We start from the raw sequence: 60948 nt of genomic DNA on the forward strand, positions 1-60948 counted from the left end.
GAGCAGGAATAACAGTTCTTTACTAGGGAAGAAAATAAAAAGATAAAATAAACAATGCAGTAAACTAAAACAACCCTGACAGAGTCAGAACACAACTTGACACCATGTTGGTCAGGGTGTTGGTAGCACTCCAATTGGAATTGTGGCTGCAGTCCTCCTGGAGTTCTGTTGGAGCAGGGATCATGTAGAAAGGTGTAGTCTTCCTCTGAAGATCCAGCTGTTCCTCTGGGAAAATCCAGTGGAGAAAGCCCTGCTGGTGTTCCAGAATCTCAAGATTATATCTGGGTAGAATGCTTGGCTCTTCCCTCTGGCCAAGGAGCATCTCACAATGGGATGCTATAGTTCTTATCTTATAGTTCTTATCATGCAGTGACTTTCAATAGCCTATTATCAGCAGATGTCTCCCTGGAGGGAGGAGTGGTTGTGGAAGAGATAAGGAAAACTGCCCACTTAACAGAAGACAACTGCCATACAGATGGCAAATAGAATACAATTTACTTTACAATCCAGGACACTGCTCCTCCCTTCATCCTGTAGGAGTGACAGTGTAGGCACAGAATTTCAGCCCTACTGTATCTATTTGGTGGTGGAAAGCCAAGTTTCAAACCTAATAAGCAACTTCAAACACCTCTCGCCAAGGAATCTGCTGTGCGGAAGGGATGGAAATTTCAATGAGAGCTTGTCTGAAGTACAGATATTTTATTTTATTTTCAGGTAACATGGAACAACACACAAAGCTAAACTCCAAACATGCTTCTTTGTTCTTTCAATTTGAGCAAGGCTATAAAATCTGTATTAAAAGTTTAGGGTGTAAGAACAGAACACTAAAATAATCTATTACCAGTTATTTCTTTTAATAAAGATTGTATTTCTAATTGTTTCCTATAATTTTAAAGTGTTATGAGTAGAAAAGTTGTCCATTTTTTTTTTTTTTGCTGCTAAGTTAGAGTTTTAACTATTTGTTGTTAATAATTTCATGTTGTAATCACCTGTTGTAAATAGTTTTTCTTTAATTATCTGTTGTTGATGGTTAGAAATCCCTCTTCGTTGGGTATCCCCTGCTCCCTGCTGCACTCGGGACTGAGGAGGAGGTGAAATCGGAGCCGGTATGCAAATGTGGGGAGCTGGTATGCAAATATGAAAATACCTCACCAAATCTAGCAAGAAAAACCCCTAAAACAACCAGCCACCATGGAATTAAGAGGTATAATGATGTCTAGAGGTGAGGAACTGAATCCAGTGTCTGTTAAGATCCTTATTACCCGTCACCTAAATCTCCAGGATGTCGGCTAGAAAGAGGACCTCGAATCTCAAGCTGAAGAAATGGAATCTGTTGACGCTTTCATAAGGTGTGCTGCTCTGGCTCTGATTGTATACCACTGGACACAGCTGCAATTATTCTCCTCCTCCATGCTTGTCCTGGGAGCAGTCGCAGCGAGTGCGTGACCCATCAGTTCGCCCCACCCAAGCTAATTTCTTATTAATAAAGGCATTAAATAAGGAGAAAGATCTCCTGCCCTATTTTTTTCATAAAGCAATTGGCCTTTCACTGAACTTCAACAAATGAGAGCTTTGAAAACACAGCTATTAAGAGAGATTAATAACAGCTTCTCATCTCTTACCCCAGGAGCCCAAGATATTCTCCCATTATTGCTATTCCTCTCAACATGCAGAATTAAAGAAAAGGGCATGAGGACATGGAAGCCATTAGCAGTTCCCAATTGTAAAGATATGGCAAGACAAGCAATAACGTTTTGTTTCAAAGCATAGTCCATTTAGTCCAGTGAAATTATTTTAGCCTCTAAAATCGTAAATCCACTTAAAACTAGAAGTCACTGAGCATCTAAGCTGCCAGGCAGCACTAGTACAGTCAGATGCCTTCTGACACTTGCAAACCTCAGTGTTAACAGATCTGCTCTCTAGTGCTTATGTCTTGTTTCAATGCTCTCTTTCATGAGTATTTATTACTAACAAATATAATCCCTCTATACTGCTTGTGTAGCTACAGTATTTTGGGTATTCAAAGAGTTAGATCCAAGTAAGATTCCTTCAGAGCCAGGTCACAATAGTGCTAACACAACATAATTGCCCTGAATATATACAACTTCTTGCTGAATCTATACAGCTTCCTTTTATTGAGAAAGATAAACAGTGAGCAGTTATCAAACACCTGTATCAGATATTCCCATGTGAGATAAATACTAAGACTTAAATAGACACAGCTATCTGTTTTGGAGGCTACTTGATGTTTACACAGAGAAATCCTGATAATTTTTCTATGAGAAGTACAGCAGCTAATGTGATACAGTACATCTATAAGGGAGAATGTTCAAAGCAAATTATCTCTCTTTGGTAACATAACTGTTTGTTTTAAATCAAGACAAGGTTGTCACCTCTTTTGGATCAAGGTTAATCTACTCATAGCCATTAAATTCACACACATGCATTATCAAGGATCTATTTTACAGCTTCTCACTCTAATAATTTGAAGCATTACCAGCTGAACATGACATTTTTTATCACAGATGCATAAAGGATTTCTACTGTTCTGTCTAGCTTCCAGGCTATACATTGAGCTGTTCAGGAACAAGATCAGTAAGAAATTTTAACAATACAGCAAGGCAACGCTATAAAAACATGGGAAACCAAGGCAGATTGTCCCACTATTGGGTTTTTTCCCCCAGCAGATGATGGAGAATATTTCTGCATAGCAACAGTGTTAACCTAGCAACTCCAAAAGCCCAGGTAAAAGGTGACCAAGCTAAGCCTCACCACTCCCAAAGGCTAGAAATTATTGCATGATGAAGCCCAGCCCATATTCTGCTTGCTAAAAAGCTGAAGTTTTATTCCATTATGTCAGAAAAGCTACTACAAATAGGAAGCCAGGTATGTGGGTTACATATTTCCATATTTCCATATAGTTTCAGTTCTTTCACATAGGCTGTAATTTGCTGGAGGGTGGCTGAAAGTACAGTTCCAAATCATGTCCATTTAATGTCTTCTGTCAGAAGGAAAGAAGTAGGGGCAGAACCGCCTTAGGAAGAGAAGCCTTTCTGGAGCTCCCAGCTGTGCTGAGGCCATGTGTTCTTCCACATGCTTTCCCAGGATCAGCACTTGATCTCCCTCATCTCTCCTGGGAGTTTGTGTCCACAAGATCCCTGTGAGGAAATTCTGGGTCCTTTGGCTGTGTGAAATGAGACATTATGTGGAATGTTTGAACATGCTATTATTTTTTACTGTGAATATAAGACACTTAACCTTCATCCCTGTCTGGTGCCTATGCTGGTCTTCATAAAACCATCATTTAATACAAAAACACAGAGGTGACCAAGGCCTTCATGAAGCTTTCTGAGCTGGCATTTATGCATACCCTAACCTCTTTTAGTAACTAAGAGAATTTTAACCTTTCTTTCTGAAATAGGCAAAGGGAGGTCAGATCTTTGGCATAGTAAATGCTCCTCTTATTACCATATCTCTATACCAACTATTTCAATCAGCCAGGCCCTCCTACATGTTCAGAGTCAAAGCGTATTAATGTCAGAATCTGCAGTTCTGAAGGTAATATAGGTTGGAGAGAAGTAAAGTATTTTAAAATACCAAAATAATGATGAGGGGTTAAATACCATTATCTATCAGTATTATCTTAATTTTAAAGAGTGCACACATAGGCACTGTAAGAATCCCTTTGCCCTTGGAAAGGATTCTAACTTGCTTTAACATGACAAGAATTTTCTTAGTCTTTCCTCAAAGTGTTGGAACAATCCTATAAACTTCCTGACTTATCTTGCAAATTAGTTCTGCAAATACAACTCTAGAGGCTGGTTCTCCCTATGCCTCCACTCTCTTAATTTTGCTCAAGGAACAGCGGCAGCAGCTGAGGACAGAACGCTGCTGTTCTCTGCCAGGGAAGTCTTCACCATTCCTGCCAGCAGCAGTAAGTGCACTGAGTGTGCCAAGACAAATGGGATCCAGCTGTTTTAACACACACCCACAAACCAGCTGGATAGGGCACTGCAAGTGGAGTGGCAGGTCCAGATACTTTTGTTCTCTAGATATTTCTAAATCTTGGAATAACTCATGGAGAAGAGGCAAATGTTGTTATGTACCGCAGTTTGTCTGACAATTTGGAGCTTGGCAGAAACCCACATGACTAAAAGCTACAATCAGCAGCTTGGCATTGGACCATCTAGTCATTACATCTAGTCCCATCAGACACCATCCCTGTGAGAGAGCTATGGGCACTGTAGAAGCAAAGCATCTTTTATGATGCAAATTTCAAAGTCACCAGAAGTTTTAATTGAAGAAAACTTCTGTTGCAGGTCATCTGCCTCAATGGGGTTCCAGGTCTTCAGCCTGATTTGTAGTCTGTCCCATTTCCATCATACACAAAATTTTCAATTGTCCACACTGATCTCCTGTGCAATACACCTGCTGACAAATCACCCTTTAATATTAGTGATGGTTAAACAACTTTCTCTCTACCTGCTCCCAACAAAAGCAGATGACTGAATTTCTTCCATGTAATCAGATTTTTTGGCTGCCTGGCTCCAATGAAGCCTTTTACAGTCACCTATAATTTTGCTTGTTTGGCAGTCCAGAAGGCACAAACTAATGAGAGGAAAGATGTGTACTAATGTCTTTACAAATACATTGATGGGTGAAAGTATGGCTGTTACATCTTTGATATGGGTCTTAATGTCTCTGCTGACTTTGGGCAGCAGGTTTGTTAGAGAGCCCAGACATCTTGGCTCCTGAAACAGACAAGGGGGTCTGCACAAGGCTAAACTTAAGGATAAAACAGTAGGTTCAGGGGGCATACGTGGTAGGTGATTCAGGAGTTTAGGATAAAAGGAGGCTGTGCCCTCCCAAACCCGGAGAGAGAAAAGCCTGCGGGCATGTGCCCTGGTGGACTCTCTCCCTTTACTGGAATAAAGGACTCCTCTGTTTCCTTTTAGACATATACCTCTGGTGTTTGTGGATTTTCCTGACAATTACAATAGCTGCCATTCTGCTTTTGGGTTTTTAAATTGACTGAATGGCTGCTGAAAATGTTTTTAGTTTAAGTTCCTTGCCTGCTGAAAAGTATAAGATGAAACACTGAAATGCACAGCTTGCTTTTTTTTCTCCCCCCAGAATAGAAATAGTTTGTCAATACTCTTTCCCCAAAGGAAAAGAAAGCCCAACAAAGAATTAAGGTCTTGTGATAAATGAGTAATGAAATAGTTGACTCTCACAATTAAAGGGCAAATATTAGGTATATGCTAAGAGAAGTTTTATAGATTTATAGTTATGTTTCCCCCTTTTGCATTGTTTTCATGGGATGGCTGGGGAAGCTAGGGCATTTGGGAGGGTCGGCTCATTACTATGGCAACACCTGATCTCAAATCAAGATGTCAGGAAGTGATCTCCACCACTGGACAGCGAAGAAGAAGCAAAGAACTTTAGGAGGGGCCAAAGGGTTAAAAGGTGGAACATTGTGTGGATGAGCACGTGGTGGGAAAAATCCTTTGTTCCCAGTGCCATAATATTGTCCCTATGCAGTCTTCTGCTGTATTTTTGATAAGGTTTTAATAAACCTTATACATTTTTTGAAAGGGAGTATCATTTCTCATAGTCTGAAATATGAAAGCACAGCAACACATTTTGGAAAGGCATTTTTCTTATAGTGAGTAAATTAATATGAAGTGTTGTCTTGGAGTGAATGTATTCCATGATTCCATGTATTTTTGGATAGTGTATTCTACAACCATCTGCCTTGTGCCCAAAAAAATGGTTTTTGTATCTTTAAGGCCAGGGACCAGTGTGTATGGGGCCAGAGCGTGCATTTTGAAGCATCACTGCCCCAGGTATTTCATGTCTCTGGGCAACGTGTTTTTTGCTTGGCTGAAAAGCTGTTTTTTGGCCCAAGCTTTCCTTTGCCTTGGTGCAGAGAGGCTGCAGTGGCAAGCCTTAGACTGCCCTAAGGTGAACTGAGCAGCTACTGTGTCAGAGACTTGGGACTCTGCGCAGGCAGGAGAGAAGCAGCGCTTCTGTGGTCCAAAGCCCTGTCAGCTGGGCCAAGAAAACACACTGAGCCTTCAGCCCAGCTGTTTGTGTGGAGCCCTGCTGTGGGGAGGAGATCAATCTGGACAAGCCACTGGGCTTACATCTGCTTTGTCATAGCCCCAGTTGGTTTTTTCCTTTCCTTGAGAGAAAGGCCTCATCTTGTGCCGCATGTTGTGAGTGGGTATTTCTCTGGCCTTTTGGGTCTTTTGTCCCAGTGTTTTCACATGGGGTAAGGTCTGACAGCCTTAGACCACCCCACCAGCACCAGGAGATGTTCTTTTAAAACCAGCAGGTCAACATGATTTTAGGGTGGCTTTGTTCTGAACAGACCTAAGGAATAAGAAGTGGCTCTGGTATTAGGACCTGTTATCGGTAGAGCTGAGGGTTCTCAATATTTTCTTGTCATCTCCTGCTGCCTTGCCAGTCGTACCTGCTGCCTTTCCTATGGCTGATACAAATACAGCTGAGGAGGTGCTTTCATTCCAGAGAGCAGACTTGGCACACTTCCATCTGCCTGATGTTAAATTTCCTGACTTAAATCTCTTTAGTCAAGTGTAAAGGGGCTGGAGGATGCTGTGTCCTACAGTAAAAAAATGCACACCCTGAAGACAACAGACACTTGAAGTCTTCTGGGTAGCATTGGTTGTTTCACTTTCAGAGCATGTTTTGGAATTGCCCTTTCTTAGCAGGGGACACAAGCAGGTTCTGTGTAGCCCAAGGGTAGCCTCTCACACCATCATGTTGGTATTTTTCTCAATAAGTGGGCTGAAATAAATTTACACATGTGCTAGTTTTCTGTGGGCTTTAGCAAATGACCTCTTAATCAGCCAAACTGAGCAAAAATGCAAGCAAAAAACGTTCCTTTGCCTAAGAAACCAACGCAGAAAGCTCAGAAAAATCCATTTGCCCTGGCAGAACAGAGTATTGCATAACGTCCCTGAGTACTAGGGAGCGGGTGACTTTTCATCATCTTTATCTTTCTTTAAAGGCTGTCTCAGGTTCAACGGGGGGCTACAGATCTGGGAGATGCAGCTGGCGCCACAAGCAACAAAAGAAAATAGTAAAATGGTAAAAATCTCCAGTGGTAAAGTAATGGATCAGCTATTGGATAGAAAAGAATCTGACATGATTTCAGATTTCATTTGCATGAGAAGTGAGAAAAAAACCTTCTGAATAGTACTCAAATATCCTCATATATCAAATATACTCATTTATCCAGTATATGAGTCAGTCATCCTTTTCTCTTCCAAGTGAACTCCCTACAGCAAAATTACCTAAATTAGGGTACAGGAAATTAGGGTACTGGGAAACCGTAAATTTTTTTTATCCAGTGTCTTTACAAGTGCATTTCCTGATGACTAATGACAAACACATCAGTTAATAAAGGATTTCATTTTAAAAGGCCAGCTGGGCTCAGATTAAATATTTCTTCTGAGAGAATTTCAGTCTTAAAATTCCAAGCTCATATTAAACTGTTCTTATGTCAACCCACTAGGGTTTTTTTTTAATTTTCTTTCTGATTCTTCACCCCATCCCTCTAAGAGGGGGCAGGCAGTAAGTGAGTGTCTGTGTGGGGCTTTATTGCCAGCTGAGTTAAACCATGACATCCCCAATGCTGAGAGATGTGACTTTGGGCTGAACAGCTCATTCCTCCTGAGCTAATTTTGTGGACTGTGCCATAGCCCCTGGGGTTTTTTAAGATCACAGTTAATGGGGTCTGATTTCAAAAGGGCAATTCCCTGCCAATTTTGGTCTCTACCAAATAGAAACAATTTATAAGTAGGTCCCTTTGAAAAGGCTAGGACTTAGCATTTTATTCAGTTTATTCCTCAGGAACTTTCAATTCAGGAATTGAGGGATACCCATTCCCACACAGCTCTAGCCATGCCACATTCTCCTATTGCCTCTAATTTGTCCACAGCATTTCTAAATATTCTGGGGAAAGCACCACCACTGTTTTGAACAAGGAGGTGCTAATTCATTCCAATAAGCAAGGCACTCAAACTTTGTACATTATCACCAAAAATACTTTTCATTACAGCTCATACGACAAAAAGGAGAGCATGGATAATCTTACCTGACTCAGGTGGGACTCCTGAGCTCTACCTTATTCAATGGGTCTCCAAGCACATCCTCCTGATGGACATCCATAGGAAGGTTTCCCCACTTTAGTGTTTTGAGCTTTAACAGGATTTTCTCAAATCCTACTCATCAATCCTACTACCGAACAAAAAGGATTTTCACACAAAAACGTGTGGCTGCACTTTTAAAGACAAGAAACATGGGGGTATAATTGCCTGACAACTGTGACCACCAGCAGAGAGAAGGGAGGGTTTTCCTCCTCACCACTACCAAATGGTAAAGAGGTTCCTTCCGCAGTGTGGGGGCTTTGTCATTCCTGCCCCAAAGTATTACATCAGTCTATGTATCACACCAAAAGGGAGGTGCTGAGCCCTTGGCTCTAACATCCATGCACCTGAGCTGTCCCTCTCAGACAAACCAGTATCTCTCTCCTTTTGACGATAAATAATCCATATTCCACAGTCCTGAACAAGAGCCTGTTTCACCATTCTGCCAGCCACGATCAGCCAGCCATGATCAGCAGTCAGCCCTGGAGTGCCTGGGGGGACACAGACTCCACTGCAAAACATGGATGGACATCTTCTGGCATGGATTTGCTTAATCTCCACCTAGTCTGGTGAGCATGGGCATGCCTTTCATTTCCTGGCCCTTCTACAATGCTACTCTCAGACTTCAAAATTATGAGGAGAAGGAAGCTGATAAAGCCCTACACTTTTGACATCATATCAGAAGTACCATAAGGCCTTTTTTATGTTAGAAATTAGGTGACACCATCTTTTCATGACTCATCCTGACACCAAGACTATGTTTTCATGCTCTGGGTAGCTTCAAATGAAACCATTAAGCATTATTCTGTTGAATTAGAATTCAAGAAAATCTTGGAACCATTCTGTCTGCCACGGAGAAATACCAAATAGTCAATGACAAATAGCAATGGCGAACCCACCACAATATTCCAAAGGGGAGACGTGAAGGAGCTGGATTCTATCCGCAGCAAATGAACAGAAAGTAATGATCACTGAATACAAAGAACAGAATAAAGATGCTGCAGTGATGATAATCACTTTGTTAACAGAGAACAGCAATGGCAAAGGAAAGTGCTGACAAATGAGCTTAAATTTGAGACTGTAGCTGGAATGGATAACACCTAATTTTTTAAATTAATGCAGCATCCAATTTTTCCTACTTAGACCACAAAAGAAATTGGCAGGTTTTGGAAGGATCTATCTCCTACTGAGACAATTCAATTAAAAAGCTGGTTCATTTCCAAAAACATTCCACACCTCATAGCACCCACTAAAAGAGAAGAGGAACCAAGTGTGTCTTTGAGTAAAATCCAAAGTCAACAAAGACAGAAAATCCAAAGGAGTGACAAGCCCGAGTGAGATATAGGACACATTAATCTCCTTTTGGATGTTTCTAAATTCAAAGACTTTTGAATATGGGGTCTTTATAAACCTGTATAAACCTTGAGGAAGAGGCCAAATGCAGACTTCAGATCTGGATCATATATAGTAAAATAAGGAATTTAAAATAGGACTACTAAAGTTCTATCTGATGCAGCTAAGAAACATTTAATAGTTTCATACAGAAGATATAAGCTCTACATTAAAAAAATCTATTTGCCATTAGGCCAGGACAGCATTTTTCACAAAATTATTTGTTGTCTTGGTTTGAAAGATAGGTGTCTGCTAAGGAAGATAGGAGCCTCCCTTGGAATGGAAGATACGGCCCCCTTCCCTTCAAATTATTATGATTCTGAAATTAAGTGGCTTTCAGGCAAAGGTACGAGAAAAGGAAAACCAGTTCTTTACCAGTATGTATAACAAGGCATACAAACAATGACAGTGGCTGTGACAGCAGAACCACAAACCTTGTCCTGGCCTTCTCTTGGCTACAGGCACTTTCCCATTCGGTGCAGTTCCGGTCACAGCCGGCAGGGGCGCTGGTGGCTTCCGGACAGGCAGGGTGGGTGCGATGATGCACCCGTGCCTGCAGGGGGCGGTGTGACACAAATTTCGGTCCTGTGTCTGCACGCAGTGATGATGGTTGCAGCCGGCAGGAGCGGAAGGAGGAAAGGCTTCTTTTACAAACTCACAGGGGAAGCCGATCCTGGTGCCCCTTCAAGATAGCAAAAGGAGCTGTAGCAGGAACCCTGGAGTAGCAAGCTGAGAAGGCAGGGATAAGCAAAGTCCAGAGTGGTAGGTGAGATGTATCAGAAAGGTCTGGGCAGGGCAGGAGGTGAGTGGTTACAGTGCAGCAAAGAAACCTTGGAGCAGCGGCAGAGAAACGGTGGGGGCTGGGCAGTGGCTGCCTGGCTCCTGAACAGGGCCAGCAGAGGCTCCCTTGGAGGGTGAAGGAGCTCAGAGATCCAGGGATGTCCCCTGAGGCAGCCGGGAAGATGGTGACGGGTCCTTTGTTTAGTGAGGTCAGGTGTTAATAAGGACCCAGTGCATCAGCCGCTCTTATGAGCAGAGCTCCACTCATGGTATAAGGCAGCAGAAGACAGAACCCCGCAGTGGTGGTGAATTCTTCCTACAGCAACTGCAGCCTCCTTCCCCTCTGAATGCTGAGAGACCAAGAAGGAATGCCCCCTAGCAGCTTCCCCAGTCCCCTTTTCCCCAGCCAAATTCTTTGGTATCTCTGCCCCTCCAAGAGAAACCCTCAGACAAGATGAGTGCAGCCAGTGCCATCTTCCTCTGAGCTTGGCAACTGGTTTTATCTCTCTTAAGTACCTGGTCATTATTGTCTCCTAGCAATACATATGGGGGAAATTTCCCCGAGAGAAAGAAGCAAGAGGAAGAATCCCAAACCCCAACATTTGTGCATATGTAACACAGCCCAGGAACAGCAGTACAGGTTAGACAATAATCCTGAGATTTCTTAACATTTGCCTTGCAGAGGCCTTCTGCTCAGGAAAAGGGTTTGTGCTAACAGACATTTGTTCTAAGGCAGGCAGATTTAAAAAAAAAAAACAAACACACAAAACCTAAAAAATACTTCCAAAACCCTCAAAGGAATAGTTAATAATTAAACAAAAAGTTGAATGTTTACAGACTGTAATGTTTTTCTTGTGGTCACTCATGTCACATACTGTCGCATCAAGACTCATGCACAGTTCCTGGGCTGGTCCTTGTTTCCTACCCTGCCCCAAATACTATTTGCTTGTCTAGTGATGGTGACAAGCAACAGTCAGAACATCAGCTTCTTAGAGCTATTTCTACATATTTCATATACTGTTGTTGAGGGCAGGAGGTGTTTCTCATAAAATTCCATGCTAAGCTCAAGTGAGCAAAATAAACACCATTTTCCTACGCAATCACAAAAGGATGAACAAAGATCAAGGAAGCTGGAAACAGACACTGCCAGAGAATTATAAAGTAGGGGAAAAATCCAAGAGAAATGAAAACAAAGGAGTTTCTACTTGGAAAAGAGCTGCTGATTACCCCTGGGTTACCTTGCACATGAAGTGAGCCCTGAGCAGACTAGCTAAATCTTGTGTCATTTGGCTTCAAGAGCCACCTCAATGAATGGCCTTGTCCACAGAAACCTCTCTGCTCTGAAAGGAGAAGACCTTTTGGATGAAAGTGCCACATCTGCTGCTCCTGCAGTGCTAACAACCATCCATCCTGGTAGAGTGTCATTGTGGTTGTTGACAGCCTGCTTTATAGTTCCTTCACATGCTTTATGCCTCTTCCCAAGCCACAAAGTGATATACACTCAGTAAGGAAGCAGAAGAAGTGATAAAAGGAAACTAACATGGAGACATAGTCCAGTAATAAAGTCAAATTCTTATCTACTCACTCCTTTCCAGAACATTTCCACATCCTAAGTTACCATTAGAACAGCTGAGTAGGGTAGGATTCCTTCGGTGTGCCAAGTATTTTTGCCAAACCCTATCCAAAAGCCACTTTCCTCTTGTGCCACAGGGCACATTTCCATATATTAAAAGAATATATATACCTAACTTTCTTCAGGCAAATGTAGGGTTCATTAACATCCATCACAGACTCTCAGACTGAGTAATGCCCCTGGACCAGATAGTGGGAATACTGAGCAAAAATGCACATAGTTGTAATCCATGTGTGCCTGCTTCATCTGTTTGCTTGTTTTCCCAGAAAATCAGAAGTCTGATGCTTTGTCCCACTTCACTGATTAAATCACTGCCTGATTTAAATTAGCAACCTTTGGAAAACCCAGCTATACCTTATGCAAAGCTTAGGTAAGATTAATTACTTCACTCAGAGTCCAATTTATTTAGCAATTAGGAAAAATTAGACAGTAGCTGAGTTTGTCGTTTTGAAATGAAGGGTCTGAGTCCTCGGGTCTGCTCCCAGGCTAAATGCTGGGTTTAGAACTTCATGATTACAAAGTCTCCAAACACGTACTTTTCACTGCAATTGTTTTTGCATCATCCAGCCTCCAAATAACCTCCCTATTCAACCTGTGAACATACTAATGATCAAAACAAATAAACAGGAATGTGAATCTTTGTAGTGATTTGATGCTGGCCAAATTCCAGACACCCATGAAAATCGCTCACTCGGCCTCCCCTGCCTCAGCTGGGCAGAGGAAAGAGAAAAGTTTAATGAAGGCTTCATGAATTGAGATAAGGACTGGGAGAAAATACTCCAAGGGCAGAACTGGATCATCCTAGAGGTACAAAGTGAATTTATTACTAACAAAATCAGAGGAAGACAATGAGAAGTAAAATAAGCCCTTAAAACCACCTTTTCTTTCCCCAACCCCTCACTCCTTCCCACTGACAATGCAGGGAGAAAGGGCAGCTTGTCAGTTTGATCAGTTTGTCACCCAAGATTTTCTTCCGCAGCTCCAGGGGAGAAGACCTTCCCCTGTGAGACTGTGGGATCCACAGGAGAAACATCTCCACAAACCTCTGATATGGGCCCAATCTTACAAGCAGCAGTCCTCCCAAAACTGCTGCAACATGGGTCTCTTCCCACGGGGTGCAGTACTCCAAGGACAGGCTGCTCCAGCCTGGAAGCAGAGCTCTCTCCCTCCACTGGGTCTCCCACTGGATCACAGCCTCCTCCAGGCACCCACCTGCTCTGGGATGAGCACCTCCCCCATGAGCTGTGGGTGGATTTTTGCATCCCTCAGGGATCATTGTGGGCTGTGGGCAGATCTCTGCATCCCCGTGGATCCCCAAAGGCTGTGGGTGGATCTCTGCATCCCCCGTGGATCCCCAAAGGCTGTGGGTGGATCTCTGCATCCCCCGTGGATCCCTGTGGGCTGCAGGGGCACAGCTGCCTCACCATGGCCTTTACCATGTTTCACCATGGTCTCACCACAGCCTGCAGAGGAATCTCAGCTCTGGCACCTGGAGCACCTCCTCCCCCTCCTTCTCCACTGACCTTGGTGCCTCCATGTTGTTTCCTTCACATATTCTCAGAGGAAGCTCCTCCTTTTCTCTGGCTAGAAAAAAAAAATCCTGTGTCCCCCATTGCTTTAATTTTCTTCTTAAATCTGTTATCACAGAGTCATTACCATCATCTCTATTTGGCTCAGCCTTGGCCAGCAGCATGCCCATCTTCAGAGCCATCAGGGATTGGCTTTGCTGGACATGGTGGAAGCTTCCAGCAGCTTCTCACAGAAGCCACCTCTGTGGCATCCCCGCTACCAAAAACCAGGCCATACAAAACCAACACAGTATTTTCCATGATAGTTTTCAGTATCAACTTTTCTTTCTCAGCCTGAATGTGTCACACTGGTAACACTGGTCCCAGGAAATGGCTTGTGATGCTGTGTTGAATGTTGTGACACCATTGGTGAATCTTCAATTAATGTTATTAAGGACAAACCTTGTCCTCTGCAGAAATTGTACATCTGAATCATATGCGTACACTTGCTGCATATACCCCATGGCTTTAGCGCCCTTAGACTACCACACTAGCCCTTGTTGCAGTGGGGCAGGGTGCTGGGACAGTCACTGAGGCTCTAGATCCACCCCTGAACTTCCACTCTGCCCAAGGACAGTTCCCAGCACCACTGGTTTTGTTCTCTATTCAGTGACTCCCAGTCAACAGCTACAAAGCATGGCCTTCCACAGCACACGTAAATCACATTCTTTCACAATGCTACTGGTGTTCTCTGAGAAACAGCTTTACACATACAGCACAATTCCTTGGCGCACAGGAGATGAACTACTGCTGTACAGAAGCTCTCACTGAGCATGCAGTGCACATCTGGAGTTATCAAGGTTCTGATGCCAACTTGCTTTGAGTCAATGGGGAGAGAAAGTTCTGCAGCAGATGAGGTTTTGGCCTAAAGAAATATAAATATCTGGATATCATATTGCTTGATTAGCTCACTAGATAACTTCATGTGAGACAGCTGAACAAAGTCTTAAAGAGATCACAAACATTCTGAATGCAAAGCTCTGTTTAGCGTATCAGCTTTTCTTCTGGGCCATTTAAGGTATATGTGGCCCACTTTAGGGATCATTTTAACATGGCTCTGATGTACAGAGTTTCCTTTGCCTCTCTCTCCATACTTAGTATATTTACATTTTTTGTGACAGAATTTAACAGGTGGACTGGATCTCATTTCCTCATTGTTCATCTGGCGGCACCCTTTCAGGACATTAAAAATCCCTTAGTGTATTTTCAAGTATTAAGCTGGCTGTTCAAAACAAAGCCAAGCAAAGTATTTGTTGTGAAACTCTTAATGCTCTCTGCTATCTGCAGACATTGGGGAATTTCCAACCCTCTTCAAGTTTTCTGAAAGGAATGCCACAGTAGTGGCTCTTTAATCCCAGATATATTTTATATTCACAGATTTCTTTCCCTACCTTCTTTTTCTAGGGCTAAGTGCCCACTAGCTCAAAAGAGCCCAGCCTTGTGAATGTGCATCAGGGACACAGTCTAAGTTTTCTACAAACCTATGCCCTTCATGACCTTTGACAGCCTCTGATGGTCTCATCTGCTGGGGATTGTGTAATGTGTCCCCAAGGTGTCTATGCACCTTGGAAAATGTCAGCTATGTGAATAAGTCTGGAGGTGAAGAAGACAGATGATGTGCCACACATTTCCTTTCCTTCTGGAGAACTGGAAAGCAAAAGAACTGCTCCCTCAGGTATGAGTGCTTTAGAGCAGTGAGGAGACAGCATTAGCAAAGGACACCAAGGCTTTAAGGATTCACTGCCACTTTTCTGCTCTGAGTAATTCCCTGAGAGGGCAAGAAAAGCTGTGAAGGGTCCTCTGATTTACGGCTATTCATTGTGTGTCTCTCCTGCTGGAGCTACTGCAGCTGCACTCCGAAAGACAATAGCTGGAGAGAGACACACCAGAGAAAGGTTCCCAGGAAAGCACATCACCCTCCTTCCTCCTGCTCCTTTCCAGTGGGAGGTTTGTATTTTGCTTCTGTCTGACATCAGGTGCAGGCTGCTGCTGTCCAGCACAGGCAAAACGCAAAGAGCAAGGGCAGACTGGGGTTTATATGTCCCATGCTCAGGCTTGCTAACAAAGACACTCTGCCAATTCCATGCATTCAGGGGGTTTAAGGCAGAGGAACCCCAAAAGGGCTGTGGCCTATTGTCTCCAGATCGTGCTGCCTCTTTAAAATCAGAAATGCACGGACAGCTTCAAGGTGCCTCCCACTGAGTAAAGGCTTTAGATGCAGGCACAGAGGCAGAGGAGCCATCCTCCCCTAAGCACAGGGCTAACATAATGGGAGAGAAAGCACTGCACAGCGGAGTCCTTGGGCTACTTCCAGTGATCCTTTCTCTCCTCCAGTAACAGCAGCACATGCAAAGGAGAAGAAACCTGGCGGCTCCCACCCACAGGGGCCTGAGACCTCCAAGAAGATGAGCACAACTGCAGGTACCCTTTGCTGATAGTGTTATGTCGGTTTATAGATGGTTGTGTTGTCTGTATTTATTTTACAGCTGTTTTGGTATTTAGCAGTGGAATCTGACACAAATACTGCCCCTTGCTTTGGCCAACAGATTTTGCATCCAAGAGTTTATTTAGCACTTCTCTTAAATTAATGTTTACCTTTCCAGGCAGCTGTGGAGGTGTCTCCTGAAGCAGTCCCTTGTCAGAACTGTTTAATTTCAGGCTTTGGCTTTCTGTTAATCTGTTCTGCAATGCTCAGTTTAAAAAAAAAACCATGGTGACCAAAGTTGTAAAACAGTTTCTTGACAGATACTTAAGTGTCGGTACATCAGGGTCTCAGGGTGGTTCCAGGGAAAGAAGGGAGCAACAGCTCCACTATGAAGATTATCCTTTGTAGCCATGACTGCTATTGATCAGTAGCATTTGACACCCTGAGGACTTACTGCTAAAGGGCAGAAAAAGCAGTAATGCTCCCTGATCCTCTGCTTGGATGAGATGAGACTGTCCTGACAGCTAGGAGTCTGGTGTGAAGGTTCCTAGATGGACCATGGGAAGATACAAGAAGATGCCCTCTCAGCATTTTGATACAGAGAGGCAAAAATAAGGAGGAGATTAAATGGTTTTTTTTCCCCTCTGTGTGGGGGAAAAAAAAAAAAAGATATTTGGTATAAGAGGGGAGCCTGCTCCTCCCCAGCATCAAAAATGCAAGGCACTCTGTCTTGCTTACAGAAGATTTTCACCTTTCACTCTCTGTGGATACACTTTCCCTGTGAATGGCAGATTTGCCTTCACAGCTAAGCTCTACAAGTTGGTTCATGGGACAAAATTCTTGTCTCTGCAAATTGGCAGAGGTGTTTGACAGAAGTGATAATGGATTATGCTGGCAGAAAAATTTTTTCTTGTACTCAATTAATGGCTGCCAAAAGGAAAGTGCTGGATTTAGTATTTTCTTGGGTCTTTGCAACTCTGACTTCATTAAGAAATGTATTTAGAAGCAAGAACATCAGTTCTCTTTTCATTCTCCTCTACCACATCAGTCTGGAACAACCAGAATAAAGCATAAACTTTGTCCAAAAGGCACATCAAATGCTTTACAGCACACTGAGTTGTCATTTTAGTGTCTTTTACCTTGCACAACGATGACGGCACCATGGGCTTGTGGGTTGGTAGAGTTTTAAACTAAATTTTACATTCCTCCTAGACTGTCATTTCACTGCCTGGTGAAAATTTCATTGCTAGTAAATAAAACTGTTGCTGTAACAAATAGTGCATGAAGCAACTAGAAGCATTTATTTTGTGAGAACAGAAGCTTCCCTTCACAGGTTATTTCTTCCTTCTGTGCACATGCAGCAACAGATCTGTGAGGCAATGAGGTGGCTATTGCTTTCCTTCAAGATCCGTACTTTTGTTGTCATTTCCTTTCAGGAAACATTTTCCTCTTTTTGTTCCCACAGAAGGAGATAAGTGAGGCTGTTGTCCAATAATCTTCTGGGGACAAAGACAAGGTTACTCACTGCTCAAAAAGAAGCTTTGGGTGAGGTCTCTTGCCTGCCACTCTTGTGCCCTGCCACACTGGGCTAACACAACACCGAGGGCCAGTCAAGCTGCACGTGCCAAAAGAAGACAGACATGGCCAAGGAGCAAACTGAACATGACCTACATGCTACCTCCCACTTCAACTTTGCTTCAATCTACAACATCCATGATGGGCATTTCTCTTTGAGAAACTTCTCTTTCCCTTTCAATTTCACTTACAGTGATTATGACCTGCCACTGGACAGTGAAGACGACATGACCAAAACTCGCACCTTCTTCACAGCCAAGATTGTGATTGGGGTTGCTCTGGTTGGCATCATGCTGGTTTGTGGCATTGGCAACTTCATCTTCATTGTTGCTCTCGCCCGCTACAAGAAACTGCGAAACCTCACCAACCTGCTGATTGCCAACTTGGCCATCTCAGATTTCATCGTGGCTATTGTGTGCTGCCCCTTTGAGATGGACTACTACGTGGTGCAGCAGCTGTCCTGGGAGCACGGCCATGTCCTCTGTGCCTCAGTCAACTACCTACGAACTGTCTCCCTCTACGTTTCGACCAATGCTCTCCTGGCTATAGCTGTTGACAGGTAAGTGGGATGCTATGAGTGCACAAAGATGTAGCCACAGCTTCCAAAGGTCTAAACCATGTCCTCAAGTGCCACATCCACATTTTTTGTGAACTATTCCATAGGTAGAATGTTTTGATGCCTGACCACTCTTTCAGTGAAGATTTTTTTTCCAATTATGCTGCAGTCCTGACAGACTGCCTGCCTTTTACTCCAGGAATTTTAACAATTTAATTTAATTGTATCCTTTCTCAAGACTTCTCTCAGCCTCGTACACCATGGGCTCTGACAGACCAAGGCACTGAGCGTCAGTCTGGTGCTGACATAAGTCTGACATGACTGACTCACAGAAAGCCAGAGACTGGCTCAGTAAGCTCTTTACAGAAAGGACATCATTACAAGATTTCTTTCATGTACAAACACAATACACATCTCTGTAGACCCTTTGCACATACATGTGTGATTCCCATTCTTCCTTCCTCTTCTTTCCCCTATGTGCCATTTCAAACTTTAGTGTAGCATTGCAGTTTTCAGTCCCTGTTGCAAAAGCCAGCTCAGGATTAGTTAGCTCTGCTGAGGGCTGTACAGATACAGCTTGTGTATGGCCGATTCAGCTGTTCCTGATGTGAATGGGAGTCTGTGAAGAGACTCTGGAGTAGGTCAGAGATGTTTTCCTTGGTGTGGGCAAGGGGACGATCAGCTCCTACAAAACAAATCCTTAACAAGCATTTAACAGACTAGGCTTTCAACAGCAGCTGAGGACTCAGGGTAAAGCTTCTAAACACTACCATGTATCCATTACCATTTTCTATTAGTTTTTCAGCTTCTAGAAGGTTTTCTTGGAAAGCTCTGCCAGTGCATCCCAGGCTGATGAAGTAACGGGTCATGGTGCCCTTACGTCTCCTAAGATATCAGATTTATAGCATATCTTCCCACACATCTTTAAAACCAAGCCTGATTAACAAGATTAATCACGTAAGCTTGTTGTAAAAACACACTGTTTTGGTTTAATAGCTTTTTTCTTTTTCTTTTGCAAGCTATTGGTTTGGTAAACAGAGAGAAACCCCATTGTTTAACAATCATCTATTCCATGTTAGTTATGTCATGTGGATTGTTGACTACTATCTCTAAAAGGAACAGGCTCCTAACAAAAGTCTTTCCATGTTAGATCGTTTAAAAGGCATCAGCTGTGTAAAGTGAGTAAGTCTGTCCCACTGAGGACTTTCTTTAGGGAGGGCTCTCTTTCTTCTTCATCCATGTTTATTCATATGAAAAAATAGGAATTTCACATTTTTAAGGCCACACCTACACTAGAAAAAATACAACATCTGAAGAGGAAGAGAGCGTGTTAAGGGTCTAATATCTGCACTGCAAATATTTAGCTGGGGCCCCTGTACCAAACACCCATGGGCATTTGATGTGTTTTATGTATACTTTAGGAGCACATCTTCCAGGATAGTTTCATCTGAATTCAGTTTGTGAACTGCAGAACGAATCCATGGTAACAGCCCAAGTGTGGTAAGCAATGACAATCAGGAAATCCACCACAAAACCTTCCTCCAGACTCTGTTGGACAGATTGATCCCATCCAGCCAAATGTTCTGCTGAGCAGATATGCACATTTATGACTACATACACATACATTATGCCACAACTTACTTCCCCAGTACCTGATCTAAAAATGTTAACCTTCTGGTCCACAATGAGGCTGACTCATTTTGCTGTCCCCTGACATTTACCCTGCACTATTAAGAGCCATGAACAATTTATCTGCTTCCAAGAACTGGCTGATGAAAAGTGCTGCTGACTTTCCATTTTACTTTAGAATAAATATATCTGATGGATGCTATTCTATATGTTGAATATATACAGATGGAACAGACTCCAAAGGAATGAGAAATTCCACTTTTTGAAACATATTTGGGTTAAATACAGTTGTACTGGTACCTCTGATAAAAATCTCCTCCTAGCAGGAATACTACAATCTTGCAGCTTTACAGTCCTGAGCAGTGCAAATATCCAACTCAAGTTTTTCACTTTGCCATATTACTTAATATTGTATATTTAAGATGAATAAGCAATAGTCACCTCCAGAATACACACAAAAAGGTTTTGCATGGGCAGAAAATAGATACACATTCTGTTGGTGGCTTAAAATCATGTTCACCTGTAACCATACATTAGCATCACCTTCAGGTCTTTGCACCCCACGGAATAACCACAGAAATAAGAAAAACACTGTGATGTATGTTTCACCTCTTTGTAAAAAGAGCTATTTAAGTAGCTCTCTGGCTAGGGAAAACATTTTTCTGATTCTACATGTTTGTGTTTTCTTCCCTGGACCTGACTAGATGTGTAATACTGCATTTTTCAGTCTTGCTCCTGTTTAAAAGGAAAAGTTGTGATACAAAATTGTATCTCAGCTCCAGGCTGCTACTTCACAACATGTTCTTACAGATGATTATGTCCTTACAGACGAGTATGTTCAGGCTCTCCCCTCAGGAATGACAGCAATTTCCTCCTGCCCAGTTCTGTTTGCTTGTATTTTGAAGTGTGTTCTGACCAGTGTTTTCAGAGTTCTTTTTGAATATATTTTTCTGTTCTAGGTATTTGGCCATTGTTCACCCACTGAAACCACGCATGAATTATCAAACAGCAACCTTCCTCATTGCCTTGGTCTGGGTCATCTCCATACTTGTAGCTATTCCATCTGCATACTTTGCTACTGAAACCGTGTTGTTTATAGTGAAAAACCAGAAGAAATTTTTCTGTGGCCAAATTTGGCCAGTTGACCAGCAGATGTATTATAAATCATACTTTCTCTTCGTCTTTGGCATTGAATTTGTAGCACCTGTGATTACAATGACCTTGTGTTACGCCAGGATCTCTCAGGAGCTTTGGTTTAAAACTGTCCCAGGATTTCAGACGAAACAAATTAGAAAGAGGCTTCAGTGCAGAAGGAAAACCGTTATGGTACTAATGTGCATTCTGACTGCCTATGTTCTCTGCTGGGCACCTTTCTATGGTTTCACAATTGTCCGGGACTTCTTCCCCACCCTCTTGGTGAAAGAGAAGCATTATCTTACTGCCTTTTACATAGTCAGGTGCATCGCCATGAGTAACAGCATGATAAACACCATGTGTTTTGTAACTGTGAAAAACAACACCATGAAGTACTTCAAGAAGATCATGCTGCTCAGATGGAGGTCAACGTATAAGGGAAGCAAATCTAGCACAGATTTGGACCTGAGAACAAGTGCAATCACAGAGGAAGTAGACTGCATAAAACTACAATAAATTTTCTGAGGTTCTAATCTCACCTTTTTTGGAGAGGGGGCAAAGAGGAAATAATACCTTGTCAGAAGCTTCTTCCGTGTCTGTGGGAATACCCATCACTGGTGAGAGCCCTCAAAAAAGCAGCCTACTTTGCATTCCCACCAGAACTCTTCTCACTGGACTGCTGGAAAATCCTTAAGCTTGAACAGATGCTGTGCTTCAGTTCATACATCAGTCAATTTGGGATGTAGACACTAATTTTATAGTTGTTTAATAAGAACAAAGAAGTCTATGAATGCATTAGAGCGTACTACAATGATGGAAAAGTTGAGAGCTGACCCTAGCACTGATGCTTCTTTGTTTCTTAAGAGAAACCTCTTAACACCTTTGAGCTTATGACTTGTACCTTTAAGCTATTTGGTGTCCTTTTCTTTCTGCTCAGAAAGGATGCCAAAAAAGCCCATTTTGCTTCCTGTCACTCTTTAACCTCTCAGTTTACCTTTCCTGATGAAGCTTCTTGAAGTCTACAGACCACCAGCTTTCTATTGTCATTGGACAATATGCACAGCATGCTCTGAAAGGCACATGCTCTGAAAGCTAAAATCTGCTTCATGGTCAAGTGCAAACCTCAAGTTTCTTCCTCTTACACCTTGTTTTAGGAATGCTTTATCAATATTCCACTCTTTAGTTTTATGGAGAGTGTTAACTCTGTTATGTATTTGGAAATACCACAGATACGTATGAAAAGGATCTACTCTCCCTCACCTCCAGCCACCCCGTGGCCAGCTCCTGCTGCCTTGAGATGCTGAGCTCCTCATAAAATCAATCACAAAATTGTAGAACTTGAGAATAACATTTCCACATTGTCTAGCCCGTCCCTCTGCACAAATTAGCCAGGATTGTGTCCATCTAGACTTTGACTTACTCCAGGGAATGCTGACAGTCTCCCTGGATCACCAGTGTCAGTGTTCAACAGCTCTCACACAATGAAAAAGTGTTTTCTTACATTCAGATGGAATTTCATGTGTTTTACCTTACTTGTCAGTGGGATCCATATAAACCTACAGCATGGTGGTGGGAAAAATCTAACCAGACATCTTACCAAATCTCTGTGTGCACCCTCATGATAAAGGATAAGCAACGCCAAAATATCAAGGAGATCCCGAGATGATCCATCCATCTTTCTGGGAGCAAGACAGGCTTAGGCTTCAGCCAGCCAGCCTCTGGTTGAGTTGAGAAGCTTATTGTCTGCTCAGATATGATGCAACAACTCCAGATGAATTCTGCTTTTCCCTCCGCAGTGCTTCTTTTACTGTTCTGATTTAGTGCAACTCCAGTTTGGATGTTTCTTAACTGATAATTGTGACAAAGCAGGTGACAGTAACAGTAATACCTACTCATCTCAACTACACATAAGATATAATGGACTTCTGTGTATGGAAATAGAATCTTTTCTGTTGTGATGACAAATGCGTATGTGGTTGTGCCTACTTCTGGAGTAAATGGTTTTGGTAAATAACTTGTCTATTTGTGAATTTGAAATGAGTAGCAAATCCTGCAAATAAAACATGGCCTCAGTATAAGCATTCAGAATTATTTTTTGTCTTTTTTCTCCTAGCCATCACTTTCTTACCCAGCTGAGTAATGTGAATGCTCCCATTGCTGCTGAAGAAAAATTGCCCAATTAAATTTAAGGGCAAAAGGATATTCAAATCCATTAAAATGCTCAAAGCCTCTCATCATTAGATGCTCTTAAATATATGTTGAAGAGTATTTAATCATTTGCTGTTAGGCAAAACAATGACTGAAATCATCCTTCAAAATGTCAGTTTTGAACAGGGGTAAGTACTAAATCCATTTGTTTTCCAGCCTGATACAGAAATTTAAAGGACCAGAGAGTTGCAGTATTTCACTATGAAAAAGGCTTAATCTTGTAATCTCACCTGAAATCTCATGGTTTCTTCTGAAACCTGCCCTAGTTGTAAGGGATTAGCTAGCATTACTGCGTGTTATTGGAGTGTGTGATACTCCTTCTACCTGTTTTCCCTACATGGTTTTGGTACAACAAAGTCAATTGACAATTTCCACACTAAGAAAATCCATCTAAGGCTGAGTTAATAAAAAAAAAAAATTACACCAAGAAATACAGTACTGAACAAAATCTGGGGCAAAGAATTGCTTTAAAACTCTGGAAATCACTCTGAGAGCTCCAAGAGAGCTCTTGTGGTCTGGCCTAAACACTGTGCTCATTCCTGTGCCTGCCAAGGGTATTAAAGCAGCATCCTCCACAGCCCCTGCTGAGGGTTTAGGTTTTGGAACTGCTCTATTTTTGATATATTGAGGTCCTCCAAGCAGCAAAGCAGTGTTGCTGCCTAAACCTCTGGATAGGGCAGGAGAAGTCATGCTTTGCCCTCAACTGCATTTGTTGTGAGCTGCATCCACAGAGAGGGGACACTCCCACTGAGGAAGGGTGACAGTTCTGTTCCATGATCCAAGAGCGAAGCAATCACATTGCCCTTAGCCTGTGTCGGCACCAACTCCAAACAGCCCAAAACAGGGCACTTTCAGAGACAGTATTTGCTCTCAAACTGAGCTCAGCAAGCAGAGGCCCAGGGCTTTGCATGGGGACCAAAAGTCACTTAAAAACTACTGTGAATACTCCTGAAGTGTGCCGGCAGTGGGAACAGGCCGTGACCCAAGTGGCTCCCTCAGGCAGCGGGGAGCAGGCAGGGAAGGACCTGAGGGAGAGGACCAGACCCCACATTCCCTAGGGCTTACGTGAGCTGCGCAGAGAACAAAAAGGCTTTTTTCGTACCCTCACAACTTATTAAAGGACAACACTTAGAGAGGGAATTCAATATGGACTGCACCTACTTGGACTTTGGTTGTAAACAGAGAAAGACAAGCACAAGCTGGGAAGAAGGCAGCACCTGTCTCAGAGGAGAAAGTTGTGCCTTTCCAGCACAACTCCTGCCTACTGGAAGCTGCCTACTGTAAGCTCTAGGGGAGCAGCTGTAATAGGGGCTCCATCATGCAAGAATTGTGCTATGTGTCATGAATGAGGAATAGGTAGGACCTGAGATCCTTTGGCAGCGTTTAGATGCAGTGAGTCAATCACATGCTACCATGTCCCAGTTGTGACTAGCTCAAATTTTTGCTGCCAAATGCAAAACTGTGGTGCAACCACACCAGATCACTGCTCAGCTGTCCTCCTGCAGCACAGCACCAAAACCGTAACCTCGTTTCCTTCTAAAGCAGCTTCTCCAGGGATAACTTGAGAGTAAAATCCAGTCTCTGCTCCTTCATGCTGAAAAATATAAACCCGGGTGCACCCGGAAGCTAAAACAGTGACCTGAAATGGCTAAAAGAGCATTAGAAGAAGAAAAAGCGGCTATTCTCAGCAACAGGCAGTGAGAAAACAAAGGCTGTGTCATTAAAGCAACTGTCCCTCTACAAAAAGGGGGGATCTACCTGCAAGATCCCAAGCCAGCATACATCAAAGTAGCCAGCACAGAAAATTTCTCTGGAGACTGACTCATTCAGGAGCTAAGACTTTGCTGTGATCCTTCTCCTTTGAGCCTTTCCCGTGGCAACAGCACCCTCCAGCTGCTGCCTCTACAGCACAGTGTCACCACAAACTGCATCAGCTTACATCAAACACCGTGGGAATGGCATCAAGCAGGTATTCCCAGGATTCCTATGACTCCAACAAGTAGCAACAGATGCTTCAGCTTTTGACAGCTGGGTACCCAGGCACTTATCCAATGCTTGTAGTGTCTGCATTCTCCCCTCCCTGTGTTGGCAGGGCTGTGACAGATGCTGGGTGCTTGGGCTGTCCCCTTTCTAAATACTCTGTACCACCTGTGCAGAAAAACACACACCATTGAGCAGAAAAAAGCAGAATTGAGGTAAGATAGACACTTGTCCCTCAGACTCACAGAGATATTGCTCTCTCATACACTCTGTTAGGATCCTGTCCTATAGGCTGCACTGTAACCCACATTGCCAGGATAAGCCCTTACTCACAGACCCAATTATGTTGGAAAAGACCTCTGAGATCCTTGAGTCCAGCCATTGGCCAAATACCACCATATCAACTAGACCATGGCACTGAGTGCCAGTCTTTCCTGAAACACCTCCAGACACAGTGACTCCATGACCTCCATTCCAATGTCTAACTCTTTTTGTGAAGGAAATTCCTCCTAATGTCCAACCAGAACCTCCCCTGGTGCAGCTTAAGACTATGTCCTCTTGTCCTGTTTCCTGGGAGAAGAGACTAACCCCCACCTGGCTACAACCTCCTTTCAGGCAGTTGTAGACTGATAACGTCACCCGTGAGCCCCATCTTCTCCAAGCCGAACACACCCATCTCCCTCAGCTGTTCCTCAAAACTACTGACAAGGCAGGAATTCCTGCAGCTTCAAAAGTGACCTTCTTAACACCAGCCAGAACAAAAGAACGTAGCACAAATCCCAGTATAAAAGTCACTAAATAATCATGGATAGTAAGAAACATCACTGAGCACAAAGTTGTTCAAAGTGTAAAGTCACCTTCTTCAAAATCAAGACTAAGTGACAGAAACCACTAAGATGGTAACACTTCCTGGAAAAAGGCATCCCTGAGCTAAAAAGGAATGTCAAAACCCCATGAAAAACTCTACCTGCTCATCTGCTGATTCCAGAAGAAAATATGTGGAAGGTAACACATGGAAAGCAATCACAGGAAGCAATAGGATCTGAGTGCACAGCACTCTGAAAGCAGCAGGGGTGACACACTGCTCCAGGATGCCTCTGCAAAGTGCTCCAATATATGGCAGGCACTGTAGAAATAAAGAAAAAAAAAAACCACAGGGTGAAATGCCCATGAAAGACAGAGCTTCTGAAAAAGCCAAATGGGAAAACACTCCAAAAAACACCAAAAGGATGTGAAGAACTCATCCAGGGATGTGGTGACACTCTCCAAGAAATACCAGGAGGAGAACAAACTGGAAGAGTCAGTAAGCAATAGGCAGTCAAGGACTCCTCTGTGAGGCTGTGATTAGCAATGCCAAAAAGAGTTAGGCAGCAGTGTGATGAAGGAATCCAACAGAATTCAGTAGAAGATTCCAAAAAGAGCTGAGCCTTGTGGCAAAGGGATCCTGAGGCTCAACAAGGAGAAGACTCCTGTGGGGCTGCAGGCTAAAGGGCTCCTGAGAAATGGCACCATGAAGGTTGATGAGGGAAAGAGGCTCCTAAGGGGGGGGCAAAGAACTGGCTCCTGCAGGGTATAATGAGCACAAGACAATAAAACCCTATAATGCATACAGTGCAGAATACAATACAAACTGTACCGTATGCTACAATAGCTACACAAGAAACCATGATATAATGCAGTACATACTCTGCAATACATTCAAAATATGTAAACTACAATAAACATAAATGACAGCACACAACACATCTAGGACCATAATGAAAGGAATGAGAGGGATGTGTCCAGAGGAATCCCACTAATTGACACAGACTGTTGCTCATCCAAGACCCTTCTAAATTCCTGGACTTAGAGAAAAAGAACAGCAATACAAAGAAAAACAGGGGAACGGGGTGGGGGGAATACACATTAGAAGGAGTTCTGTATTAGGCTGTTCAGGAAGTCTGTACCTCTCAGGTACCTCAGCCAAGGGGGAGAGGAAAATGAAGAAAGGAAATGAGGATAAAGAGGAGGCTGCATCTTCCAGCAATTTGAGAGACCTTATGGGAAATGTCCTATGGCCTCTCCCTTTATTTGAATAAAGTTGCAGGACTCCTCTGTCTCCTTTTAGGACATAAACCTCTGGCATTGTGGATTAGTTTTTCTAACAATAAAATACAGTAAATACCACATGGTACTGTAACACACAACCCACTTCTCAGCCTTTGAAGAAACCTGCAACTCACACTAGGCCCTCTGCGGTCAAGATACAAGGTGGCCCCTTCATATGACCTGGAGAGCTCCTGTTTCACTCAGGATCTGCATCTGTGCTTCTCTGGTCACCCTCACCTCACCCCCCCCCCCCCCCCCCCCCCACTCCCGTGTGCCCAACAAACAAGAGACACACAAGCAGCACAAATCCCATGGCAGCTTTTCCCCAACGCCAGATGCCACCACAAGGCCCTGACATGGCACTGTACCTAAGAGGCAGACAGGAATCCCTTCACCCTACTGAGTGAATTCACCACATGGGAATGCCCTCCCTTTTGGCAGAGGGAAGGAGACTTGAAAGGAACCAATTTGACTTTATGTCTCAAAATGTAATACACAGGGTGAAAAATTACTATAGGGGCTGTTAAACATGCTGGGAACCTTAACATGGACCATGTGATAAGGAGGCAGAAAATTGAGGTATCAGGAAAATTAATCCAGGCAGTAATGCTGTCCCTGTCTTCTATTTCTCCCTTTCTGCTCTCTTTTCTATCCCCCTCTAGCTGGATCCATACCCTTTCTTTACCAAGAAACAGTACTCAGATATAATATTGCCACATTGACACTTCATTTTTATCTGAGAAATCTGTCAAAAAGAATGCTTCCCCTTTCAGCAGAATCTGTAAGGACCAAGATGACCCTACAAGAATGGAAGTTTCCAAGTGCCAAGGGGGTGTGTGTAATGAGGTAGAAACAGGCAGCAGCTGAGGTCCACAAGGTCTATCCCCAGTGCCCAGCCTCTGAACTGCTGGGACCTGAGGCTGCACAGTCCCCTCTTACATCCCATAGCCTGGAGCACACCTCTCCTGTGCTCCAGAGGAAAGTGGCTTCTTCCTCTGCCAGCACCTCAGCATGAGGCTGGCTCCCCCTTCTCCTCTTCCTCCAGAGAGCGCTACTCCAGCCTGTGGCAGCTGCATGCACCTCCTTGTGGAGGTGCCTCCTGGGCAGGACTGAGACAGTTCCTCTGTGACACAGCCCAGCTCAAGCCAGGTCTGTGCTCTCCTGCCTCCTGGCCATGAGGGCAGCTTCCCCTGAGGCGAGCAGCTTCCTTCAAAGGGCAACTTCCCTGCCCAAGATGGCCCCAGCGTGATGGGAGCAGGACATCTCAGGGCTACTGAGAGCTGAGTCTGCACACAGCTCAATGCAGCAGTGGCAAGGCCCAGGCAATGCTTGGTTTGAGTTCCCCTTGGCAGTTTTTCCTATAAGAGGAGCCTCTTCACAACAAGACAAGCACACCAGCTCAGTCAAAAATCAGGGCATTGGAGTTGTAGAGGGCACATCCACAAAGTCCTCCTGAAAAGTCCATAAAACCAGCTGGTGTGTATTTGGATGCCTATTTGAAGCCATACTAGAATGCTTCTCCTGCTGAACTTCAGGACTTTGACCAAAAAAAGGTGCCAAATTCACAGGGCTCCAAGTCCTCTGTCCCAAAATACAGTAAAACCTTTTAACTTGCTTTCCAGGAAGCTCAAGTGAGTGATGAACACACTGAAGGCAAGATCTTCCAACAGTGTCTTTAGAAATCAGAGACACAGTTACATGCTTTTCCCACTGTATGTTACACGTTTAATTGTGCAAAAATACAGTCATTGAGACTTTGCTGAAAATGGAAACATTTCTGTGATGTACACAGAAAGAGGTACTGTTGTAATTAGAGCAAATAACACTTCTTGTCGACCCAATCAAGTGGTTCAATACACTGAGATCCTGTTCTCAAGTGATTTAGACAACCTGTATTTAACTACTGTACCTCAAGAGAATCAACAAAACAACTGGGAAAGATGGAAGCAGAATAATGAAGTTTAAAACGGCACTAACTGCACAATAAAAATGGCTTAGGCTTTCCTACCAACATTTCTTTCAAGCACAGGAAGATGAAGTTTTAACAACCTTTATAACTGTATTTCAAAATACAAGATACCAATGGCATTGCAAAAAACAAACAAACAAAAACAACAAAAAAACCCCACCAAAATTTCTGAGCTCTATCCTCTGGGTCCACAACTTAATAAAACAAACACCACACCAGCCCAAAAATAATACATATGGCTAAGAAAGGCATTGCAGAATCCCCTCACCTCCATTATTACCTTCCTGTACTGCCTACATCATGGAAAAATAAATTTCAAACAATTCCTCTCCTTTGTGCAACCATGTGTTAACACAACCACACTGGACATTTATAAGGCTGTTCTCAGCAGCTATTTTTTGATCCTAACAAATCTACATGTTTCTTGCACACGTGTGTCAACATCTTCGTTATCCTTTTCTTCTGAACTTGGTTCCCAGTCTGAGTCTTCATCAGTAGGTTTGCACTCCTCCTCCTCCTCATCTATAAAGCCATCATTGAGGTCATATTCACTGGCTGCACCATCATTGACACTGTCCTTCTTCACAGCCCTTTTTCCTGTGGGGACAAAAATGTCATGTATTCATGACTATTAAATGTAGAGTTCAAGATCCCTACCAGTGCCCACATAGTAAAGCGTCTCTTTTCACAAGAAAGATGTACTGTTTAGGTCATTCTATCTTCCAGTTAAGCCTCTAGCTATTGCTAGATGGCTACTTTGACCCTAAATTTTCTGTCTCCATCCATCCATCATATTCTTAGTCTTTGGAAACTAATAGCTTCACACGAGAGAAGAAAATCTTCTAGATCACTCACCTCCTATGTTCTCCACTTGCCTTCATGCTGGATAGTCTGTATTTCCCTTCTGAAAGTCATTTCGTTCAGAAATGCATTTTGGCAGATGTGTTTCAACCTTGTTCTCAACATCTGTGTCACCTCTTTTCCTAAATGTCCAAAATTCCTAACTAGCCATGGCCTCTTAATATTCCAATCATGTCTTATTCTATCCTTATTTCACATGTCTGAGTAAAATCATGTTCATTCCTCTGCCTCCCACCCTCCCAGTTTCGCATTCTTACCTTATCTAGAAATAACCATGCAATGATATCGGTCTAGCTAACTTATCTGTTGAGCAGTTGTCACCAGCTTTCATATGAAACTATGAATTTGGTTTTTTTTCCTTTAGCTACAGCCCAAAGCCTAACTCTTTAAATTAACCATAAACAATTCTCAGCAAACTCTTGAAACCTCAGGTCAGAGCTCCAGGCACAAACACCACCACCAGCACCTCACGTAGCCAGACTACAGCCACTTTCAGTCGCACTCTTCTGTGAGTGGGAATGCTCCTATTCCAGAATTACCTTCCTTTTTATGCTTGCTGGCTTATTGTTTAACAGACTTCAGAGGAAATTAATCATGCCATAATTGGGAGGGCACATTCATTTCAGGATGTTTCCTCCCTATTTGTCTCAAACCAAGATACCACGTTAGCCCATAACCAGCAGAATCACAGACTATAGTCCTTGCAGAATTAATTATGTCTTGGAGGGGAGGGGTAAAAATGAAGACGCTGAAGAACAAAATCCCTCTTCTCAGACTAAGGTTATGAGAATAATAAGCCCAAGAGCTGCTTATCAAAGAAAAGCCCTTTGCCACTTTCACAGCATTGTGAGCGATATTTTACAACAGAAGAAGGAATGCTGGCAAAATAGTGATAACTTCCATATTCTTCTTACAAATGTAAGAAGTGCATACTATGTTCTCCCTCCCCATATATCAACACCTTGATTTCAGCAGTGAGTGATGCACTTCCTTTTATGCCTTTCTTCTCCACTTCTTTCCGCTGTAGTTTAATTCAGTCCTGCAGCCCCTAAAGCTGGTGATTAAGCTCAATTCTGCCTTTCCTCTAGTAGCCTATCTATAAAGATAACCTCAAAACTTTCTATGGAAGTATCTCCTTGACATGGGGGAAAAAAGCTTGCTTAATGCTCCTTCCCAAACTTTCTTTTTTGAAGTGAGCTAATCAGCTTGCTAGAAAACCCGCAAAAAAGTATGTAGGAAAATCCTGCATATTCCATGGCTACAGGGTGTTATTCATTGTCACTGTCATATTTTATGAAAAATCCCTTCACCAGGATTTTTCTCCTGAGAAGCTGAGAAGCCTCAGAAAAGAAATGTAAACAATAATTACCTGATGACTGTGAAATGTGGTCTAGAGCTAGTTTACCAACAGGTGCATCCTTGATTGGTCTCATGTGAATTGTTTTTACCTAATGACCAAACACAGCCAGCTGTGTCAGACTCTCTGGTCTGTCACGAGTTTTTATTATTCATTCCTTTCTAGCTTTCTGATGTATTTTCTCTCTATTCTTTAGTATAGTTTTAGTATAGCACTTTTAATATAATATAAATCATAAAATAATAAATCAGCCTTCCAAAATATGGAGTCAAGATTCTCATCTCTTCCCTCGTCCTGGGACCCACAAACACCAGCCACAATTCGTGTCAGTAGCAACAACCTAGAGAAGTCATTCACTAGTGACAATTTAAAAACAGCACAACTCTTTTTTTTTTTCAATTCCTTCCCTACAATTATTCCCCAGTAATTTGCCTCAGATTATTTTTCAGAACACTCTCTACAGGCATTTCTGGCAGCAATTATACTTAAAAGCTAAACATGTTAACTGTCATGTGGAGGGCTCGCTCCCCTCTTCTCTTGGCTGGTGGAATTTAAATACACTTGCAGAAAATTTAATTCTGCTGTGTCTAATGGTGCAGTTGCACCAAATATGACAAAATAAAGGTTAATGGAGCCCTTGCTGTCTGTCTGACACTTCAGGATGTGCTATGATGGCCTCAGGTGTGAACTTGCTGAGCACCACCTTTTATAAGCTTTGCCCTCCACAGAGCTAAGTAAACCAGTCAACAAAACATTACAATTTTTTAAAAATAGTAAATATGAACAGAACTTAATAAATTAATTCCCTTTTTTCCTGGGAGTGCATAATATAAATTCTTCCAGAGTTTGTTCTTAGTAAGAAAAATTGAATGTGACAGACAATTTCACTTCTGTGTGCAAAGTTTATATGCTACAAGAGCAGCACTTCTTCCTTCAGAGTCATCCCTGCCTGACCATCAGCTGCACACACAAGGGGCAGGGTGCACCCTACTATTTGGGTAAGGAACGTGCTCTTATCAGAGGCACAACTGCAATTTAAAACCTTCAAGAACAGATCTGGACTTTTAGATATGCACACAGCCCAGCCTGCTCAATTCTAAAATCTTCACCACTCAGTGCATGCCTCAACACACTGCAACAAAGAGTCTACCACAGACCTCTGATCAAGATGGGGTTGGTACTTGTATCACAGGATACACACTAAAGCAGTCAGGTAACAAACATGCCTCAGAACATGCTGGTGCACAGATATAAGCATAGCAAATATTTGGTGATAGCCAAAGTGCACACAAACTTGATAAGAAAATGGTATGGCAAAGAATTTTCTCAGTGGAAAGTTTAAAACAACTTCCTGCATTCACCCAGAACAGAAATAGAGGCCAAAACACTTTGCCTAGAAAGCTAACTACAACTATTTGCACTTTTGTTTACTTTCTGTAGAAAGCAGATCTTTTTTGAAGATTTCTTTAGGAAATTCCCAGCCAGTCTTGGTGGTCTGAAAGAAGGCAAGCCAGTTCCCACTCCCACTCAAAATGCAAGAGTTCTACACCCTACTGCCTTACTCTGGTCACGGAAAGCGAAGACTGCACAGCATCAGACTTTCAGACTGCTCTTTAAAGCTCACTTTTAATTTTAGAAAGCACAGGAAGCTTCACATTTGGAAGACGACACACAAAAGAATCCTGCAAGGAGACCTAAGCATGTGTTCTGGGTTGTAAGATATGTGGGTATTCTGTTCCTATCTGTTAGAGGTGTGGCAGTTATCTTCTGTTATTTGGGCAGTTTTCTTTATCTGTTCCACAACCAATCCTCTCTCCAGGAAATATCTTCTGTTAGGAGGCCATGTCTGGCCCGCATGTGTCACCGCATGACTGATAAAATTACATCATCCCATTATGAGAAGCTCTGCCTGGGGGGAGGAGCCAAACATTCCTACGTGGATATAATCAGAGATTTGGAACACCAGAGGCAGCCCTTTTCCCACTGGATTCCCCAAGGAGCAGCTTTCTTCTCCACTGGATTCCCAGAGGAAGACCAGGGCCATCTACACCACCACTGGGCCTTCAGAGGAAAACTACACCCTTCTACAGGATCACTGCTTCAACAGAACCACACCTGTCACTCCAGGAGGACTGCAGCCACCATTGCAATTGGACTGCTACCAACACCCTGACCCACAGCATGTCAGGTTGTATGACTCTCACTGACTCTGTCAGTGTTTATTTTTTTTGTTTGTACTATTGCATTTGTATTTTTAGTTTTCCTAGTAAAGAACTGTTATTCCTATTCCCATGTCTTTGCCAGAGAGCCTTTTAATTTCAAAATTATAGTATTTTGGAGGGAGGGGGCTTTACATTTTCCATTTCAAGGGAGGCTCTTGCCTTCCTTAGAAGACACCTGTCTTTTCAAACCAAGACAGCATGTTTAAAACTTGAGTCTATGTGCCCCCAACATACATAACTTCCATACTTTGATCCTAACAAGCCCTGAAAAGTCAATACCTCACTGTAAGAGTAAGCAAGTTCATTAGCACATGGACAGATTATCACCCAAAAGTTATTTAAAGGTCAGAGGGAGTATCTCCATGTTGCAGGAGCAATCACTCTTTATAAGGAAACCTTAACTAGCTGTGCATGAAATACTGGATTCCTTTCATCCTATTACGGCTGCTGTGTAAGGAGTGAAGATGGAAGACACCATTTAGCCATATGTGTCTCTCCTTAAAATATGTTTGTTTTCTTGTCTGCTTCTAGGAAAATACAGGTATGATTATCCAGGAAGACTGGCACAAATGCAACTGAAGGACTATTACTTGTAAGAAAACAAGAAGGATTTTACTAAAATAATGACTAGTTTCTCCTCAGCAAAGTATTATCAAGCATCTCCAGCACTACTGAATGCCAAAAGAGCCACAGCAGACCAATGGTGGCCCAGGTTGATGTGCCCACTCATAACTACAGAATACACTCGCCATTGCTTGAAGCTCGTTGTCATGTTCCTCTTCCAGTTACTAAAGAAAGGGAAGTTGTCAGTCAGGACAGAGGGAACCCTGCCAGTAAGGGTTATTCTTAGAACTGCTACAACAGGAAACTTGTGGTCTTTGTGAGGTCCCCAGGACAAGGGAAGAGATGAGAAATCTGACTCTTCCTGCAAAGAAGAAAACAGTAAAAGCTTGATTCCATCACCTTGTTCCACATTTCAAAAGTGCAGAATTCCCTGGTATTTTATGGATAATTTTCAAGGTACACCATTTAGAACAGTCAAGTAATAGCCAACAGATAAGGACAACAAAATTAACACAAAATCCCTTCAAATTATATCTGTTGCTTCATCAAAAGAATGGTCAATTTTTCATGAGTGCCTCCTTTCCTCTATCCCCAAAGAATGAAACACAGATTAAGAAATTACCAACTAATGCAACACAGAGGCTGTCTCATCTGGAAGGAGAGCCAGTTTGAGGTTTAGATAAAGCATCCATTGTACTCCTGAGAAGCATGTTGGCAATTTTGTTACTGATATAAGTCTGCATCCTTCAGCCTGAGATGGAAAATTCATCTCACAGGTGTTTTTAAGAGAACCACTTTTTCTGTATTACCTGAGTATCACCAAGGCTTTTTCTTAAGAGCAGTCCTCATTTTGTTACATTTCATACATAATCATGCTCTTTAGGACAACCACACTTTCCAGGAGAAAATATTTATGTGCAGAAACAATTTTTAACAGCAGCCACCAGTTTCAATATGCTCCTATAGAAATGCTATTGCCTCAAAATAGATCTTCTTGTCCATTGTGATAATTATGCAGTCTGCTAAACATGTAAAACCTAGATAGTGAAAAACAATGGAATAAAACAGTATTTTGAAGAAAATCAACAGTGCTTACAAGAAACAGCCATCAGCCATAAACTGGATTTTATTGCTGTTACCTCAATTATGCTTTGTAACAAATCAAGTACTGACTAAAATTGGTTTTTTTATAAAATCTCAACAAATACATTACCAAAATTTAAACTAAAAGTTACAGATCAAGAAAAACATGTGACAATAAATTGGTTATCTAAAAGAACAATTTACTGAATGTTGAAGAGTGTTGATCTCCAGGTTACTGAATAGGCTCTTTGAATAGTCAAGTTTTCATCTCTGACAGCTGACATAATTACCAAAATAGTGATTTTTAGTGTGTCAGTGTTAAAAATATGCACAGACTTGGGTGCTTTAAGGGTAGCAGTCAGACTGTGGTAAATTTCGGAGGGCTACAGCCAAAGTAAACATCAAAAATTAGTCATTGTTCTACTGTCCTTCTGCAACTGCAGGGGAGAACATTCTTAATCTGTCAACAAGAAGAGCCACTTTGCATGTGTTTCTCACCGATAACAAGCTGTTCCATATGGACACTCAGGCTGGCTGTCATTGTCATCCTGAGCCACCATCTCCATTTGTGATAGTCATCATCATTAGGATGACTGAACTGCTGGAAGTGAATGGGATTCTTCCTGCAAAAAGACAAATACACACTGAAACTGTTCCATTTCAACACAAGAGAGGACACATTAAACATGTTACTGAATCATTGACAGCTCATTTTTCTGTGGTTACATGAAGAGGAGCTTTTAATGTTTAACTTGATGCAGAATGTATGACCTACTTTCAGGACAACAGAAGAAATCTTGTCTTAGCACCTGCTGCAACAGAAGTTAAACCAGGAATTTTCCTATTTCCCATCAGCTTTAAGTTTCAGACCTCCAACACATGAACAAAAGGCTTTATTTGAATTACAAATTAGTATGCTGACATGAAGTTGTACCATAAGACATTAACAAATTCACGTGCAGCTGAGTCACACCAGTGTTGGTGAGGACAGCACAAGACCATCATCCACAACTTCTTGCTCTACAACATTTGAATCCGAGGTGAACAAGTAGGGAACACAAATTTATGCATCACTGAAAGAACATTTCTACCACTTCTAGGCAAGAGCTTTGTACACACACCACTCAAGACTAGACAGTCATAAACATCACTTAAAGAAGAGTTGTCTTCTTTCTAGAACTGTTGTAAGTGGAGTTAAAAAGAGCACAAAAAATTAAGTTCCCACTTCAAGAGAAATTCATGTGACAGATCAAAAAAGGCTAAAAAAATTACATCAAAATTAACATACTAGTAGCAAATCTACTTTTTCACTGTAATTTCTTGTAGACTTTTTTCCAAGTGTAATACTGAGAAGCAAGAAATGTGAGATTTTAAAATAAATTATTTTCCAAAAGACATCTGCAAAATACTTTATTGATTACCTCAATCATTCCCAGAGTACATAACCTGTAGTGTGTTTGTGCAAATTATAAAAGTGAGCTGCCTGCCTCAAGCAGGAGGAATAACAACTTTCAGCTACAGAGTAGTTACTGCGTCAGCTTAGACTTGGTACAGCTGCATTTAGAAGCAGGTATGGAACACACCAAGGATGTGTGCAGCCACCTCCATACACAGCAACTTCCTCATTGATCAGAGAAACTCCTTTAAACTCACAAGTACCTCTTCTGAACTTCATAGAGGAGACTCAATATTCACTTTAGCATTTCAACTACCACTATAACAAAAGAGCATTTGTTACAGCTTTTACAAAAGGATTATTTAAACACTGTGAGCTCTGCTGGCCATTCAGGCCTCCTTTTAGCATTTGAGAAATACCAGCTGTTGAGGACAGCAGGAGAAAAGCGGCACTCAATATGAGTGATCAGCAAATCCCAAACTTTATTGATAGCCACACATATTTATATTGGTGTTAATGAGACTAATGCATATTGCAAAAAGCGAGCTCATTGTTGGTTAGTTGCTTATCAGCCAGCTGCACCTAGTTTTACATTCTTGTGGGTATACTGTTACAGATTTTCTGTGTTTCTTCATATTTCTAACCTAAGATCATCATCCTCCTTATCCTGCTATTGTACCAAGGCCACAGCACCCCTGTCTCACACTAATTGCTAGTTCCCATGCTTATCTCCTTCTTGTTTAACTAACGGTATTATGCCATCGTGATATTTCTCAGCTAGCCAGCTGTTCACAAAATCCTCCACAACCAGCTATTTAGTATTAATTCTTTAAATCTCCATTTGCTAGGTATCTTTCACTCAGGAAACTCCACAAGCAAGCTACAGATAAACTCGTCCATAAGCCACTTATCAAAGATCCAGTATACCTTGGATCTACTTACATATGCAGTAGGCTTCTTGCCCTGGTCTTTTGTTGCTTCTACAAACTGTAGGATAATTGAATAATGTTTCACTAGAAACTACTGCAAGGTTGCAGTCTTTTATTCCAGAACAAATTCTCATGAAGCATCACTTCTTGTGACAAATTCAGACTGGCTGCCTACTTCTTTCCCCATTAAAAATAAATTGGATGAAACCAAATCATTCAGAGGCTATTTGCCACTTTGTTTTCTTAATGTGCAGAACTAACATACTTGCAGTAATAGCAAGAATTCTCAGTCACATGAAATACAATTTATCTTCGGAAAGAGACAGAGCAGCAACTGATGTTCCTTGATTTAATTTTAATCCTTATTCCTACATCAAGATATATAAAGCATCATAGTTGCCATGGAAAGAAGGACTAATAGCTGTCAACTAGCAGATTTATTGTATTTTAGGAAGTATCCATTTCCTTTTAAACTGTTGCTTCAAGACCTACTTGGACAACACCAAACAGCCATTATTGAAGGAGAGGGGGAAAAAAAGAAAAAGAAGTAGGGGATGTTATAAACGTATTTGCAATTAAATCGAATCAATAATTTGCAAGAGCCAAATTATGATAAAATAACAAAGTATAAAATTTATTTCATGTTCGAATGACAAAATCTGGGTCAGCCACGAATCGATCATACAGAGTCTTGCCCAGGACTAGGCTCTGGGTGACACACCTACACAGCTCTGAGCCCCTGTATGCATCAGAGTGGAAGTGGCACACCATAGCAGTGTCCGAGTCCAGTTCTTATACTCTTTTTCTTGCTGTAGGCCAGGATGTCCTTTGTCCTTTTCTTAATCAAGTAAGTCCCAAAGCTTCTCCGGTCTCAGGATAAAGCTATCAGATGGAAGACGGTCCAGTTCTTGATGTCTTGGGAATAATTCATAAGCTTCTTGTCTCCTGCTAGACAGAACTTGAAAGCCACGCTTACAGTACACAAAACCCACATCTGGGAAGATATACAAGCTGAACAGTCCCTTACTGGTAGTCCTTTGCACGTTAAGGGATTTCCCACAAACGGACTATAGGCTTGAATGGATTACCATTGGATATGTCATCTCCCCTGGCTATCTGTAGCCAGGTGTGCCACTAATGGCTTACTCTTTACTTAGTTAAAATTTCTGAAATCCTGTGCTGATGCAGTGGTCTTCAGGGCAGTTAGGACTTGGTGAAGGGAAGTAGAGATCTTGACTCCATTTCAGAAGGCTGGTTTATCATATCATGATATATATTACATTAAAAAAGACCACACTATAACTATACTACAAAGAACAGAGAGAAAGATTCATCAGAAGGCGAGACAGGAATAGAAAGGAATGAATAATAAAGTTCTATGACTCCCAGAGAGTCCAAGAGCTGCTGCCCTCTTGATTGGTCAGCAATTAGAAACATCCCACATCGACCAATCAAGAAAGCACCTGCTGCATTCCACAGTACTAGATAACAAATTGTTTACACTTGAAACTGAGGCCCTCTCAGCTTCTCAGGAGAAGAAAATCCTAGCAAAGGGATTCTCACAAAATATCATCACTACACTGTGCTGCTTCCCCTTCTTCACATGTAAATGTAGCAAGACTATGTGTGGTATGTGTATGACAATAGGTTTTCCAACCCCTGAAAGCCACTTTTCCTTAGCTTTTGGAACTTGCCTGGGCAAGCCTCCTGTGATAGTAAAAAAACCCCAATCTTCTCATAACCAACCTTAGCTTATTCCACTATGTTCACATATATAACTATATTACATTCAGCACATCACTTTATTCGCCTATGAATTTTGACACATTTATAACAGGGAGAAAGAAGGAAGAGCAACAAAAGAGTTGTGATGTATAAGTCCTTGTCACTAGGCTTCAAGAGTCTTTGGGCCAGTAGATGATGCTCCTCAAATTATACATTACCTGTGGAGCACATCAAACATGTCCTATCTCTTGAACATGTCCTACCTCAGATGCTCAGTAGAAACAGCCTACTTTATCTTAGCTTTACCTGGCTAATTTATATTTATTCTACGTGTAGTGCAACAATACCACACAAGCTAAAAGGAAGCAGAGAAGTGCATAGCGAATAAGCAAACATCTTCCCTTTTTTCAGAAAAACCCTAAGGCTTCTTCCTTAAAGGTTTTGTTCGGGATTTTTTTATATTTATTTGTAGACATAAGATATTTGAGTTACAGGAGCACATCTATAACACTCTAAGTTGCACTCCAAAGTTAATTATTTCACAACAAAGCCTCAGTGCACAGGAATGTGTTAATTCATTTGATCAAAACAAAATCATTAGGCTTTACTTGCATGAAAAATAACCAATTAGAAGGCTATTTTAATAAGAATTTTTTATTACTGTTGCCTTCATATAAACATACTGACACAGTTACTGCAGCTTTGCTTTCACAGAAACTCTAAATTTGTGTACTGAACACTTCATGATACAGGAAACTATGTGAACTAAAACTATGCAAATAAAACTTTAAAACTTCTTCAGAATCAATGCAATCATCCTCAAGCACAACTTGAATATTGTTCAGTGAAATATTTAAGACAGTTACTCATCTGTGTAGCTATAAAAAGCAACTTTAAAAACTTTTTATAAAGCAAATTTAACTGACCAGTTCAGAATCCTGACTCCTCACAATCCCACCCAGAAGACCCCTTGCTATCTCATAGGCTTATTTCTTCAGCTACTGAAAGAACCTCCTAGTGAAAATGTAATGAATTACCAGCACGGCTTATAAAGCCATAGAATTCAAGCCTGAAGTTATGCCATGACTGCACATAACACGTTTATTAGTTCTATGTTTTAATTCTTAATTAAAATATAGGAGACAGGACTCAAGGGAAAAAAAAAAAGACAGATGCAGGTCTTTAGCTGCCTGATTTACAAGCTTAGAGTGAAAGGAAAAATACTTATTTTAATAAACAAACAAACAGCAATATATTTAGAAGAACTCACAAACAAATCCAAACATTTGTTGAACATTCCCTGCTCTGACAGCTCTGGGAGAGATATACACACCCTCAAGTCAGTAGAGAACTGCACTCCAGGCTATGGCAAAAGGACTGAATTGTGGAAAAAAGATTGTGAGTTCCAGTTTCAGAGATGAGAGTTCAGGTCTCCTATACCTCTTCTATGGTGGCCTTCAAAAAGGGTGGTGGTGGCAGATTTATTTTAATTCCTTATTCTGCTAACTTCAGAAAAGCAAGCAGCAGACAAAAACACGTGACAGCATTCAGAGGGCTAATTCCCCGATAACAAATAAAGGCAGCTACAACATAAACAGAGCACTTTGTCTCCTAATGATAACAGCAGCTCCTTTGAATTTGGCCACCTCAGAAAGTGATAGTGAATGAAGGTGAGGTGACACGAAGGCTCCTTGGAGCAAGAGGTGTACATCAAGTTTAACTCTTTCAAAAGCTGTGTTTTCAAATTCATAAATGAAGAAACTAAGCTATGGGTTACAAATTTACTTGCTAGATGTTTGCTACTAATGAAATGTAGTCAAATATCTAGAACTAACATTTAATCTTTGCTCTAACACATTTTTGTCACCACACAGAAACAACTACTTAGGGGCCCTGAACTAAAAGAAAATACAAAGACAGACTGGAAAGCATATTTCTTTTGCTGCGAGCAAACAAGTTGAGTTTCATACTATTTCCTGAAGATCAAAGCTGACATTTTTGATTCTTCCTATTTACAAATTTCTCTGACAAAGTAAGATTGCTGTTTCTTATTTCAGAACATTCTTTTCTTTTTATAAAGCAATACTTTCCGAAAGCATTGCTGCCAAATGTTTCACAATCAAGAGACCCAGGAAGAAATGTGCACATACAGACTCCTACACCTTATTACCAGTGCCTAAGATCTGCCTTCCTAAAAATAAGGAATATTTCTTCATAGCAGAGCATTAAATCTCCTTAATACCCACACAGGGCAAAACCTGTCTCAGCAAAATTCAAAGTAGCTGGAGCAAACCAGAGGCTGCATTTGCACTACTGGATCAACAGAACTGTCTAATAAGACACGCTTTTGTCATAATCATTAAGGAGAAAAAATGAGATATGTCAAAGTTACATGAAAACCGACATGTGATGTGCTCATGAACACAACAGCTTTACAATTTTGATATTCAGTTATCTCAGCATCAGGATCACCAAATATACAGGAAGCCAGTCACTTGTGTTTTGTTTGGTTCCTAACCAAACTCATTGCTTTTATTATTGCTGAAGCCCCTTGGAGGAAGATTTAAAAAGTCACAAGATCTGCTGTTTCCTGCATTAGCCTTGTGTTTTGTATTTACAAAGTACATGGGATTACCTAGAGCTGAAAACCTTCTCCTAAATGTAGTTCACAGGTCACTGGGCATTTTGTAGACTCAAGAGCACCTCTAGATTTCAGCCTTCCCTTCAATGTAACACCACAGGACACTACAGATCTTTTCTGGGCAGAAAGAACTAGTAGGAGGCCAGACACCCAGCACTGGTATTTTGGAACTTCTCTGGAACATTTGTATGACAAATCTTCTACCACACCCATCTTGAAAGGCTATGAGTGAAAAGAAGAGGAAAAACACCTGTTATTCCTCACTTGCAGTATTTCCAAAGACTGTCCAGATAAGGATTAACCTCGAGTTCTAAGTATGCTTTGTTGTGGTTTTAGGGGTGACTGAAAGCTTTAAAATAATGCAGAAACACCAAGTTATAGTAAGAGAAATTCTTGATTATTTATGGATAACAAATAATAAGTATTTTTAAACATTCAGATCACAAAGCAGGGAGTAACTTCAATAAACACTATATTCTTTCATATAAGTCTCATCTGCTAAAAAAACAAACCTACAGGGTCTGTGTTGGGCATTTAAACCTTTTACATCGCTTCTCCCTGCTAGTACCTCATACCATACACACAGGTCTTTTATTTATTTTCCTTTTATAATGGACCTTTATCTTTTATTCCCTGCAACACTTCATCTTTTAGCTTGCTCAAGTACATCATCTCTTGTTTGGGTTGTATTAGGAGTTAGCAAGACATCCCAGCTCCACCTTTTATCCCTCTAAAATTAGTGTTCTGCTATTTGTTTCTGATCAGACCCCTGTGCAACAAAGACTTTTTTTTCCAAATTGAAGCTTGTAACAACTTTAGTTTTCTCTTCCATGGCTAATACATTATTTCTGAATAACAAGCTAGACCAAGCTAGTATTGATTTTGCTTTACCTGGAACAGCCACTTCCATACTTGCAAGGTGTCCTCTTATGCTGCATCTGTTTGGAGCTTTCTGAAGCATCTGCACTTCTGGCTGAATCAAAAATCCCAGTGTTGTACTTCAGATTTGCATCAGGCTCAAGAATCCCTTCCTGAGCACTAAGATATGGGTAAGTCCTGCCCCAGTGAGCTTGTTGGCTTGTAGAACCAGCAATGTGCTCTTTGTTTTCTGTTTCCTCAATTCTATTGTCTTTACCGGAGATCTGACCTACTCTTTTAGACCATTTGCCATGCAGCTGCCCATCATTTTTTTCCAGAGAATTTTCAGGGTTTGTTTTTCCAGTCTTGCTACTTCCTTCCATATCTCTCATAGCAGTCTCAAGAGGAAATTCAGATGTATTCTGTGGAACAAGGTTACACTTTGAAGAACCTGAAAATTTACACTCCTCAGAATGAAAAACTTTGAAGTAAAACTTTGCCTCAACATCCCTCCTTTCAAAATGAGTCACAGAACAGCCCAATTTAGAAAGGAACTTGAAAGTTCACCTGGTCTAGACTTTAAAAATCTTCTTCTCCACCTCCTAAACTCAAGTTTACTTGAGTCAAGTTCACTGCTAAACACAGCTGCTGAATGAAAACCTCAAGTTCAGAAAACACACAAGAAAAACTCATTTTAAAAGAAAAACTTAAAGAAAAACTTATCTAACAGCTTCTTTCCTCAGCTTCAGTTCCCTCACATGACCTCTTCTCTCATCACCTCAGTTTGTGAACAGTCCAAGAACTAGTTTACATTAACTTACAATTTAAAGTATTGCTCCTGAAAAATTAATGGAGATTATACAGGTGAAGATGTAATAGACTGTAGAGGAATGTAGACTGCTACCCATGAATCAATTTAAATGATTAAGGAATCACTTACTAATTTAATTAATTTCCTAATAATTTAAGCACCCAGATACATGGAGTATATATGTATTTATCTATATAGAAGATATATGAGAACTCAGGACACATACCCTGAGGTTAATCCCACACTGATACATCTGAAATGCTTCAGCTCATGACTCCAAATCACAACAGTCTGTCACAGACACCATTAAGCAAATATTTCAGTTTTGACACAAACTGCATTTTAAATTTTGGAAAAAAATGTACATTTAAAATAAGAAATGTGTTCTTTAGAAAAAGAATTTGAGATACACAACTGAGGAAAAAACACTGTCCTGACAATTGAGACATTACCTGGAAGCATATTACATTCAAGGCTGAACTATGTGGATACATCACAAAATTATTCAAATGTCTGTGCTTTCTGAAGATTATTATCTGTGTTTCCCCTCCAGTAAATTCATACTTAGCTTACACAGGTGAGTTTTGCCGAGCCTGAAAATCAACCAGCGATTTCTGATTTGATTTTGTTCCTTTCCAAGCAAGTCTCATAAAATGTTATCCAAAACCAATTACATTTGAGCAGCAACTTGATTAAGAAAGGGCAAAGTCAGCATTAACATCAGATAATCCTGACAGAAGCATATTTAGTGACTCAACTAGGAGACAAAGACAGCTCCCAAAATACAGCTCAGCAATCAACTGCAATTTAAGAAATAAGCCTTTCTTTGCAAAATAAAGCATTAATTACTGTTATTTGCCACTACCACTTCTAAGTTCTCTACCATGTCTTTCCACCCATTGCCTGTATTGTACATAAGGAGATAGAAGGTTCACACTGATTCCCTGGTTACACACCAGGCTGTGATCCAGGGAAACGAAAAGCCACCAGCACTCAGCACTGGGACAGTCTCTGGTGGCTGCTACCAACCACAACAATTCAAATATTTTTGCTTTCTTCCCTACAGAGCATTTTCTCAATCACCTAAAACACAACAGCAAGACCACGATTTAAGCTCTGCTATCCAAATTACAGTCTTTCAGAGGTCTTTATGGTTACTACTCTTGCTTGCCCTAATAAATCAGTTTCTCTGCAAAGTCCTGAAAGCAATTTCTTAAACTGTACTTGAAATTAAAATGATTTATGAAACTATTAGGTGAAAACAAGTAAGGCTTCCTACTTACAAATTGCAAAATTGAATAATTAATTCATTTTATAATATGAATGACATCACTCACATTTATATGTAGTCATTTTATAACCTGGCAAAAAGAAAATAGCTCAGCAGCTGTTATTAATGGACCTAGTGGACCACTGTTATACAAAAACTACTACTACTACTACTACTACTTGCACAGTTTGTTTCAATTAACCTTAAAACCAAAACCCCAATAATTTTCAGTGTCAGAAGCATTATAAGTATTTTATCAGATCCTAGAACATACCCAGGCAATTTAAATGCCAGTCATTAAAAACACCTTCCCAAGTGGTACACTTAAAGGAAACAAGTCAGTGAAACCCTCCGTTTGCTCTCACCAGAATATGCTTTGTTTGACTTTAGCAATGATCCTTCTCTTTTCACCATTTGCAGGATGCTGTTAGTAAGGATTTAACTGCCTATAAATGCAGCTGTACTGTGAGGTCACAGAGAGACTAGACCAGCTGGACCAAAGGGTCTGTTCACTCATTGCCACAAATTGTTTTGGGTTTCAGGTTACTTTTTTTTCCCCTTTGCTTTTTTTGACTCAGATTTTGAGATGGTGGCATAAGCACACTCCACGCTCCCTTCCTTTGAAACACAGCAGTTGCTGAGCTACACACCATCCTCATCTGACCATAAACCCTCACCGACTAGAATGGCAATAGATTGGGCGAAGCTCAGTGTTGCATTGTATCAGTTTCACACCATCACCTATCCCCAAAGGCTCTCAGAAAAAGAAGCCACATGCACCAGCCACTCCTAGGAGCAGTGCTCTGGCCCAAGTGCTCCTGCCTCTTGCTGCAAAGCTCTCAATCTGGTACCTCTGTGGGATATTTGGGCCCCAAGTCCCAGATCTTTTGAAGGAAATGCAGAAAACCAAATCTCTCAGGCTTCCATGATCCTTGCTACAGACCTATCCAAAAGACTGGTATTTCAAAACAACGAATCGTGATCAGAACACACAGAACAAAACGTTATGTTGTAGACCCAACCTTCCACATGACATTGCCAACTACATTCTCATTTTTTGCAATATGATGGTTCTGCCTGGAGCCAAAAAGTTACCTGAAATAAAGGAACAGGGATGGAAAGGCAGCTCCTTTTCCCTTTATTTTACTCCCCACTTTTAAAATCCTCTATAGTTTCTTCAGAAGCTAGTCTTTTTTTCTGCTGTACATGTACTTCTGATTTTAATGACTCTGCAAGACCTTCTCTCCCCTTCCTTGGCCTTTTTTCTTTCTACTACCTTAAAAAAAAAGAAAAAGGGTACTTTTAGAATGCAACTTTTTAGTGAAATCCTGACACTAGAAATCATTAAACCAGAACACTGGGCACATGGCATGAGGCGCAGCAGCAGTTGTGAAAAAGACTTTTTTAACAGTTCCAGTGTTTGCATGTATCCTCAGTTCCCTCAAGGTCAGGCCTTGAGATACATCTCACCCACACATAAACCGACACAACCAAAACATTCAGTCTTTGAAATAAACATTATATTCATACATACAGCAAACGTTATAGTACTGGCAGAGAAACAAACAAATAGAGAAACGAACCCCACTCCCCCAAAAATACAAAACAAAAGCACAAACATAAGAAAACTATCACACCAGTACAGGACTCAACACCATGCAATTCTTATATAAATATGGCAGGAGGGAACAGTCTAGATTTAGAAGGAAGATGAAAGAAAAAATACTGAAATACAGATTTTGTAATCTTATAATTTTTTCCAAACTAGCTTTTGGGGAAAAGAATAGGCAGTGTGGTGGATGGCACATGATTGACGTGTTTAAAGCCACAGTTGCCCTCATCAGTGCACACAGACACCTCTATTTACAACAGGAAGGAAGGAGTAACTGGCCAGACACTGCATAACATACTCCTGTGGGCCTGCTTGGATATTAAGAGCCAAATCCATAACAGCATCTCAGCAGAAACAGCAGGTGGAAAGAGTCACTAGAGTAGAACTGCTGCACACAGGGGAGCAGACACACACTCACCAGCCACAGTTCATACACTTGGACTGATCAGCAAAGGAAACTCAAGTTTGCACCCAAACCACTTCACACCTCCCCACAGAAGGGGCAACAGGGTGGGGTGTGCTGTGTTCAGCACAGGGAATAACAGAAATACTTTCCAACTCTCACTGCTTTGGCCCTCCTGTTCCATCAATAAAAGTCACAAGAGCAATAAATGCCATGTAGAAAATTTGTCTAATGGCAGTTTTAGAAGCTCCCGGGACCAAAGGCAGACATGTTAGAAAGTCCCACTGACAGTGACTAAACATGGCCTTCTGCTGCTGTCACTGCTGCTAGGCAGCAGCAGCAGCACATGACACATCTAGCAATTTCTTTTCCCACAAGAACAGGAGAGAATGCAACACTATTTTAGCCTTATGTTGGTAAGAATCTATCACACTGTAATGAACTGCTCCTCCTAGGAATTAACTTTAGACTAAATAACCAAGTTTGATTCAGTAATGATTAAAAAACTAACATGCAACACCACCCAAATCCTCCTGCCTTTAAAACCTGTGAAATTAAGAATCTAAATTTAGACGGGCAAAACATCAGTGACTTAAGTGTGGAGAACGCTAGGAATTAAAGAGACAGAAACTACTTAGAATTTACATACAAAATAGGCAAGTTTACAGGAAAGGGCTCCTGAAGATCCAACGCTCAGCTGTACAAACACAGTTTATTATCTGGCATTAAAAACAAAAAGAACAGAAAGAAATTAACTGATGAAAAAGAGCTCTATCACATCCTTAGGGCTGATGACAAAGGAGACAACAAAAGTCAGTCTTTGTCAGCTGCCCCACATACAGCATGAAAAGAGAAGTAGCAAATTAATACTTCCTACCACCACCATCATAATTTAAAAAATTGTATCACAGAAATGCCTATTGGAATGCAATCATTATCACACTGCAAAACCACGTCCTGTCGTAACAGGCTTGGAAACCCTCTGCATGAGAGGATCTCTTCCCAGCATCCAAGATGGAAGCGCTCTCTTTCTTTGAATAGATTTTGACTCTTTGATTTCATTATTGTAGAAAGAGGAATCTGAAAGAACATTTACTGTTTAGTGCCTTTATCAAGTTACAGAAGAGTGGGGGGAAACTAGACCACAGCTTGTACTCAGTTATTTAGGCCCTTCAAAAGCAGTCTGGGTAACCACCTACTTTTTGTATGGGGACCATTGCTCAAATATTTTACTTTTTTTTGCAGTTTCCACTCACTTAGAAAAACGACATTTATAGGAACCTTCATGCAGTAAAAACAAAACAAAATAAAACAGAACTTCTTAGATCTTTGGAATAAATATCTAAAAGGCTACAAACTGAAAGATTCATAGAAGAGCTTTACCAACACCTTGCTCTAGAGTTTCCCTACACAGATATAACAGAAATAGCAAGTTTAACAAAAGCCTACTTGTCCAAGGAAATAAAACCCCAAAATCCCGCAAACATTCCTACAATTTTTTTTCTCCAGAAACTAACCAGACTCTAAATCTCTGTAAAAACAATGCAAATACACCAAAGTCACATTCATTATTTACTGAAAACAACATTATAATTTTGAATTTCCTGAGCCAGTCCATCCCAGGAATCTCAACTACAGCAAAGGCTGACATTTCATTTGTATAGAGACCATAACACCTCCTTAACTTTCAACACATGCTTACAAATATTAAACTTCATTAAAAACTTAAACACCCACCAACAATCTAGAGATAGCATCATTGTTCCTTGTTTTTGCAGCTCCCTGTACCTCAGAGCTGGAACATGCTGGTTCCATTAACAATGGAATACAGGACATCTCAACAGCATGAACTGTTGGTACTTTTGCATCAACCTCCTGATTTTTCTCTGACAAAACAAAGTCAATTTTATCTACTCACATACTACAAATATAAATATACACTTTTCACTCAAACACAAAAGTTGGTCTGAATGTTTGCCATTAAAAAATGCAGTTTGAAACTGACCATCAACATCCTCCTAACATCAGCTTACAGAGGAAATAAATGCACCTTCCTTTTACCTCACACCTAAAGGCTTTTGAACAAAACTCTCTAATAACTGCTGACCACAAGTGTGCTGTTTTGGGGCTTAAGTACATAATTTACACTGGTTGCTGCCATGACAAAACTTGGAGAAAGCTGAAACTGCATCTTAGAATTTGCTTTATGGTAAATCTGCACAACTCACCAAAATCTGATCCTATCCTAAAAGTCAGGCAACAATTTTAAGATGCAGTTTTCAGGATCAGATGCCCAATGAATCAAGCATGTTCCAGCAAGTTCTCACTACAGGCTATAAGCCTGCAGCACTGATGTGACACTAGATATGCAGGTGCTAGATTCAAAAGCCACAGCTCAGAGCCACTACATCTAAAAAGCTTCTTAGGTTATGAAAGCACACCCAAACCACAACTGTTTTTCCTTCAACAGATTGCTTTTCCACTACTCAATTCACCAGCACAAATAATCAGGGAAAAACAAGTGTAATTGCTGGAGTATTTCCTGCACAGAAGCACTGGGGCCTGGGGGGGGTGGTGGTGTATCTACCAATCCTTCCAGAACCTTTTGCACTGCAGAGATGGCACATTGACCAGCTGCACTTTCTCTTTGTCACCCTGTGAAGAGAAACATCAAAGGCTAAGCTCTGCCCTCACCCTTTCAGCTCTGCAGGGGCTCACAAAACCCCAGGATGGGTGAGGTTCAATGGGACCACAGGGGGTCATCTGGCTGCAGCTCCCTGCTCAAGAAGGGTCACCCCAGAACACATGGCACGGGATGGCGTCCAAATGGTTCCAGAATATCCCCACTGAGGGACACTCTTCAACCTCTCTCAGCAATTTGTTCCATGTGCAGCCACGGCACAGCAAAGAAGTTCTTCCTTATAGTCACGGGGAACTTCTGTGCTTTAGTTTCTGCCCACTGCCTCCTGTTCTATAATGCTGCACCAGTGGGCACAGCCTGGTCCATCCTTTTAGCACTCTACTCATACTCATGAATGAGGTCCCCTCTCAGCCGTCTCTTCTCGAAGCTGATCAGGCACAGCTCCTCCAGTCTTTCCTCCCATGAGAGATGCTCCACTCTCCCAATCATCCTCGCTATCTTCCGGTGGAGCCGAGCTTTCCCCGCTCATTCCACCGTGGCGGAGCCGCCTCGGGGCTACAGCGCCCCCCCTTGAACCCCGCGGCTATAGACAGGAACCACTCCGGCCCTGGGGGCGGGGGTCGCTCCCTCGGGCCCACGGCTCTGCGGGGCCGGGCAGGCCTCACCTCGAGGATGGCGGTGCCGCCGGGACACGGACGGAGGCGGTGCCGAGCCCGGCAGGAGCCGCCGCCGCCTGATGACGCGCGGCCGCCCCGTGACTTGCAGTTTCCCTGGGCCGCGCGGTGGCGCCGCCTCCGTGGTTCCGAAACTGCGGAGATTCGTACCGAAATCAGCGCCCCACGCGCACACTCGCGGCGGGCGGGCGACGGGGACATGGCGGCAGGCTGGCACCCAGCCCAGAGCGCTGCCGGCGGCAGCCGCCCGCACACAGAGAGGCGGCAGTGACGCCTCCCCACCCCACACAGAGGCCGCGGGGATGGACGCAAAGCGCGCTCCCGGCCGGGACAGCGCCGAGGGAGGAAAAGGAGGACTGGGTGACTTCGTGTCTGCCCTTCCTCCCGAGATCACCTCCCGCATTTTCAGTGGGCTGGATGTCGAGAGCTTGTGCCACGCGTCCGTGACGTGCAAGGGCTGGCACCGCGTCATCGAGAGCAACGAGCAGCTGTGGCGGCACCACTGCCTGGCAGTGCGCGCCGTCTGCCAACGGGAGATCGACTGCGACCGAAGGAACGGCTATTCTTGGAAGGTAAATCCACCTCCAGCGGCTGAACACCGGCAGTGACATAAACGAGAATGCTGAGGGCCAATAGAAAAGTGTAAGGAAATGACATCAGCCTGTCACACCCATCCCCCAGGGTTGTGGGGGGAACGGCTGCGGTAACAGCGTGGCTCGGTAGCGCATCCCAGCGGACGGACGTCTGGTAAAATACACTGGGAAATGAAGCAAAATTGTCCCTTTTCCTACCCAGGACACAACCTGTCCAGCTCGGCCTTAGTCCTCCTGCTGCCCCGCACAACCTCAGCACTGACCTTCGTCATACACAAGCCCTAACACGGGACAAAGCCCACGTTCCCGCTGATAGGGCCGGCAGGGATTAGGTAACAGAACTCCAATAGGCAGTGTGTGTTCTCTGGTTGTATTTTGTGGGAATAGATCTGCTGGTTAGGAATGACTTTCTGAAAAATCAGCCTGCATAGTGCTGTCTCAATACACCTCAAGTGACACACATTCAGGAGGAAAAAAAAAAATGGGGAATAGAAAAGGAAATGAGTAGAAGCTTTTATAAACTGTTTAGAAACTCTACCCACATACAGGCTGCTCTGAGGAGTTTGCAGCAGGTTTACCTCCAGACCCTGCTGAATGATCTCTCACTGTTGAATCTAGCCTGGAAGTTGAGACAGATCAGGACCTGATCAGGTAGATCACATAGCCAGTTCCACAGATTACTCTGGGCCAGCTATAGGGTAGTCTCCACCTTATTTTAGCTGGTGTGTTTGAGAGCGCTGGAGGGTTGAAAAGAGAGAAGCAGCAGCAAAGGAAACGAAGAAACAAAAGCAGCCACTGGACTCTGACATTTCAGTAAAGTTTCTGCAATGTGAAGCGCAGCCATGAGCAGATAGTGGTTACCTTTTCAATGTATAGGTCTTGCTACCCTTGCCCAGCAGTTTCCAGAACTCTCTGCACTGATTGTTTTACCTGGAGGGGATTTGAAATATAAGCTACAAACACACCAAGTCTGCATTTTCTTGCCCTTAAAGGCTGGCAGAAGAAAAGAACCCAGTCAGCCTCCAAACAAAAGAAAGGTCACAACCTAAACAGAAAGTGGAAGGTGCCTTTTTTTAAGGAGTAAGATGAATTCCTGGTTTGGGTTTTTCATCTTGACCACCAAAGAATTGAGGCAGGAACAGAAAAGTTGGAAGTGGAACATGTTCTGCTTCTTGGCAGCATTGCAACTTCCTGGACTTAATGTCTAGCTATCCAAAGGTGCATTCCAAATTCCTTTTCCAGCACTACTCTTCTAGTGTAAACTTGTTATATTGAATGCAATTTAAATTGCTTCCTTTCCGAGATCTGACTATATCTTTTCTACCAGATTACATTGTTGAGAAACTACTGGAAAAGCAAAGTGAAGCAAGAATGGCTTAGTGGGAAATACAGCAACATTCCTTCACAATTCAGTTTGCCAGAGAAAAGCATGTATCCAATGGATGTCGACACGTGGGGGGAAATCTTGGAAGCAGAACTTGAGAGATGATAAACCAGTGCTGATTCTTTCAACTCAGACAACTTCTGCCAATAGCAGACACACTGTTCTGCAGTTGTGAAACTGACTTTGAACTGATTATGAATTTATGCTGAAAACTTCTCCAAAAAACCCTTATGGGTGTCTTTTTAAAATTTGCATTTTGCTGTATTAATTTTATGTAAAATTCTAAAGACAACTAAATATTCAGTTGTATTTTACATTTTATATATTTAATGTTCTACTGCATTGACAAAAATATGCTGATTATAATTTCAGTTTGCACTTTTTGTTTTGGAAGAGATTATTTTTGTATTAAAAAAAAAAAACAACACCAACCCCCAAAAATCCCCAAGGTGTGTTTGACCTTTTGACATGAAATGGATCATATCAGCACCACATGAGAGCCCAGAAAGGAAGGCTGGGGAAGAGACAAATCCAGACAACAGAAAGAATCCTCTGGGCAGCAACGCTGCTCCAAGTCCCCTCCAAGCCGAGAACGAGAGAGAGCGAGGAGTTGAACCGAGCCGCTCACCACCTTCCCCCCCGCCCCGCCAAAATCTCGCTGTGTCTCTGCCCTTTCCAAGGAAAAAAACCCTCACCTATTAGACTGCAGCCAGCTGCTGCCCCTCCCCCTTGGCTACATGTTTTGTCTCTCTTAAGTACCATCGTTATAATTTCTTAGGCAACAGATAGGAGAAAATTCCCTGACAAAGAAAGGGGAAAGAAAAAAAAAAGAAAAATCCTAACCTCCAAGTGTAACTCAGAGTAAAGAGCATTCCTTATTATAGTGGATGTAAAGATCAATGAATTGCAATCACTGCTTCCACTATTGTTAGCTGTTCTGCTCCAAGATTATATCTAGTTAGCTCAAAAAAAAAAAAAAAAAACCCAAAAGAAAACCCAATAACAACAACACAAAAAGGCATACCCAAGCCCGTTGAGGGTACTGCTCACAGCATGTTTTACCCTGACTTAAGAGAGCTAGAAGTACAGTAAGTGCATCTAAGTTAATCAAGACAAAAACAATACCAGCAGTACATTCTCATCACCTTTAAACAGCCCAATTTTTTTTTAAAATCATAGCATGAGCAAACAGCACAATAATGGATCTAATCCCTCACCTTTCTCATCCAGCCTTCTCTGTTACCTCCAGTCTGTAACTGCCTGACATTTATCCGCTGTTCCTACTCCTTTCATGCCCTTGTGCTGTAAGTTCTCATGATTCTATCTCAAGATACAGTCTGTAAAAAGAATAATTGTGATATGTTAGGTAGGTGATATTTCTCCTTTTTGATGCCTTTATTAATAAGAAATCAGCTCGGGTGGGGCTCACCAGCAGGTTGTGGACACAGAAGGCACAGAGGAGGAGGGTGATTGCAGCTTTGTCCGCTGGTATGCAGGCTGAGCTGGGAACTGTTTTCCTCACAGGAGCATCAGGGGGTCCCAATCACCCTGTCATTCGCGGTCCCCTTCATAGTTGACATCTTTAGGTTAGGGTGAGGGATAAAAAGGCTCTTCGCAGACACTGGATTCAGTCCCTCACCTTTAGACATCACTTAGATCTCTTAATTCTATGTTGGCTCATTGCTTTGGGGTTTTTTTTGTAGGATTTGGTATGGTGTTTACACCTTTGCATGCCGGTCTTTCACATTGCATGTTAGCTCCGGTTTCACCTTTGCAGTCCCCGATGTCATCTCCGAGGTTGCGGCGGGGACAGGGAGGGGATGCTCAAAGAAAGGGGGATTTTTAAACAATCAACAGGTAATTAGAGAAAAACCATTAACAGCAGGTGATTACAACAAATAGTTAAAACTCCAACTTAGCAGCAACTTAACTATGAAACCTTTTTTTTTTTTTTTTAATGAACACCTTTTTCTACTCATAACAATAATATTCAGGTATGAATCCTAAACCAGTTACTTCACTGTGCACTTAGCTGTAGCTTGTCCCCATTCTTGGATGTGCATTAAGAATCTCCAGTATCTGGAGGCTGTGCCTCTGCCTCTATTCAGATCAGGTGGCTGTGCCTCTTTAAAAACAAGGAATTAAACATGCAGCTTTGCAATTACACAAGGCCTGCATCTTTAAAGCTAGAGTAACAGTGGTGTATATTTCTTGTGAAAAATCCCTTACTGAGGAAAAAAAAGTATTTAAGTACCAATCCACAAAAACCAAAGTTTTCTTCCTCTCCCTACTCTGACTCCTTCCTTTAAGGGTTTTAATTCCCCCTGGAGATTTCATTACATCAATTCTGGTCATCTGTTCTACTCCTCTTTGCCCCTGCACCATCTACTCAGCTTCTCATCTCTGCTGCAAGATGGATGTGTTCCCTTTCCTTTAATGACATCCCAGCAGCATCCAGTGGTGCACTCCTTGCATCACCTGCTTTGGGCTCATCTCTTGCTCATCTCCTTCTGTCTGCCAACAAAAGGAACTGAAATGCCAGAAATAGGAAGATTGTACCAATGCCTAAATTAGCACTTTTATGTGGATGTCCTTCCCCAGAGAGCATGCTCAGCAGCTGAAACCACACATGTAAAGCCCACACCAGGCGGGGCATGCACTAGCTACCCTCACACCTTGGCTAGTGAAACCCTTTTTCTGCTCCAGTGCTTACTTCTTACCCACACGGTTTTGCTGAAGTGCAAAGTTCTACTTTTGCAAACCCCACTAGCCTTCCATTCTCATGCCACTTTTATGCTCCTGACACTTAGAAGGTGTCAGCTGCAGAAAGCTGCCCAAGGTGTCCATCACCTAGGCTTTCTGTTAGCCACCTGTGATGCCTCAGGTTTTAGTTTTTATATTTTTCAGATTCTATACTGCTTTAGAATGTACTTCTGAGCTTCATATTAGGGGATAATAAGCTCTCTTCACAGAGTAGGTAAAGAATTCCTTCTCCAGCTGGGGACCAAGGACAAATGATCCAAATTTCAGGCCCAAGAGCATAAACAACAGTGGACTTATTATCTTACTGCAAAAGCTCCATACCTTCTTGGTGATTTCTCATAGGCAGCTCCTCACAGCATTGACGCCTTCCTCACAGCACAGCCAACAAACTCCAGCTTCCTTCTCAACTAGCTAACCCACTCTTTTTCAGCACTCATCTTCATTGGACACAGCTGTGGCCTGTAAAGGGCAGGCCTGTTCCTAATCTTTGGTGATTAGTACAGCTGCAACTCCTCAGGGGTGAGATTACCTTCTGCACTATCTTTTTTTCTTACATTCTATCCCCTCACATGGACTGAAGAGAGAAAAACAAGGATGGGACTTCATAGCCTAAAGCTATTATTGGACAATTAGCTCCAATATGCTAATGGACCAGAACTTATAAAAGTGTGAGACCCCGGACCGGTCATCCATTTTGTGACAATTTGTGGGTTCAACTTGGGTGCAGTCCTGGCTGGGCTCTTGTGCTGCCCAAGGTGTATCCATTAAGGCCTTCTAATAAATACCTATTTTATTCTTTAGCTCCATCTACTCTCTGTTCTAGGTCAGCCTTCACAAGGCATCACCTGGCCTTCCTGCTATTCACCATCCTACCGACCTGGTTTTCCTAGGATACAGAGCCCTTTGGAGAAAGCACGCAAAGTTTTTGTGTGCAGAGCTGCTTGCAAATGTTTTCTGCCCACACAACTCAACTATGCAACAAGGCATTAAACCAGCCAGGCTTCTGCAAGGAAAAAAGGCTTCCCTCCTGCATGAAACCCTGTGAGGTGCTGCACAGCTGGATATCAAAAAGACTGGCACTGAAGTTCAACTGGAGGGTCCCCCAGGTCAACATTTTATTTTTTGCATCTCCAAAACCACCTGTGGTGTTTTTAATAACACCTGTTCGTGTTAGAACCTTCTTTGCAACTACTCATTGTTGCAGTGCTCCATTTTTGAAGTGACTAGCTGACAGTGTGGCTTTATTTCACATCATGGTGCAGGATGTGGCTTTGGGCCATCGCCATTAACTGACTAAATGAAAAAGTATGCACGAGATATTTAATCACCACAGACTTTTAATCAGACCACTCAAATTTCAAGGCTAATTTTGTCAAGTGTTTCTGCCAATAGGCAGAAACATACAGATAGTCATGTCTTTATCCTGATCATATTTGGAAGGTACCAAGTAACAAAGTTACCCCAACTGAAGGCCGAACAGTTGAGCTCAGGACTGGGATCAATTGTTTCAGCTCACCAGAGCTGACAGGAATACAATAAAAGCATACACCTGGGAGGGCTTAGGTGGTGGTGGTGTTATTTTTTTAGATGAGATGAGGAATATTAGGTTCCTAAGAGCATGTTGACATTTAACAGTTGTTTTTCACCATATTGCTTTTTCAGAAAAGTCCATCTCCAAAACCATAGAAGAAATCACTTGCTGCATTTAACACCTTAAGTCAGCAGCAGCTTCTGATCAGCACAATGCTAAGAATTGAGTGTAGGGGGCCGGGAGGGGTTGAGGCCTCAGTGTGAAGGGCTAGACCCACTTCTGCTATTCTAGTAAACCAAAAAACCCAAGCTACAACTGTGGGTTGAAAGGGAAGGAGGGAGGTGATGGACTGCAAACTCAGACATCCTGGATGACCTACCAATATGAAACCCAAGAGGATAATTCTATGTACTGGCACAGTTTGCTGCAGTCTCCCCCAGCTCCTCAGAATCACCCTGTCCAACACTGCCAACCCATGCCCAGCAACTATGGATTTGCAAAGCCAGAGGGGAATAAAATCCAGCCTGATAGAGCATGCAAATTATGTACAACATTAGCTGGTTTTGACTCACATTTAAAAATGTTGTTAAAGCTGCATTTTTAAAAACTTTAAAAACCTTAAGGGGCAAAGGAGCTGCTCTTTGCCAATCCAGGGGTGCTGACTGCATGGGCTGTTTTGTTGCTGAGATACCAGACCTATACACAAAGGCTTCTCCAGATGCCACAGGACACCAGTGGCCATGAGGTAATGTATCGCTCATAGCACCAAATATTGTTTTTTAACATTTCCATGGTCTCAGAATGCCAAAACCAAAATATGCTGTCAGCTTCCTATTGGAAGATTCAGCTTGAAGACTTGAACTGAAGGTATTGGTTGAGCAAGCTGAGAACAGAGAGAAAACTTCAATAAAACAAACCAGCCACCTTAAGCCTTTAATCCTTATATGGGAAAAAGGAAAAGTTGAGAAAGCCAAAGTATTTTTTTTCAGCAGTATCTAGCAACTAATAAATGAAATATACAATACCCCATAAGAGCTTTACTTGTCTGTTCCATTGAAGGAATATTTTCAATAGTTTCCACTACTTTTCCATCCCATTGCTAAAGAACAAGAGCACTAAACAAATATATGTGGGCTATGCTAACACCTAGTTTTCATCAGGTACACTATATAGCCCTTTAACAGCATAGCCAATGACAAAAACGTGCCAAAGTCACCCGCTGTGGCTGACCAGACTAAACTGGCTTTTCTAATGCATCTTTATCTTTGAACATCACTGGTCTATAGACAATTTGTTTCACTAATTTACATTGCTTTTTAAAGTAATTTTAACATACAGCTCATCAACGTGTGTACTTAGAGATAACAACGCCAGGGACCTGCTCAAACAGGGACCCAATACCCATAAAGGAGCTACGTATCTATGTACAGCCCACAAGTATGAGGAGAAGAGAGGAAGTTTTTACAGTTTTATGGGGGTGACTAAAGAACACCTGGAATTTTGTAGCAATTCTGAAATGATACCAGGCATTCATGTTTTCTCATCCAAGATCCACTCTATGATGCCTAAAAGCAGAAACACAGGCTGTCTTTTATTATGTTTAGGTGTTCCGGGCCAGGTCTAATAAGCTCTCAACACCAACATAATACACCCAAGATAGCTCAGCTTCACTTGGAGGCATAAAATGAGCAGGAGGATTCTGCTGCAGTGTTGGAAACAAAAATGTTTAATAAAAGGCAAAATAACAAACAGACAAAAACGAGCCAGGTGCTCAGGTCTGTGCTCCTGGTAAAACACCTCACAAAAGCGATTAGCTTCTTTGTTCTCTTCTTTTTCTACTAAATGGCCCAGGCGGGACTTTTTGGCTCCTGTCCAATTAGCTATCCTTAAGCTTGAGGTGAAGTCCCCAAGGTCCTATGAGGTGGCTTTTCACCTAATCGATGAGAGAAAATTCTGGGCTCTTTCCTTTTTGGGGGACAGAGGATAGTTCTGTCACTCTGTCCATAGGGGGCACATTCCTACAGTCTTTTAGAATGTTTAGGTCAAAATAGTTATAAGAAGGATATTGGGGAGGGCAGAAGAGAAGAAAGGGAAGATTGAAGATGTAACTTGGGAAATAAACTGTTTCTCTAAGTAAAAAATATTAATTAAGAGAAACCCAAACCAACAAACCAATCTTATTTTACCAGTTGTATACCAGAATCATTAAATACTTCCTTTTAGGAAAAAGCTACATAAGAGTGTTAAAAGCCTGATCTAAATAACTGTTCCTATTATTCAAAAACATCTCACACATGTGCATTGATTTTGTTACTGTACTTTAACCATCATGTACTTAGGAAACACAGCAACTTAAGCTTTCAAAAGCAGGATACCTACATACACATATAGCAGAAGCAATGGAGGACAAAAGAGATGGTTTCTTGATTTTCTTTTGATATACTTTGGTGATTAAGAAAGGATTTTCAGACTTTTCCTTACAATATGGAAGCAGGTACATGAAAAGACTGATCATACACTAATTTACGTAATTGATACTCTATTAGTCTGCAAAAGGCTGTTCTAGTATATTTGATAGAGCGAGAGAGGCTAATGGCAGTACTCTGAGACTTCTCAATGTCCTTTTTATATCAGTTTGAAGATGTAGGAAGATTAGAATGTCTAGTTGTTTGGGATTTTTTAATTGAACTAGTCAATCCCCAGGTCTCTTTCCTCTCCCTTGATCACTTCAGTTTATTAATATTCAAAATTGTGGTGAAAACGTACTGAAGGCAAATTTTAAACAATACTAACATCATCTCTCTCCTTTTCAAGTGCCGGAAGCAAAATTCCATCTGTTTTATCAGCATTTCCCTTTGATGATTTTCCTCCCACCTCCTCAGTCATCTTTTAATGAGTTGAAGAAAAGGAGGGAAAGACATTGTCATCTTAAAACAAAGGCAGAGTCCATGCAGGAAAGCAAAGAGTTTTAATGTAGCCCATAAAATTTAACATGGAAGGCCAATGAAGCATGAAAAGCAGCATTTTATTCACCTTTCATACAGTCTAAGTCTCCCTTTTACTGTGCTGGAAGGAAAAAATAATTAAGCAATCTACAAGAACCAGAAAGAAAGTATGGAAAGCCACAGTTTTGGTTCTAAATGCAAAGCAGGAAGTGCTGTGTTCTAATCAAAACCCTTCTCCCAAGCTTATTTTGAAGCCAAATAAAGAAGTTCTATTTCAAGAAGTCTGATGAGTAACAACAAAAGAACTTTGTTTTCAGTCAGAGTTCACCTTGAGTGTAGAAAAATCTCTATACATCAAGGAGAAGATCACAGCTCACAAACAAAAATTACCTACACTTTTCAAAACCAAACTGAAGGCACCCACAGAAATACCAGCAACCTGCAGAGGACTCTTATCTACTCATTTCCTTTTTCAAGTTCCTCCTACAGTCTCCTACAGTTTTAAAAGGTACGAACTGAAAAAGAACAACCAAAAAACCCAACCCATTCCCACCCCACTGCCCTCTCCCAAAAACTCCCACTCTGCTTAAATGTTTCTGGCCCCCACCAAAAAGATTATTTAAGGATTTTTTTTTTTAATTTCAGTGTTGCCCAAGCTTGAACTCAGAACAAATGGAGGAACACTTCAAACAGTGAAAAGCACTTATCAAGAGCCTTGCAAAGCAAGTAGTTTGAACTTAAAATAACTTCTCAAATATTTGAGAACAAATTATGGGGGAAAAATAGGTGTTTATTGTTTGTAGTAAAATGAACTTTAAGCCAAAAAAAGAAAATGTACTAGTGCTTTGAAGAGTTATAGGCAATATTGAGAGAAGAAATTAAAATAAAAACTTTTCTAAAAGAGAGGTTTGACAGTAAATGTTAGATACCTCAGAGGCCTTAATGAGTTTTTTTGTCTTTATGAAACAATTTTGATTAAATATTACTAAGTAAACTGTTCTATTACTAAAACATCTTTTCAGTAGACATTTCACACTTTCTGTTAACTGTTCTTTCAAATAAAAAGCAAAGACAGCACACTGCAAAGAAAAGCACCAAAATAACTACATTTATCAACAAAGTTCTATCACCTTACCCTTCCAAAGAAAGCTGTGGAGCAGGGAAAGTAAACAGCTCTTTGAAAAAATGCTAGAGACATATTAAGTGCAAACTACATCCATATGTGTTGTCTGTTGGATTACAAGAAGTACTAACACTGACTCAAGCTGAAAGCTTGTTGGGCTGGGGTTATTATTTTTTCAGCATCTGTGTTTGTGGTTTGCTTCATACCATTTTCTTTTAAACTTCATTTTAAAATGGAAGTAGGACTACTGTGTCTGTGTGGGTCTTTTTATGGGTGCATGGTTAGACAACATTCCCAAAAATCTGACTCTGACTAGTAAGCACGCAGGCAGTGTTCCAGGGGAGAGAAAATTGCTCAGTACAAGTTGTGGCAAGACAAATATGAACTTAAGAGGATATTTATATAAAATTATATTATACAAGTCTTTTAGTAACTGAAGATAATAAATACA

The 60948-nt window shown here is 41.8% G+C and overlaps 3 protein-coding genes across 11 annotated transcripts; 2 read left to right on the forward strand and 1 right to left on the reverse strand.

The window, feature by feature from the left end:
- The first annotated feature begins 16842 nt into the window (after positions 1–16842).
- Positions 16843–27356, forward strand: PROKR1 (prokineticin receptor 1). The gene is made up of 2 exons (XM_038133956.1): positions 16843–18106; positions 20692–27356. Exons 1-2 carry the CDS (start codon positions 17613–17615, stop codon positions 21380–21382), a joined length of 1185 nt encoding a protein of 394 aa, XP_037989884.1. The 5' UTR covers positions 16843–17612; the 3' UTR covers positions 21383–27356.
- Positions 27357–27847: 491 nt separating this feature from the next.
- On the reverse strand, positions 27848–50250 carry APLF (aprataxin and PNKP like factor). Of its 6 annotated transcripts, XM_038132593.1 has the most exons (5): positions 49538–49654; positions 47493–47562; positions 42781–46104; positions 35697–35821; positions 27848–29708 (listed from the first exon to the last, which is right to left on the reverse strand). In XM_038132593.1, exons 3-5 carry the CDS (start codon positions 43137–43139, stop codon positions 29503–29505), a joined length of 690 nt encoding a protein of 229 aa, XP_037988521.1. In that variant the 5' UTR covers positions 43140–46104; positions 47493–47562; positions 49538–49654; the 3' UTR covers positions 27848–29502. The 6 variants fall into 6 exon arrangements, 4 of the variants coding, with proteins under 4 accessions (XP_037988521.1, XP_037988522.1, XP_037988520.1 ...); XM_038132594.1 differs by lacking the exons at positions 47493–47562; positions 49538–49654 and adding an exon at positions 50150–50250; XM_038132592.1 differs by having other exon boundaries at positions 42781–47562.
- Positions 50190–60741, forward strand: FBXO48 (F-box protein 48). Of its 4 annotated transcripts, none has more exons than XR_005256387.1 (4): positions 50190–50730; positions 55722–57174; positions 59244–59882; positions 60020–60741. XR_005256387.1 is itself a non-coding variant. In XM_038132589.1 (2 exons), the coding sequence occupies exons 1-2, from the start codon at positions 50221–50223 to the stop codon at positions 55941–55943; spliced, it is 732 nt and encodes a 243-aa protein (XP_037988517.1). In that variant the 5' UTR covers positions 50190–50220; the 3' UTR covers positions 55944–59227. The 4 variants fall into 4 exon arrangements, 2 of the variants coding, with proteins under 2 accessions (XP_037988517.1, XP_037988518.1); XR_005256388.1 differs by having other exon boundaries at positions 55722–56004; XM_038132589.1 differs by lacking the exons at positions 59244–59882; positions 60020–60741 and having other exon boundaries at positions 55722–59227.
- Positions 60742–60948: the final 207 nt, after the last annotated feature.

This window comes from Motacilla alba, chromosome 3 (assembly GCF_015832195.1).
Source record: "Motacilla alba alba isolate MOTALB_02 chromosome 3, Motacilla_alba_V1.0_pri, whole genome shotgun sequence".
NCBI classification, from domain to species: domain Eukaryota; kingdom Metazoa; phylum Chordata; class Aves; order Passeriformes; family Motacillidae; genus Motacilla; species Motacilla alba.

What these genes read in the sequence shown, in the direction of transcription:
- FBXO48 (XM_038132589.1), top strand. Translation starts at nt 50,221, where the DNA reads ATGACGCGCGGCCGCCCCGTGACTTGCAGTTTCCCTGGGCCGCGCGGT. An exon ending in GGAACGGCTATTCTTGGAAG is followed by an intron (nt 50,731 to 55,721) that starts GTAAATCCACCT and finishes TCTCTGTTCTAG; the next exon opens with GTCAGCCTTCACAAGGCATC.
- PROKR1 (XM_038133956.1), top strand. Translation starts at nt 17,613, where the DNA reads ATGGCCAAGGAGCAAACTGAACATGACCTACATGCTACCTCCCACTTC. An exon ending in CTGGCTATAGCTGTTGACAG is followed by an intron (nt 18,107 to 20,691) that starts GTAAGTGGGATG and finishes TTTCTGTTCTAG; the next exon opens with GTATTTGGCCATTGTTCACC.
- APLF (XM_038132594.1), bottom strand. Translation starts at nt 43,139, where the DNA reads ATGAGAGATATGGAAGGAAGTAGCAAGACTGGAAAAACAAACCCTGAA. An exon ending in TATGGAAGTGGCTGTTCCAG is followed by an intron (nt 35,822 to 42,780) that starts GTAAAGCAAAAT and finishes GTCTTTTTGCAG; the next exon opens with GAAGAATCCCATTCACTTCC. An exon ending in TATGGAACAGCTTGTTATCG is followed by an intron (nt 29,709 to 35,696) that starts GTGAGAAACACA and finishes TTGTCCCCACAG; the next exon opens with GAAAAAGGGCTGTGAAGAAG.